The sequence below is a fragment of the Phyllobates terribilis genome, unplaced genomic scaffold (assembly GCF_046119375.1).
Source record: "Phyllobates terribilis strain yellow unplaced genomic scaffold, ASM4611937v1 Scaffold_5__5_contigs__length_657084704, whole genome shotgun sequence".
Lineage (NCBI taxonomy): Eukaryota > Metazoa > Chordata > Amphibia > Anura > Dendrobatidae > Phyllobates > Phyllobates terribilis.
In genome coordinates, this window is record NW_027362765.1 from 252,399,918 (window position 1) to 252,472,006 (window position 72,089).

Genomic DNA, 72,089 nt, shown 5'->3' on the forward strand with positions numbered 1-72,089 from the left:
ACATGGATCAGATATGTACATCACTGTATATGACCACACGGATCAGATATGTACATCACTGTATGTCCACATGGATCAGATATGTACATCACTGTGTATGTCCACACGGATCAGATATGTACATCAGTGTATGTCCACATGGATCAGATATGTACATCAGTGTATGTCCACACGGATCAGATACATACATCACTGTATGTCCACACGGATCAGATATGTACATCACTGTATGTCCACACGGATCAGATATGTACATCAGTGTATGTCCACATGGATCAGATATGTACATCACTGTATGTCCACACGGATCAGATATGTATATCACTGTGTATATCCACATGGATCAGATATGTACATCAGTGTATGTCCACATGGATCAGATATGTACATCACTGTATGTCCACACGGATCAGATATGTACATCAGTGAATGTCCACATGGATCAGATATGTACATCACTGTATGTCCACACGGATCAGATATGTACATCACTGTATGTCCACACAGATCAGATATGTACATCAGTGAATGTCCACATGGATCAGATATGTACATCACTGTATGTCCACACAGATCAGATATGTACATCAGTGAATGTCCACATGGATCAGATATGTACATCACTGTATGTCCACACAGATCAGATATGTACATCACTGTATGTCCACACGGATCAGATATGTACATCATTGTATGTCCACAAGGATCAGATATGTACATCACTGTATGTCCACACGGATCAGATATGTACATCACTGTATGTCCACACAGATCAGATATGTACATCAGGGTATGTCCACAAGGATCAGATATGTACATCACTGTATGTCCACACGGATCAGATATGTACATCACTGTATGTCCACACAGATCAGATATGTACATCAGTGAATGTCCACATGGATCAGATATGTATATCACTTTATGTCCACATGGATCAGATATGTACATCACTGTATATGACCACACGGATCAGATATGTACATCACTGTATGTCCACATGGATCAGATATGTACATCACTGTGTATGTCCACACGGATCAGATATGTACATCAGTGTATGTCCACATGGATCAGATATGTACATCAGTGTATGTCCACACGGATCAGATACATACATCACTGTATGTCCACACGGATCAGATATGTACATCACTGTATGTCCACACGGATCAGATATGTACATCAGTGTATGTCCACATGGATCAGATATGTACATCACTGTATGTCCACACGGATCAGATATGTATATCACTGTGTATATCCACATGGATCAGATATGTACATCAGTGTATGTCCACATGGATCAGATATGTACATCACTGTATGTCCACACGGATCAGATATGTACATCAGTGAATGTCCACATGGATCAGATATGTACATCACTGTATGTCCACACGGATCAGATATGTACATCACTGTATGTCCACACAGATCAGATATGTACATCAGTGAATGTCCACATGGATCAGATATGTACATCACTGTATGTCCACACGGATCAGATATGTACATCACTGTATGTCCACACAGATCAGATATGTACATCAGTGAATGTCCACATGGATCAGATATGTACATCACTGTATGTCCACACAGATCAGATATGTACATCACTGTATGTCCACACGGATCAGATATGTACATCATTGTATGTCCACAAGGATCAGATATGTACATCACTGTATGTCCACACGGATCAGATATGTACATCACTGTATGTCCACACAGATCAGATATGTACATCAGGGTATGTCCACAAGGATCAGATATGTACATCACTGTATGTCCACATGGATCAGATATGTACATCACTGTATGTCCACACATATCAGATATGTACATCAGTGAATGTCCACATGGATCAGATATGTATATCACTGTATGTCCACATGGATCAGATATGTACATCACTGTATATGACCACACGGATCAGATATGTACATCACTGTATGTCCACATGGATCAGATATGTACATCACTGTGTATGTCCACACGGATCAGATATGTACATCAGTGTATGTCCACATGGATCAGATATGTACATCAGTGTATGTCCACACGGATCAGATACATACATCACTGTATGTCCACACGGATCAGATATGTACATCACTGTATGTCCACACGGATCAGATATGTACATCAGTGTATGTCCACATGGATCAGATATGTACATCACTGTATGTCCACACGGATCAGATATGTATATCACTGTGTATATCCACATGGATCAGATATGTATATCAGTGTATGTCCACATGGATCAGATATGTACATCACTGTATGTCCACACGGATCAGATATGTACATCAGTGAATGTCCACATGGATCAGATATGTACATCACTGTATGTCCACACGGATCAGATATGTACATCACTGTATGTCCACACAGATCAGATATGTACATCAGTGAATGTCCACATGGATCAGATATGTACATCACTGTATGTCCACACAGATCAGATATGTACATCACTGTATGTCCACACGGATCAGATATGTACATCATTGTATGTCCACAAGGATCAGATATGTACATCACTGTATATCCACACGGATCAGATATGTACATCACTGTGTATGTCCACACGGATCAGATATGTACATCAGGGTATGTCCACAAGGATCAGATATGTACATCACTGTATGTCCACACGGATCACATATGTACATCACTGTATGTCCACACAGATCAGATATGTACATCAGGGTATGTCCACAAGGATCAGATATGTACATCACTGTATGTCCACACGGATCAGATATGTACATCACTGTGTATGTCCACACGGATCAGATATGTACATCAGGGTATGTCCACATGGATCAGATATGTACATCACTGTATGTCCACACGGATCAGATATGTACATCAGGGTATGTCCACATGGATCAGATATGTACATCACTGTATGTCCACACGGATCAGATATGTACATCACTGTATGTCCACACAGATCAGATATGTACATCAGTGAATGTCCACATGGATCAGATATGTACTTCACTGTATGTCCACACGGATCAGATATGTACATCACTGTGTATGTCCACACGGATCAGATATGTACATCAGGGTATGTCCACATGGATCAGATATGTACATCACTGTGTATATCCACAAAGATCAGATATGTACGTCAGTGTATGTCCACATGGATCAGATATGTACATCAGTGTATGTCCACACGGATCAGATATGTACATCAGTTTATGTCCACACGGATCAGATATGTACATCACTGTGTATGTCCCCACGGATCAGATATGTACATCACTGTATGTCCACACGGATCAGATATGTACATCACTGTGTATATCCACATGGATCAGATATGTACATCAGTGTATATCCACATGGATCAGATATGTACATCAGTGTATGTCCACATGGATCAGATATGTACATCAGTGTATGTCCACACGGATCAGATATGTACATCAGTGTATGTCCACACGGATCAGATATGTACATCACTGTGTATGTCCCCACGAATCAGATATGTACATCACTGTATGTCCACATGGATCAGATATGTACATCACTGTGTATGTCCACACAAATCAGATATGTATATCACTGTGTATGTCCACATGGATCAGATGTGTACATCACTATAGGTTGTAATGCAGCGGCTTGTGGTATTACGGTAATGGTCCAGGATGTGTTTTGGTTAACCATGTACCTCCCCCTCAGGTGACTGGTCACATGACTCTGACATAGCACAGGTCCTGTGTACACAGAATGTCTGATCACATGACTGTGACATCAGCACAGGTCCTGTGTGCATTGGAAGATATATAAACCCTGGTAGTTTTGAGACAGGGTGGGTAAGACGTGAGGCCTGTTCCCCTGTGGGACACCGCTAGAGTGTGAGGCCTAGTGAGGCCTATTGAAGCCTGGTGAAGCCTGAAAGGCGGAGGCTGGATCCTTAGGTGTAAGCGATCTCAGTAGCCTTGGAGGGCTGGAGGCTTGGAAGGCAAGAGTCCTGGAAGGCAAAGGCTGGATGCGATGTGAGACCACATACCAGTAGCCTTTGAAGGAACGAGGGCTGGAGACCCCCATCTGGGAAGCCGTAAAGCCACAGTGGTGGCAGAACAAAACGGACTGAAGCAGCTAAAACCCAGCAAAGGTAAAACACTGCGTTATATGGACGTTGATTTAAGTGATTTTGCGGGGGGGCTGTAACTGAAGCCAAGTGGGTGTTATGATCTGCTACAAGCACTAAGGAAAGTCAGGAGATCTGTCCCTACAATAGAACTAAACTAGATCCCTACGATGTAACGGGGAACCTGATCCTGCGATCAGACCCGCTAAAGTCCTCGGCTAGTCTGTACGAAGACCTATAGATGCAAGGGAGGGATCCCTACAAGAACTAGGGACTGGGATAAAGTTGGACACCTCCTAGCAGAAATTGTAGCAGTCAAAGACAAACACACAACAAAGAACATTGGAGGGCTGGAGGCTTGGAAGGCAAGAGTCCTGGAAGGCAAAGGCTGGTTGTGAGGTGAGACCACATACCAGTAGCCTTTGAAGGAACGAGGGCTGGAGACCCCCATCTGGGAAGCCGTAAAGCCACAGTGGTGGCAGAACAAAACGGACTGAAGCAGCTAAAACCCAGCAAAGGTAAAACACTGCGTTATATGGACGTTGATTTAAGTGATTTTGCGGGGGGGCTGTAACTGGAGCCAAGTGGGTGTTATGATCTGCTACAAGCACTAAGGAAAGTCAGGAGATCTGTCCCTACAATAGAACTAAACTAGATCCCTACGATGTAATGGGGAACCTGATCCTGCGATCAGACCCGCTAAAGTCCTCGGCTAGTCTGTACGAAGACCTATAGATGCAAGGGAGGGATCCCTACAAGAACTAGGGACTGGGATAAAGTTGGACACCTCCTAGCAGAAATTGTAGCAGTCAAAGACAAACACACAACAAAGAACATAGAGGTCCGAAGACCTAGCAAAACTAACAGAGAATGGAAACAGAGCACCAAGCTAGCTCGAGTAGTAAATACAATGAAGTCCAGCAAGGCCAGGAGGGCGGAGGATTAAATAGGCAAAAATGGTCATGTGACCAGCAAACTAGAAAAAAACTAACAAGAGAGTTCTAACAGTACTCCCTCTTCTAAGAGGATCCTCCGGATCCCCTAGGACCGGGCTTATCAGGAAACCTCCTGTGAAACGCTCTGACAAGTCTGGAAGCAGAAACATCATCCGCCCTCATCCATGAGTTATCCTCGGGTCCGAAACCCTTCCAAGCGACGAGATACTGCAAACTCCCTCTATACCGTCTAGAATTTAGGATGCGGGAAATTTCATATTCCCCATCCTCCACCACCGGAGGAACAGTGGCAGAGGTGTCACCAACCGACACATCAGCTTTTTTCAACAGAGAAACATGAAACACCGGATTAATCTTCCAGGAGGTAGGAACCTCCAACCTAACAGCAGATTGGTTAACTATCTGAAGCACCTTAAAGGGCCCTACAAACTTGGGACCCAATTTTTTCGAAGGAATCCTCAATCGCAGATTCTTAGAGGACAACCAAACCATGTCACCAATAGCAAACGAAACCTCTTGCCGTTTCCTATCAAAGTACCTCTTAGATTTTTTGTTAGCCTCCTGAAGATTATCACGCACATCCGTCCAAACTCTCTCCAAATCACCGGAAAAACTCTCCTCCTCCGGCACAGCCGATACCAATTTGGAGAATGACCCAAAAGACGGATGTGTCCCAGTACAACAACAAAAAAGGCGAACACCCAGCAGAAGAGGATGTATGGTTGTTAAGAGCAAATTCAGCAAGTGGCAGAAACTCAGACCACCCCTCTTGATTGTCTGCCACAAAGCAACGCAAGAACTGCTCAACATCCTGGTTCTTTCTTTCTGTCTGGCCATTAGACTCAGGATGATATCCGGATGAAAATGACAAATGAACTCCCAACCTGTCACAAAAGGCACGCCAAAAACGAGCCACGAACTGAGGTCCCCTATCAGAAACAATGTCAGTAGGAACGCCATGTAGTCTGACAATTTCCTTGACAAAGGCCTTAGCGAGTGTCTTAGCGCAAGGCAGTTTGATGAAGGGAACCAAGTGACACATCTTGCTAAAACGGTCCACGACCACCCAGATGACCGTGAAACCTTCAGAGGGGGGAAGGTCAGTAATAAAGTCCATAGCCAGATGTGTCCAAGGTGCACTAGGAACCTCCAGAGGGCAAAGCAACCCCGCAGCAGGAGCATGCGAAGACTTAGATCTAGCACACACAGTACATTGACGCACCCACTTAATGACTTCCTTCTGCCATCCAGGCCACCAAAAACTGCGACCCACAAGTCTCTTGGTCTCAGAAATTCCTGGATGACCTGCCAACCGAGACTCATGACACTCAACAAACAAATCTCTCCTAAAGGTCCTAGGCACAAACAACCTCCCATGGGGAGTGTTAGATGGGGCATTCTCCTGTCCACCCGTATAGCTAATTGCATTGCCTCCTGCAAGTTTCCAGGTGTGGGATAAGCAATCAGCAAATCCTTAACCCTTTCACCTAGCCCTGCAAGCTTTTCAAAGCTGAATCGTTCCACCCCACCTGGGCAGACCACCGACGGAAGTGAGAACAATACTTTTCCACATTACCTGATCCCTGCCTCAAACGTTTCAATTCAGACTCAGCAGATGAGACACGATCAGGATCATCGTACAACAAACCCAAAGCAGAAAAAAAACTATCCACTGATCTAAAGCACGGATCACTAGGTTGGAGAGAAAAAGCCCATCCCTGAGGATCCTTGCGCAAAAGTGACATTATGAACCCTATGCGCTGTGATTCATCACCAGAGGATCCGGGTCTTAAACGAAAATACAATAAACAAGCATTTTTAAAAGAAAAAAAATCTTGTTGTTCACCAAAAAATAGATCAGGCAGACGTACCTTTGGCTCTACCAAATGTGCTCCAGAACAGCTACTCACGTGTTGTTGGAGCTCGGCCACCTCCAGAGAGAGTCCCTGCAAGCGTTGAGCCAAATCTTGAACCGAGACCATGATGGAAACTGGAGGTCTTTCCTTAGAGAATTTTTTTGGGCTGGACTTACTGTTATGATCTGCTACAAGCACTAAGGAAAGACAGGAGATCTGTCCCTACAATAGAACTAAACTAGATCCCTACGATGTAACGGGGAACCTGATCCTGCGATCAGACCCGCTAAAGTCCTCGGCTAGTCTGTACGAAGACCTATAGATGCAAGGGAGAGATCCCTACAAGAACTAGGGACTGGGATAAAGTTGGACACCTCCTAGCAGAAATTGTAGCAGTCAAAGACAAACACACAACAAAGAACATAGAGGTCCGAAGACCTAGCAAAACTAACAGAGAACGGAAACAGAGCACCAAGCTAGCTCAAGAGTAGTAAATACAATGAAGTCCAGCAAGGCCAGGAGGGCGGAGACGGATTAAATAGGCAAAAATGGTCATGTGACCAGCAAACTAGAAAAAACCTAACAGGAGAGTTCTAACATTGGGCCTGTCGGCCACTTGAAAGGCTCCTGGACATTATATGTAATATGTCGGCGAGCCACTGAGTTGGACTCGGTTATAGCAGTTATGATGTATAATAAACTGCTGGAGTGTGAAAACTGGAAAAACGTGGATGGTGTGCTTTAATTGACCCGATGCAGCGAGTATCCCCCAGTATGATGACTAGCGCTGCCTTACATGTGGTGGAGAATGCGGGCAACTGCAGCCCAGTTGCTAGGGGCAACGGCACAGGATGACGAGTGTGGATACAGGCATCTTGCTGTGGTTCGGCGGGATCACGAAGATTAAAGCATCTTGCTGTAACTCGGCGGGGTTACGAAAATTGTCTTCGCACTCAAACCTGGTTTGCTGTGGCTCGGCGGGGTCACGAAAATTAAAGCATCTTGCTGTAACTCGGCGGGGTTACGAAAATTGTCCTCGCACTCAAACCTGGTTTGCTGTAACTCGGCGGGGTTACGAAAATTGTCTTCGCACTCAAACCTGGTTTGCTGTGGCTCGGCGGGGTCACGAAAATTAAAGCATCTTGCTGTAACTCGGCGGGGTTACGAAAATTGTCCTCGCACTCAAACCTGGTTTGCTGTAACTCGGCGGGGTTACGAAAATTGTCCTCGCACTCAAACCTGGTTTGCTGTAACTCGGCGGGGTTACGAAAATTGTCCTCGCACTCAAACCTGGTTTGCTGTAACTCGGCGTGGTTACGAAAATTGTCCTCGCACTCAAAACCTGGTTTGCTGTGGCTCGGCGGGGCCACGAAAATTTTCCAGGGAGAGCGGTGTGAAGGGTCTAGTGTGAATAGTGTACCGCGATGGCCATGAATGGTGCAGTATCTCCAGACGGAATGGAGAAGGGGTTAGATGACCGGCTGCAAACGTCCTGCAGAAAAATGTAGTGTCCTGAAGAAATGCAGGAGCAGATAAAGATGGCTGTGAAGGGAGCAGCAAATGAGACTGAAGCTATTGAGCGATTAAAGTGCGTGTTAAAATCGCAGCAGCAGGCATTTGAGAAACAACAGCAGGTATTTGAGAAACGACAAAATGTCGGGGTGCAGGAAGGGCAGGAGCTGTACAGAAAGGCGGCAGCGGACCATTCTGTGAGTTCTCCTGGAGCGCCGGTACGATCCCAGAGTGCCCGGGGAGGTGGTAAGAGATGTTGTGAACTGAGTCCTAAGACTATTGTTGATTTTTTTTTGTAAAATTCCCCCTACAGGTGTGGGTGTCCAAAAGGGGGCGGAGTCTCAAAAGGGGGCGGTTTTTCAAAAGAGCATGGAGTATAGAAAACCAAAATTTGTTACTGGTTGTGGGTTGGTACCGCCTAAAAATGACAATTTGACCGTTGATAACTGGGTAGCTCCAGTAGAAGGGGTTGACGTCAAAGTGGGAGGTGACCTGTTAGTCCACAAAACCATGGGGAGTGACACAGACCCCGTAGCTGACGGTGACACTACGAAAGTAGAAGGAGAGTTCAGTCAGGAGGAGCTAGACGAAGAGAGAAAGTCCCCCTCTCGTCGTCGACGGCGCAAGGGCCACAAAAAGGTTGCTCCTGTAGTCTTTGCTGAAAGTGAAAATAAAGAAAATGTAGTACTGGGTGCCTTTATTCCGAGTGTGTATCCTCCTTTAGAAGCAGAAGAGGAGGTGACGTTGCCAGTAGCAACCTCCGGTAAAGTATCAGACAACTATGAAGAGTTGGATGCAGTTCTGCAGATTCGTTACAAGCAGGATGATCTACTGGGACAGAAGGATCAGGAACCGACAGCCCTGAAAGAGGAGGTGGCCAGTCATGACCAAGAGCTGGAGCCTATCAGGCAGCAGTATCAGAGTGACGTACAGCAACTAAGGAAAAACCTGGAGAATGGGTCCTCAGACCAGCGGAGTCTGGAGTCTGAACAGCAGAAAATAAACCAGGTTGTAAGGAACTTGCAGCGAGAACTGGAAGAAAGCAGCGAGGAAGTTAACCAATGGAAGGAAATGTTCCAGGAAATTAAGGAGGACCACGGCAAAACCAAGAAGGAGTATGGTGAACTCAGTGGGGAACTGCAACAAATTAAGAGAGACTATGAGGATCTCCTCAAAGTTAAGGAAAAACTAGAAGATGATAAGGCGGATGCAGACCACATGTGCCAAGTGGTTGAGACCACTCTGCAGGACACCCGTGATGAAAATGGTGATCTCCGCAGAAAGACCCTAGGTCTGGAAGCTCAGGTGAAGGAGCTGCAGACGTTCTGTGATAATCTCCAGAGGGCAGAAACGTGCCTTAAGGAAAGAATCAGCAAGATGGAAGCTGAGCGGAAAAAGATGGAGGAGTCTATCGGAGAAGCCCTAGACCAGGGCCAGGAATTGGCCACTGGAGATGGGAGGTATGAAGCAAATACCTCCTCGAATAATGCGAGCTCGGATGATTCGGTGGATGTAAGAGCCGAGATCAAGGAGCCCAAGGAGAAGCTACAAGTCCATTTGAAGCAAGAGAAGCTTGAAAGACTGTCTGTAGAGAGCCGAGTGGGCGAATTGGAGACAGAGAGGTCCGAGAGAACTCTACGGTTAAAGGAGTAGTTGAAGCAGGAAGAGCTTCAGAGATGGGCTGCTGAGAGGCGAGTAGCTGAACTAGAGGAAGAAATTGTCGAGTTCAAAGGTCGCCTGGCAAAGTACCAATCAGTGAAGGAGGCCTCCTTGGAGAAGGAAAGGGGCAAACAAGTTGCGCTTAATCCTTTATACCATGTGAAGGTGGACCTGAGGAGAATTCTTGAGTTCATAGTGGTGAGGCAGCTCAGGGGAAGTATACAGGGTGAAAAAGCTGAAAGTCAGTTGTCCCTGAAACCTGAGCCGGTTGATCGTCTGGAAACCACTGGTGAGACAGAAACCTCTCGGTACAAGTGCCTCATAGATGTACCCGAGGATTTGAGAGAAGAATGCACCAGTGAGTCCGTGCATGAAGAGTTTAAGAAGGCCGTGGGAGCCTGTAAGGTGTACTTGTTCTCAGAAGCTAAACAGCTGGTGGTCCTGTCCACGACTGAAGTCACAGTGAAGAGGGTGGTGATCCTAAGTGACATGCACTGGCGATGTATTCGCACGAAGCAGTTTCTCCGGTTGAAGACGGAACAAGCCGTTAGACAACTGGAGCTTATGAGAAAAGCTCACAGTCTGCGGGAAGAGGTCATCCGGGTGCCTCATGTTCTGGTGAGAAAGCTCATTGGGAGAAATGGCCGAGCCATGCAGATGATGGTAAAGAAGTCTGGTGTGATAAGAGTAAGCAGTCCACGTGATTGACAGAACTGGATACCAGATGAAGACTGCATGGTGTCATTCTCCGCTGTAGGAACAGAAGAAAGTCTTGCATATATACGCATGCTGATGGAGTACCGAGTGACCTACCTGCGAGAGGTAGAACAGTTGAATCTCGCTAGACTGCGAGTGGAAAGACAGCATCATCTGAGCAGCAGAAGATGGCAGCCTTCTAGAAATTGTGAGACCAGACAGAGAAAGGGCCCCCTAAATAACAGAACAGCTACAGCGGAGGTCTGACAAGGTTATGACTGACCGCTGGGAGTGGGGGAGGTCTGACAAGGTTACGACTGACCGCTGGGAGCGGGGGAGGTCTGACAAGGTTACGACCCGGAAATGTGACTTGACGAAGTCAGCGACAATGACAGATGGAAGGTCCCTAAGGAATGGGTTAATGTCGATGACTAATGTTCCAGGGGCTGAGCAGCGCAATTGTCAAGTACATGGTCTCTGTGTGAACTGTGGGCTATGAGGTGATTGTGTATATTGTGTGTTCAACCCCACAAGTTTGAAGAGAGGGGGGGGTATGTAATGCAGCGGCTTGTGGCATTACGGTAATGGTCCAGGATGTGTTTTGGCTGACCATGTACCTCCCCGTCAGGTGACTGGTCACATGACTCTGACATAGCACAGGTCCTGTGCACACAGAATATCTGATCACATGACTGTGACATCAGCACAGCTCCTGTGTGCATTGGAAGATATATAAACCCTGGTAGTTTTGAGACATGGTGGGTAAGGCATGAGGCCTGTTCCCATGTGGGACATCGCTAGAGTGTGAGGCCTAGTGAGGCCTATTGAAGCCTGAAAGGCGGAGGCTGGATCCTTAGGTGTAAGCGATCCCAGTAGCCTTGGAGGGCCGGAGGCTTGGAAGGCAAGAGTCCTGGAAGGCAAAGGCTGGATGTGAGGTGAGACCACATACCAGTAGCCTTTGAAGGAACGAGGGCTGGAGACCGCCATCTGGGAAGCCGTAAAGCCACAGTGGTGGCAGAACAAAACGGACTGAAGCAGCTAAAACCCGGCAAAGGTAAAACACTGCGTTATATGGACGTTGATTTAAGTGACTTTGCGGGGGGGCTGTAACTGGAGCCAAGTGGGCCTGTCTGCCACTTGAAAGGCTCCTGGACATTATTTGTAATATGTCGGCGAGCCACTGAGTTGGACTCGGTTATAGCAGTTATGATGTATAATAAACTGCTGGAGTGTGAAAACTGGAAAAACGTGGATGGTGTGCTTTAATTGACCCGATGCACCGAGCATCCCCCAGTATGATGACTAGCGCTGCCTTACAATGTCCACACGGATCAGATGTGTACATCACTGTATGTCCACATGGATCAGATATGTACATCAGTGTAGTCCACAAGGATCAGATATGTACATCACTGTGTATGTCCCCATGTATCAGATATGTACATAACTGTATGTCCACACGGATCAGATATGTACATCACTGTGTATGTCCACATGGATCAGATATGTACCTCACTGTGTATGTCAACATGGATCAGATATGTACCTCACTGTGTATGTCCACATGGATCAGATATGTACATCACTGTATGTCCACACGGATCAGATATGTACATCACTGTGTATGTCCACATGGATCAGATATGTACATCACTGTGTATGTCCACATGGATCAGATATGTACATCACTGTGTATGTCCACACGGATCAGATAAGTACATCACTGTATGTCCACATGGATCAGATATGTACATCAGTGTATGTCCATATGGATCAGATATGCACTGTACATCACTGTGTATGTCCACACGGATCAGATATGTACATCAGTGTATGTCCACACGGATCAGATAAGTACTCATATATATTCAGCTCCGGCTGGGGATAGCACGCGTGCTGGGTCACGCGTGCAATAGATTTTAAGTGCAATAGTTACAAGTGCAGTTATACATGGCAGTTGGACAGGGCAGTAGACAGGTAAGGTGCATAAGATATTCATACAAACATGCTTCTCGGTCACTCATACTGAATTATGCATTAGTCTTATCAATCTGCTTTTTATTTGTTTTCACTTCTGCTTTCTCACAACTCACCAGCCCTTTAATACATTCTGCCCTCTCCCATGTATAACTCTGAGGCTCTACTGACATTCCTCACCCACTTCAAACCATCCTCTACCTCCATACAGCACTCAAAACGTTCATACAAATCATTAGACCACCTGCTCTTTCTCTTCTTTCTCCTTTTACTAGTCGCAGGCGACATCTCCCCCAACCCTGGGCCCCCCTCCACTAGCATACACCACTCTCCTCCAGCTGCATATAGAAACCCTGCTAATCTTATTAACGTTCAGTGCATGCCCTCTCCTATCGCTTTCCATTGCGCTCTCTGGAACGCACGGTCTGTGTGTAACAAACTAACTTACATCCATGATTTTTTCCTCTCTAATTCCCTTAACCTTCTGGCTATTACAGAAACCTGGATTCAGCAGCCAGACACCACCGCTGCTGCTGCTCTCTCATTTGGTGGGCTGAAATTTTCACATACCGCCAGACCTGGCAACAGACAGGGTGGAGGTGTTGGTCTGCTCCTTTCCTCACAATGTGCTTTCCAGGTCATCCCCCCGTTTCCCTCACTTATGTTTCCTTCCTTTGAAGTCCACACGATCAGACTCTTTAAACCCTTCTCCCTGCGAGTGGCAGTTGTGTATCGCCCTCCAGGCTCCTCCCGCCAGTTCTTGGATCACTTTGCCACCTGGCTTCCTCACTTTCTATCCTGTGACATCCCCACCCTCATCATGGGCGACTTTAACATCCCCATCGATGATCCCCTCTCCCAATCTGCCTCTCATCTACTTTCTTTAACCTCTTCATTCCGTCTCTCACAGTTTACTAATTCTCCTACCCATGAAGACGGGAATACTCTGGACCTGTTTTTTTCCAGTCTCTGCTTGCTGGATGACTTTACCAACTCCCATCTCCCGCTCTCGGACCATAACCTTCTTTCCTTCTCTGTTAAGAATTGTCTCCTCACCCGGGACACCCCCACTTACCACACTTATAGGAATACACGTACCATTAATACCCAGCAGCTTATGGACAATCTCCACACATCTTTAGCCCCCATCTCCTCCTTCTCCTGTCCAGACTTAGCATTGTCACACTACAATAATACACTGAAGAGTGCCCTAGATGAAGCAGCTCCTTCTACTCGCAGAAAGATCCGACACAGACAACGGCAGCCCTGGCACACGATGCAAACACGTTTTCTTCAACGTTGCTCAAGGTGTGCTGAGCGTCAGTGGAGAAAATCTCTTTTAGCAGAGGACTTCATCCACTATAAATTCATGCTCAAAACCTATAACTTTGCCCTTCATCTGGCCAAACAATCCTACTTCACCACCCTCATCACTTCAATGTCCAACAATCCAAAACGACTTTTCGAAACCTTAAACTCCCTCCTGAAACCTAAAGCACAGGCCCCCACCACCAACCTCAGCGGGGAGGATCTGGCCACTTATTTCTTTGAAAAAATCAACCACATCCATCAGGACATCTCAGCCCAATCTCCTCAGTGCCTGGATCCCCTTCCCTGCCGCACTTCAAGCTCACTTGCCATCTTTGAGCCTGTCACAGAAGAAGAAGTTACCCAGCTCCTCGCTTCTTCTCGGCCTACAACCTGCAACAGTGACCCCATTCCTTCACATCTCCTGCAGTCCCTCTCACCGGTGGTCACCACTCACCTGACTAAAATATTTAACTTCTCTCTTTCTTCAGGTATCGTTCCCTCCTCATTTAAACACGCCATCATAACCCCTTTACTTAAAAAGCCATCCCTGGACTAGAACTGCGCTACTAACTACAGACCTGTCTCTAACCTTCCTTTCATCTCTAAACTCCTGGAACGCTTGGTCCACTCCCGTCTAATCCGCTATCTCTCAGATAACTCTCTCCTCGACCCTCTACAATCTGGTTTCCGCTCCTTACACTCCACTGAAACTGCCCTCACTAAAGTCTCTAATGATCTACTAACAGCCAAATCCAAAGGTCACTGCTCTCTGCTGATTCTCCTGGATCTCACTGCAGCATTTGACACTGTGGATCACCAGCTCCTTCTCACTATGCTCTGCTCTATAGGCCTCAAGGAAACCGTTCTCTCCTGGTTCTCCTCCTACCTCTCTGACCGCTCCTTCACTGTATCTTTTGCCGGCTCCTCTTCCCCTCCTCATCCCCTTACTATCGGGGTTCCGCAGGGCTCAGTCCTAGGCCCCCTCCTCTTTTCTCTATACACTGCCCCTATTGGACAAACAATCAGCAGATTTGGGTTCCAGTATCATCTCTATGCTGACGACACCCAATTATACACTTCTTCCCCTGACATCACCCCTACCCTAATACAAAATACCAAGGATTGTTTGTCTGCTGTGTCTAGCATTATGTCCTCCCTCTATCTTAAACTGAATCTCTCCAAAACTGAACTTCTTGTGTTTCCCCCCTCTACTAACCTAACTCTACCTAACATCGAAATTACCTTGGAGGGTTCAACCATAACTCCCAAGCAGCACGCCCGCTGCCTTGGGGTCATATTCGACACTAACCTTTCCTTTACTCCCTATATCCGATCACTCACTCGCTCTTGTCACCTGCATCTTAAAAACATCTCCAGAATCCGATCTTTCTCACTTTGGAAACTGCTAAAACTCTTACTGTCACTCTTATTCACTCTCGTCTGGACTGCTGCAACTCTCTTCTGATCGGTCTCCCTCTTACCAAAATTTCCCCTCTCCAATCTGTCCTGAATGCGGCAGCCAGGGTCGTATTTCTGTCCAGCCGCTTCACCGATGCCTCCACCTTGTGCCAGTCATTACACTGGTTACCCATTCGCTACAGGGTCCAATATAAACTCATTGCTCTCACCCACAAAGCTCTCCACAGTTCTGCACCACCTTATATCTCCTCTCTCAACTCAGTCTATCGTCCTACACGTTCCCTCCGTTCCACAAATGACCTAAGACTAACATCGCCCATAACCCGAACCTCGCACCTCCGTCTCCAAGACTTCTCTCGTGCTGCGCCAGTTCTCTGGAATGCTCTACCACAGACGATCCGATTGATGCCTAGCCCCGATGTCTTCAAGTGAGCTTTAAAAACCCATCTCTTTAAACAAGCCTACCATCTCAAATACCCAGTAAACTAACTTTCCCCTGTTCCCTCCTAAATACTATTCAGAATCTGCCCCCTACTGTTCATCTGTCTCCACACCCTCCATGCACACGATAACTGCACTTGGTAATTGAGTATTGCACTTGAACATACAGGCTGATGACCGGATCATACAGCTTTATATGATAATCCCGACTTATAATAATTGCCTGACCTGAAATAACAAGCACTTTCCACCTATTGTGTCCCCCCATTTCCTTATAGATTGTAAGCTTGCGATCAGGGACCTCACTCCTAATGTAACTGTTTAAACTGTCTTACCTCGTATTGAATTTATTGTCTGTACATGTCCCCGCTTAATTGTAAAGTGGTGCGGAATATGTTGGCACTATATAAATAAAAATTATTATTATACATCACTGTATGTCCACATGGATCAGATATGTACATCAGTGTATGTCCATATGGATCAGATATGTACATCACTGTGTATGTCCACACGGATCAGATATTTACATCAGTGTATGTCCACACGGATCAGATATTTACATCACTATATGTCCACACGGATCTGATATGTACATCACTGTATGTCCACACGGATCAGATATGTACATCACTGTGTATGTCCACACGGATCAGATATGTACATCACTGTGTATGTCCACACGGATCAGATATGTATATCAGTGTATATCCATAGGGATCAGATATGTACATCACTGTGGATGTCCACACGGATCTGATATGTACATCAGTGTATGTTCACATGGATCAGATACGTACATCAGTGTATGTCCACACGGATCAGATACGTACATCACTGTATGTCCACACGGATCAGATATGTACATCACTGTGTATGTCTCCACGGATCAGATATGTACATCACTGTATGTCCACATGGATCAGATATGTACATCACTGTGTATGGCCACACGAATCAGATATGTACATCACTGTGTATGTCCACATGGATCAGATATGTACATCACTGTGTATGTCCACACAGATCAGATATGTACATCACTGTGTATGTCCACATGGATCAGATATGTACATCACTGTGTATGTCCACACGGATCAGATATGTACATCACTATATGTCCATATGGATCGGATATGTACATCAGTGTATGTCCACACGGATCAGATATGTACATCACTATATGTCCATATGGATCAGATATGTACATCAGTGTATGTCCACACGGATCAGATATGTACAGTACAGACCAAAAGTTTGGACACACCTTCTCATTTAAAGATTTTTCTGTATTTTCATGACTTTGAAACTTGTACATTCACACGGAAGGTATCAAAACTATGAATTAACACATGTGGAATTATATACTTAACAAAAAAGTGTGAAACAACTGAAAATATGTCTTATATTCTAGGTTCTTCAAAGTAGCCACCTTTTGCTTTGATGACAGCTTTGCACACTCTTGGCATTCTCTTGATGAGCTTCAAGAGGTAGTCACCAGAAATGGTTTTCACTTCACAGGTGTGCCCTTTCAGGTTTAATAAGTAGGATTTCTTGCCTTATAAATGGGGTAGGGACCATCAGTTGTGTTGTGCAGAAGTCAGGTGGATACACAGCTGATAGTCCTACTGAATAGACTGTTAGAATTTGTATTATGGCAAGAAAAAAGCAGCTAAGTAAAGAAAAACGAGTGGCCATCATTACTTTAAGAAATGAAGGTCAGTCAGTGCGAAAAATTGGGCAAACTTTGAAAGTGTCCCCAGGTGCAGTTGCTAAAACCATCAAGCGCTACAAAGAAACTGCTCACATGAGGACCGCCCCAGGAAAGGAAGACCAAGAGTCACCTCTGTTTCTGAGGATAAGTTTATCCGAGTCACCAGCCTCAGAAATCGCAGGTTAGCAGCAGCTCAGATTAGAGACCAGGTCAATGCCACACAGAGTTCTAGCAGCAGACACATCTCTACAAAAATTGTTAAGAGGAGACTTTGTGCAGCAGGCCTTCATGGTAAAATAGCTGCTAGGAAACCACTGCTAAGGACAGGCAACAAGCAGAAGAGACTTGTTTGGGCTAAAGAACACAAGGAATGGACATTAGACCAGTGGAAATCTATGCTTTGGTCTGATGAGTCCAAATTTGAGATCTTTGGTTCCAACCACCGTGTCTTTGTGCGACGCAGAAAAGGTGAACGGATGGACTCTACATGCCTGGTTCCCACTGTGAAGCATGGAAGAGGAGGTGTGATGGTGTGGGGGTGATTTGCTGGTGACACTGTTGGGGATTTATTCAAAATTGAAGGCATACTGAACCAGCATGGCTACCACAGCATCTTGCAGCGGCATGCTATTCCATCCGGTTTGCGTTTAGTTGGACCATCATTTATTCAACAGGACAATGACCCCAAACACACCTCCAGGCTGTGCAAGGGCTATTTGACCAAGAAGGAGAGTGATGAGGTGCTACGCCAGATGACCTGGCCTCCACAGTCACCAGACCTGAACCCAATCGAGATGGTTTGGGGTGAGCTGGACCGCAGAGTGAAGGCAAAAGGGCCAACAAGTGCTAAGCATCTCTGGGAACTCCTTCAAGATTGTTGGAAGACAATTTCCGGTGACTACCTCTTGAAGCTCATCAAGAGAATGCCAAGAGTGTGCAAAGCAGTCATCAAAGCAAAAGGTGGCTACTTTGAAGAACCTAGAATATAAGACATATTTTCAGTTGTTTCACACTTTTTTGTTAAGTATATATTCCACATGTGTTAATTCATAGTTTTGATGCCTTCAGTGTGAATGTACAATTTTCAAAGTCATGAAAATACAGAAAAATGTTTAAATGAGGTGTGTCCAAACTTTTGGTCTGTACTGTACATCACTGTGTATGTCCACACGGATCAGATATGTACATCACTGTGTATGTCCACATGGATCAGATATGTACATCAGTGTATGTCCACACGGATCAGATATGTACATCAGTGTATGTCCACACGGATCAGATATGTACATCACTGTTTATGTCCACACGGATCAGATATGTACATGAGTGTATGTCCACATGGATCAGATATGTACATCAGTGTAAATCCACACGGATCAGATATGTACATCAGTGTATGTCCACATGGATCAGATATGTACATCAGTGTATGTCCAAATGGATCAGATATGTACCTCACTGTGTATGTCCACATGGATCAGATATGTACCTCACTGTGTGTGTCCACATGGATCAGATATGTACATCACTGTGTATGTCCACATGGATCAGATATGTACATCACTGTGTATGACCACATGGATCAGATATGTGCATCACTGTGTATGTCCACAAGGATCAGATATGTACATCAGTGTATGTCCACATGGATCAGATATGTACATCACTGTGTATGTCCACACGGATCAGATATGTACATCACTGTGTATGTCCACACGCATCAGATATGTACATCAGTGTATGTCCACATGGATCAGATATGTACATCACTGTGTATGTCCACACGGATCAGATATGTACATCATTGTGTATGTCCACATGGATCAGATATTTACATCAGTGTATGTCCACACGGATCAGATATGTACATCAGTGTATGTCCACACAGATCAGATATGTACATCACTGTGTATGTCCACACGGATCAGATGTGTACATCAGTATATGTCCACACGGATCAGATGTGTACATCACTGTATGTCCACATGGATCAGATATGATTCTATGTACATCACTGTGTATGTCCACACGGATCAGATATGTATCTCACTGTGTATGTCCACACGGATCAGCTATGTACATCACTGTGTATGTCCAGACGGATCAGATATGTACATCACTGTGTATGTTCACACGGATCAGATATGTACATCAGTGTATGTCCACATGGATCAGATATGTACATCAGTGTATGTCCACACTGATCAGATATGTACATCAGTGTATGTCCACACGGATCAGATATGTACATCAGTGTATGTCCACATGGATCAGATATGTACATCAGTGTATGTCCAAGTGGATCAGATATGTACCTCACTGTGTATGTCAACATGGATCAGATATGTACCTCACTGTGTATGTCCACATGGATCAGATATGTACATCACTGTGTATGTCCACATGGATCAGATATGTACATCACTGTATGTCCACATGGATCAGATATGTACATCATTGTATGTCCACACGGATCAGATATATACATCACTGTATATGACCACACGGATCAGTTATGTACCGCCGGAGGCGTCGGTGGTATTCACATGACCCCTTGTGAAGGCTTGGAGCAAGTGCAGTTCTTACTTCCTCTCTGGTGCTAGGAGGACGTGTGTGCAATCTCTCTGAAGTCGACTCAAGTTAAGCTACTTCCCCCGTGTCTGTCTCCCCTTGCTGTCTTTAGTGTTACTGGGGACTGACTAGCGCTCATCCTCCCCGTTCTCTAGCCAGACCCTAGCTCTAGGGAGAGATAGGGTTTTAGGTTCCTGCTCGGCGATTGGTGAGCAACCAATATAGGGAAGGTAGGGAAGAACAGAGTGATATCAGATCAGCCTAGGAGGTCTCCACCCCCTCTGTCCTTAGTGTCTGGGCTCCCTTCCCCTCATCCCTTCCAACGAGCGGTGGATGTACAGAGGTTCCACCACCCGGCCCCGTTACAGTTTTGCTCGGGCCATGGAACCCGGTGGCACCCAAGCTCCCTCGCTCTCTGACCTGTTCCACGAAGTCTCCCGTCAGAGATCCCAACAGGAATCCATCCTGAATCACCTGCGTAATGTCAACTCCCGCCTGGACACACTGACTGCTCCACCTGGACCTGCCTCCAGTCGTACGACTCACGCCACGGCAGCGCCGCTGCCCATCAATGCCATGGTACCCGGTCCGGGTCCCCGGCTCTCTGCACCACCTCGTTTTGGTGGAGATCCCGCCTTGGCTCGAGGCTTCATTAACCAGTGCACCCTGCACTTTGAACTCTTGGCACATCACTTTACCACCGACCGGGCCAAAGTGGCCTTCATCATGTCCCATCTCACTGGGGAAGCACTGGCTTGGCTAAATCCCCTGTGGGAGAGAGGGGATCCCCTGGTATCCAACTTGTCAGCTTTCCTCACTGCTTTCCGGAAAGTCTTCGATGAACCGGGACGAAAGACCTCGTCAGCCTCCTCTCTGCTACGTCTCCGCCAAGGGAGTCTCACCGTAGGCCAATATGCCATACGGTTCCGTACTCTCGCTTCTGAGCTTGCCTGGGATAACGAGGCCCTGCTGTCCGTCTTCTGGGAGGGTCTTTCCGGTCGGATTAAAGATGAACTTGCCGGTCGGGATCTCCCTACCACCCTGGACGACCTGGTGTCACTTGCTACCCGGATTGACATCCAGTTCCAGGAACGTACCAAGGAAACCACCCGTGAGAGAAGGTTTCCCCGCCTTGCTCCTAACTTCCAGAGACCTGTCTCTTCTTCAGTCACTCCCCGGGCGCACTCACCCGAGCCCATGCAGGTCGACCAGACCAAGTTGGTCAAATCCCGCCAGGAGTCACGCCGGGCCGAGGGGAGCTGTTTCTATTGTGGCAGCAAGGAGCACCTGATCCGTTCCTGCCCGGAGAGGCCGGGAAACGCCGGTGTCTAGGATCGCTCGGAGAGGTCGTCCTAGACAAAAGTAAGTCCTCTCCCTCCCTGACTTTGTCTGTCTCTTTCTCCTGGGGAGAGGATCGGCAATTTGAAATCGCCCACCTGGACTCTGGAGCTGCTGGGAACCTCATCTCCCTGTCCTTGGTAGAGAGATACCATATTCCCACCAAGCCTCTCACTGAATCTTTGTCAGTTGCCTCCGTGGATGGTAGACTCCTTCCAGTGCCCATCCTGCTCGTCACTGAACCCTTAACTCTGCAGGTGGGAATGCTGCACTCTGAGAAGATCTCCTTCCATGTGCTACCGGACTCTCTCACTCCCTGTTGCTAGGTCTACCTTGGCTCCAGACACATGAACCCGTATTGAACTGGCGATCCGGTGAAGTACTCCGGTGGGGTCCAGACTGCCATAAGACCTGCCTGGTTCCGGTCCGCCCAGCTCGCCCTCCGCCTACTCCAGCTAATCTACCCGGTCTCCCGGCTCCATACTGGCCCTATGCAGACATCTTCGGTAAAAAGGAACCAGAGACGTTGCCACCCCATAGGCCATATGACTGCCCGATCGACCTGGTACCTGGCGCCACTCCTACCGATGGGCGTATCTACCCGTTGTCTGCGGCCGAAACCCGGGCCATGTCTGAATACATTGAAGAAAATCTGGCTAGGGGATTTATCTGCAAATCTACCTCCCCGGCTGGAGCCGGATTCTTCTTTGTCAAAAAGAAAGACGGCACGCTACGTCCCTGTATTGACTACAGAGGACTCAATCTAATCACTGTAAAAAACAAATACCCCCTGCCGCTCATCTCCGAATTGTTTGACCATCTCAAGCGCGCCAGGATCTTCTCCAAGCTGGATCTACGAGGAGCATATAACCTGGTCCGTATCCGTCAAGGAGACGAGTGGAAGACAGCATTCAATACCCGGGACGGTCACTATGAGTACCTTGTGATGCCCTTTGGTCTCTGTAATGCCCCCGCTGTCTTTCAAGAGCTGGTCAACGACATCTTCCGTGACCTCCTGTACTCCTGCGTAGTGGTATACCTGGACGATATCTTGGTCTTCTCTCCGGATCTCCCCACACACCGGAGGGATGTTCGTCAGGTCCTGCTTAGGCTTCGGCAGAACCACCTCTATACCAAATACGAGAAGTGCCTCTTCGACCAGACCTCCCTTCCATTCTTGGGCTATGTTATCTCCCAGACAGGTCTGCAAATGGATCCCGAGAAGCTCTCTATCGTCCTAAAATGGCCCCGTCCAGAGGGATTGAAGGCGATACAGCGATTCCTGGGCTTCGCCAATTACTATCGTCTTTTCATCCCATACTTCTCGTCCCGGACTGCTCCCATATCTGCGCTTACCCGTAAGGGGGCAAATCCCAAGGTATGGTCGTCTGAAGCCGAGGAGGCCTTCCTTTCCTTAAAGAGAGCCTTCGCCTCTGCCCCCGTCCTGCACCGTCCGGACTGCAATAAACAATTCTACCTGGAGGTTGATGCCTCCTCCTCCGGAGCCGGAGCGGTACTCACCCACAAATCTTCTACCGGAAGAATGGTAACCTGCGGCTTCTTCTCCAAAATCTTCTCCTCGTCTGAGCGCAACTACTCCATAGGAGACCGTGAATTGCTGGCCGTCAAATTGGCACTGGGGGAGTGGCGCTATCTGCTTGAAGGGGCTCTTTACCCGGTGATCATCTACACGGATCACAAAAACCTGGCATATCTCCAAAATGCCCAGAGACTTAATCCTCGCCAGGCCCGGTGGTCGTTGTTTTTTGCCCGCTTCGACTTCATACTTCATTTCCGCCCGGCGGACAAGAACGTCAAAGCTGATGCCTTGTACCGGTCCTTCCTGTCCTCCGATCAAGAGGAGGAGCCTACGCACATCATTGACCCCTCCAAGGTGATGAATGTGGCCCCCTTGGATCTGACTCGTCTTCCACCCGGTAAGACGTTTGTAGCAGTACCAGATCGGGAGAGGGTTCTTCGCTGGGGACATTCTTCTAATCTAGCTGGCCATGCTGGTCAAAAGAAGACCTTCCAGCTCATCACTCAGCATTACTGGTGGCCTACCCTGCGTAAGGACGTTGTAGACTTCGTCGCGGCCTGTTCATCCTGTGCCCGTAACAAAGTTCCCAGACATCTACCAGCTGGCCATCTCCTGCCCCTTCTCGTACCTGCTGCTCCATGGCAGCACATTGCTATGGACTTTATCACCGATCTTCCTGTTTCTGCCGGTTGTACAGTCATTTGGGTGGTTGCTGACCGCTTTTCTAAAATGGCCAACTTCATTCCCCTGCCTGGTCTCCCATCTGCACCCGATCTGGCTAAAGACTTTATCCGCCACATCTTCCGTCTCCATGGCCTACCCCTCCACATCGTGTCGGATCGTGGGGTTCAGTTCACCTCACGCTTCTGGAGAGCCACATGTAAGCTGCTAGACGTCACCCTGGATTTCTCCTCCGCTTACCACCCACAGTCCAATGGTCAAGTGGAGCGGATCAATCAGATCCTGACCAGCTACCTCCGGCACTTCGTTAATGCCCACCATTCGGATTGGGTGGATCTCCTACCATGGGCCGAATTCTCTTATAATAACCATGAGAGCGAATCCTCTTCCAAATCCCCGTTCTTTATAGTCGGTGGCCAACATCCCCGGATTCCAGTTCCTGTCTCCGCTTCTGTGGACAACCCTGCCGCGGAGTTTCTTGTCAGCGAATTTTCTACTATTTGGGAGAGTACCAGGTCCGCTCTTCTTCTGTCCTCCGAGCAGATGAAGAGATATGCTGATAAGAGACGTCTGGATCCGCCTCATTTCCGTCCGGGAGACAAGGTTTGGCTCTCTTCCAAACATGTGCGGCTCAAAGTACCCTCCTACAAGTTGGGCCCTCGATTCATCGGACCCTTCGAAGTCCTCAGGCAAATTAACCCAGTGGCCTACAAATTAAAACTCCCGGCCACCCTACGCATTCCCAACTCCTTCCACGTATCCCTCCTCAAACCCGTTGTCCTTAACACTTTTTCCGACAATCCAGGTACTCCTCCTACTCCGGTTTCTGCTGAGGAAGTCTTCGAAGTGGAGAGCATCCTGGCCACCAAGAGGGTAAGAGGGAGAACCTTTTTTTCTGGTGGATTGGAAGGGGTTTGGTTCTGAGGAAAGAACTTGGGAACCCAGGGAGAACATCAACGCTCCGCTTCTCCTTGAGAAATTTCTCTCTGGCCTAAAAAAGGGGGGGCCTAAAGGGGGGGGGGGTACTGTAGCATCGGCGTCTCTGCCTCCTGCTAGGAAGAGACGCCGTCCCTCTCACCTTCCTGTTCAGCGCACGGCGTCCTCCAGCGCTCCTTCCCTCGCTGCTGCCGGCGCGCGCTCCTTCCTGGGCACTGTGCTTAGGGTGCGCGCGCTCCCCCTCTCTTAAAGGGACCGCGCACGCCGTCCTAAGGAGTCCCCGGCCAATAGCCGGAGGACTTCCCATATATAAGGCACCTCCTCCAAAATGGAGGAGCCCGAGCAAAGTTGTTGCAAAGCATACTCACCTCTGCTTCAGCCCTCAGGTCCCGTTGCCAGCCTGACTACCAGTCCTGTCTGCCTGCTTGTCTTCTCTTCAGCCCGACAGTATGTCACCTGCATCCGCCAGTCTGTCTATGGGCAAGTCCACCTGCGGACCAGGAAGCACCGGTCAGTTACCTGCCTGCTACCTGCCGTACCTGCTAGCCCGCTCACCTGGGAACGCTTACCTGCTACCCGCCTGCTAGCCTACCTGGAGGCTCCGCCGTCACTTGCCGTGACCACCTGCCTGCCAGCCAAGAGACTCTTACCCGCTCAGCCGTCACTTGCCATGACCGCCTGCCAGCCAAGAGACTCTTACCCGCTCAGCCGTCACTTGCCGTGACCACCTGCCTGCCAGCCAAGAGACTCTTACCTGCTCTTCCGTCACTTCCCGTGACCACCCGCCTACTCACCCAGAGACTGCTACCTACCTGTTGTGTCCACCCGCTACTCCGGTCAGTCCCAGCTACCAGACCCGTGGGAGCCACCTGCTCTATTACAAGGTCATCCCCAGTATAACACCTGCCCCTCGGGGTCCCTCCTTGTTCCAAGGCACAGAGGTTCCACCACCCGGCCCCGTTACAATATGCTTGGATACAGCACTCTGTGAACAGATTCTTTAGCAATGACCTTTTGTGGCTTACCCTCCTTGTGTAGTGTGTCAATGACTGCCTTCTGGACATCTGTCAAGTCAGCCGACTTCCCCATGATTGTGGAGCCTACTGAAGCAGACTAAGGGACCTCTTTAAACGCTTAGGAAGATTTTGCAGGTGTTTTTTGTTATTCTAATATGCTGACATAATGACTTTTGTGTTTTCATTGGCTGTAAGCCATAATCATCAACATTAAAGGGAACCTGTCACGTCCTAGCTACTATCTACACTACCCCCATAGCATTGTTAGTGATGCAATGTGCATCACTATCAAGCTTTTTTCATTAAAATTGGCGCAACTATAATGATTTTCTAACCTTTAATATACTTAGATCCTACCTGCTCCTTCAGTCATAGGGGTGTGATCCTCGTATTCAGTCATGGGCGGGCGCAGCATTCAGTCAGTGCTGGCGCTGCCGATATATTTAAATATTGCTTCCAGCAAGTGCTATTATTGTGGGGCACATGCGCATTTGTCCATGTCAGACCGCCGATCCCACGCCTGCGCAGTGAGGCTGTGTAGTTACCAGCTTCACTGCACACGCGCTTTGTTCCCCGCGCATGCACAGTGAAGCTGTGTGGCCCAATTCCTTTAGCCTATTTCCGTTACATTGATGCCTTCTATAATCTGGACTGAGTCTGAACAAGAACTTCTAAAGTTCCATGACAAATTCAATATATTTCAACCCACCATAATGCTGACATTGGACCACTCAAAAATGGAAGTAAACTTCCTGCATAAAACCATAAAAATTCAAAATGGTTCAATTCAGACATCGGTGTATCAGAAATCAATTGACCGTCCAACATACCTCAGATGGGACAACTTCCACCCGAAATACATTAAAAAGTCTACAGCCAGGCCCTTCAATCATATCTGTTCCAGCCCAACAGACAGGGATGAACAATTAACCCATCTTAAAAAGACATTTTTAAACCAAGGCCACCAACCATCTCCATGGATGATCAGATCATTAGAGCCATAAGGATCTCTAGAAGTCAACTATTTCAATATGGAGAAAAAGAGGAGAATAATCGTGTACCTCTGGTGGTGACTTACAGCCGACAGCTTGAAGTGCTAAGAAAAACTGCTAAAAAAGGTCACCATATTCTACACAAGGATGACCGGCTAAAAACAATATTCAAAAACCCTCCCTTGCTATCTTATAGGCTTCCTCTTAATTTAAGAAACATCATGATCCAAAGCTGAATGCCCTCAGATACACCAAGAGGAACTTTCCCTTGCAATGTGAAGAGCAGCAAAACCTGCACCCATGTAGAGACCAAAGACAGGATACAGATCCCTAACCACAGCAGGACTATAATATTCCAGGGACATTCACATGTTCCTCTTAAAACGTGGTTTACTTAATTCTGTGCACTATATGTCCTATTAGGGGTCTCGATGCGGGAGAAACAGGACAGAAACTGAGACCAAGGATGAGGTCTCATCGCCACATGATTACAGAAAAAAAACAAAACATTTATCTGTGTCCAAACATTTCTGTGATCCAGAACACAACATAAACAATATGAAAGTTGTCATATTAAGGCTGTGTGCCCACGATGCATTTTTTAAGCGTTTCCGCAGCGGCAAAAACGCTGCAGAAACGCTTAAAAAATGCATGGTAGAAGGCCTGCCATGTTCCCCAATGATAATCCTCATGTGCTGTGCACATGCTGCGGAAATTTCCGCTGCGGATTATCATTGCGGAAAAAAACGCAGCACTACCAATTATTTTGCAGAAGTGCTGCGTTTTCGCCGCCATTGACTTACATTAGACCGCATGGATTACTCATCACTGTATATGTATGTAGATGCGCATTCCATGCGTTCTAATGTGCGGATGGTACCCGGGTGTGGAGGAGAGGAGACTCTCCTCCGGACCCGGGTACCATAGAAAACTGTAAAAAAAAAGAATAAAATAAAAAATAAATACATACTTACCTTCTGGCGGTCCGCGGTGCGCTCCTCCTTGCTTGGCAGCAGTTCGCGATGGAATGAAGGACCTGCGCTGACGTCATAGTCATGTGACGGGTCTCGCGGCGCTGACGTCGGCAGGTCCTTCACTCTACCGCTGCCAGCACGGAGGAAATCAAGACAGCGCGGGCCATCGGAGGGTAAGTATATATTTATTTTTGACATTCTCTCGGGTCACAGTATATAAATCCATGCCGTTTGCATGGATTTACATAGTGTGACCAAGTTGACAAGCACTTTCCAAGTGATGCTAAAATCGCTTGGAAAGCGCTTGTCAACCCGCATGCGGAAATGCAAGTGAAGAACGCTTCACTTCCGCATGTCCCTTGCAGGAAAACGCATGTACAATCCGCATGTGTTTTTTTCTGCCAGGGAGATGCAGAAACGCTCAGGAAAAAATCCTGAGCATTTCTGCATTGTGGGCACATAGCCTAAGAGGCAACTTCAAATCACAAAAACACCAAAGAGTCTGGGAATACAAACTTATTATAGTCTGTGATTCCCTCCACACAGGACTAAATCTGACAAGAGGATTTATGACTTACTACAATATCTGAAGAATCTGCGCCAGAAACAGTGAGGGCAGCAGGTCTCTGATCTTACAAGGATATTGGGACTATTAAACGTTCACACCTAAGGATTCACTCTCTAAGCTGGGTTTGTTTTTTAATGTCCATTTATTATACCATACCTCTGCTCTTTTTGTGTATATATTTGTGTTTCTTCAGATACTCTGTTATACCCTGCCTGATGAAGAGACCCTAAGAAGTCCCGAAAGCTTGCTTTGTAACATCATTTATTTATTAGCCCTTAAAAGGTATCATAACTACAATATTATTATTTTGTTTTTCCCACTGAGAGCAATCTTTTTTTTCAACTGCCTAACAAGTTACCAAACTGGCTTTTCTTTTAAAAAAATGCAATAAAACGCACATAAAAACATAATCAAAAAAATAAGGCCACGTTCACACATTCAGTATTTGGTCAGTTTTTTACTTCAGTAATTATAAGCCAAAACCAGGAGTGGGTGATAAATCCAGAAGTGGTGACGTGTTTCTATTGTACTTTTCCTCTGATTGTCCCACTCCTGGTTTTGGCTTACACATACTGAGGTAAAATACTGACCAAATACTGATAGTGTGCACGTGGCCTTAGGTTTATAAAAAAAGAGGTTGTCTTGTCTAGTGAAAACAAGCTATCACCACAAGACAGTACATAACAAATTTTGCCCTTATTCATCAAAAGGTTTTACGCCCCCCCCAAAAAGCTTTGAAAAGTCGCATTTTATTGCGCAAAGCTGCACAAAAATGTTATGACTTTTGCCGTTTTCACATCAAGAGGGTGTAGCTGGGACGGGGCGACCCCCACTCAACAAATTAATGATGAGCATTGGCGTTCCTTAAGACTCACATCTTACTTCTATCCTTGACTGGAGTAAAAGTTGTGGCAAGGTGCACATGGAGGCGCAAGCCAATGCACTCCTGGCCTAATTCATTCAGAGGTGTGCGCACTTCTCCCCGCACCCTCATCAAGATCGACGTGAGAAAAGCTGGTCTTGATGAATTGGGGTCTTAGTGCTTGTCTACAAATATCTTTTATGGACCAGAATAATGCATGCAATGTAAAGGCAGCTCCTGCACCCATCAGCAATACAGACGGGCACAGCGAGCTGCACAGAGCCAGTGACCTATGCAATTTGCGTTTTCCAATACAACCGTCTGAATTCGGTCTAAGGGTATGTGCACATCTTTTTCAGGCGGATTCCACCTTGAATTCGCTTGAAAAAGGCCTGCAAAACCGGCGCTCAAAATGAACATAGGGCACAGCAATGTAAAAACGACATTGCTGTGCTTATGTTCAGTCTTTTGTTACTTCTTTCAACTGCTTCAGGTGTCAGAAACCTTGAAGCATTTAAAAGAAGAAGCCTGTGCAGACTTCCGCTAGCAAGGCGCTCGCCACTATCATAGAAAGTAGAGAAAAAAGATGCTGGCAGCGGAGCCACCACAAACACGGCGGTAAAGCCACCAGTGAAGCTGCTTAAGAAAAAAGACTGCTGGCGTTTTCAAGAAGCGGTTTCGTCCAGAAAAACTTGGTCGACGGAAAGAAGACGTATGCACTTACCCTTAGGCTGGGTTGTGCGGTGAAAGATTGCTGCATGCTGCTGCTACATAGTGAATGGGATCACATTGTGATCCACGAGGTACAGTGACAAGCAAGTCACAAATAGCTGGAACTAAATGGATTTTTTCAAGTTGCTTGTCAGAGTCGTGGTACCTTGCAAGTTGCAATGTGACCCCATCCACCTGCACTGTACTGCTGTGTAGCGGTGCCATACACCAATACTTGCCAGGTAGACCTGTGTCGCAAAGTGGCTGTGTAGGGCAGTCTCATGATCAGACTATGGGTTACAATGTATGGATTCTAGGTCTTACTCAAACTCCACAGCCTCCTAGATATATACGAGGCTGTAAGGTACTAGTCAGGGGATCCATGGCCGGTCTGTGCATTGTGATTGTGAATGTTGGTTGTGAGAATCTGATCTTAAAAGGGCTTGTCACTCTATGTGACTGTAGACTTCTGAATCCTTACAGCGCCCACAGTACAAGTGAATTGAGCGAAGCTGAACACGTGTAGTTAAATCGTGGCTGAAAGTATGTAAACCGCCGGCAACACCAGAGAATCCTGACAGCGTGCAGGGCGCACACTGTAAAGATTCAGAAGTCTGCAGTCACATAAGAGAGACCACAGACTTTCATCAGAAGACAGGACAACCTCTTTATTGTAGGTCGGTCTGGGTTCCAATATGTGTCCCTTATTAGTATGGAAGAAATAGCGCATCCCACAGAAATCTTTCATCCAAACAGATTTAGTCCATAATAATGATCGGGGCCCTCCGCTGCATCAGTTATACACATTATTCCATTTACAAACGGAATGTCTTAATGCACGTGTGAACGTAGCCTCATTGTGCCAACTCTTCCTAGGTGTATGTTAGGCAATCTGTGCCAAAAAACGCAATAACAAATGTGGCACAAATTCTGACTTCTCAGCCTTATGCATTCTTTCTGGTGTAAATCAAAAGACATGTTCCTGGGAGCTTAACTACTGCTGCACCGTGCTGTGAAGCAGAGCAGACAGAGTAGTGAGACGCCTGTCAGGCTAGGCTCGGCTGGAGAATGGCGGGTGTGGCCAGTGACGGAGGCGGCAGAGGACTTCCTGTCAGAGTGTCAGTGAGGGAGAGGAGGCCGGCGCAGGCAGTGAGGAGGACACCCCCGGTCTCACTGAGGAGGCCGGCGCAGGCAGTGAGGAGGACACCCCCGGCCTCACTGAGGAGGCCGGCGCAGGCAGTGAGGAGGACACCCCCGGCCTCACAGAGGAGGCCGGCGCAGGCAGTGAGGAGGACACCCCCGGCCTCACTGAGGAGGCCGGCGCAGGCAGTGACGAGGACACCCCCGGCCTCACTGAGTCACAACAAGCGGGAATCTATCTGGAAGTAGAGGAGAATGATGGAGGAGCTGGACGAGCAGCCGGCGGACACGGTAACCTGCCCGCTCCCTCCCTGTACCGAGGCCGCCTGCTATCTGTGCTACTTCTCTGTGGAGGGCCCCCGGTGTATGTGACATGTGCCCCCATACATGAGTGCTAGTGTCAGCACAGATGGGTGTACACGTTTTTAGGTCCGCTATCAGGCAGACCCTGAATGCAGCCCATGCTGTTTAGTAAACCACAGGGGTGGCTGGCAAAACAGCAGCGTGTGGGATAGTAATGGCAAAAAATTGGGCCATAGAGTGGCAAGTACGGTGACAAGGCATCAGGCCACTGCATGTCATGAAGGGCAGAGCATTAGGCTACTACGTGGCCACTAAGCAACAGTTCATAGAGCCATTGCACGGTAACTGCTTTGTGCCAATACTTTGGATGACCAGGTATGACAGCCGGCCATCAGACCACTGTGACACATGGTTGGACCACTGCGCGGAAGGCAAAGCTATAGCAGACCCTGGGTCCCTTTATTCTTGACCTTGTTGGAAACCACACCAGTGAGACCCCACGATCAAATGTTATCTGATTATATAATTTCTGGAAGAAATAAGCTCTTGTCGTCCTACTCCTCCTCGCCTCTGGCTTTAATGTCCAGTGCGTATGACACTAGCCGTAGCGGTATAAGTGTGGGAGAGCTGCATATACAATGATGCCCCGATGCCCCAGGGTGTGTCATTTGTATCATATTCAAAGCAAGGACTGCAGAAATCATATGACCCGTCATTTACATAGCAGATAAGACTAGTCACCGCAGCGTAGCTGCATCGTTCTCAGAGTGTGAGCTAGTCTCACTTATTGCTTCCTTATGCTTTACACTGCAGCTCTGTATACAGGACCATTGGAAGGTCGGGGCATAGAGAACAGTAATCACTGCAACACAGGGAGAGTGATCCTAAACTATGGTGTAATAGACTTTGAACAGTGCAACAACGCACACGTCTCCTGTTCTTTCAGGACCCTATGAGTGATGACAAGGCACTGTATAGCATTTGCCGTAGGTTTACACTTCACTTGTGTATATATGTCTTGGGTGACTAATGTACATTAAGCTGGCATACTCTTATATCTGCCTCGTTTTGTTATCTAAATCTGATTCATTGGATTTCTTTTTTCATTTTTTTTTTTTTTTAAACATAGATTGTTAAAGGACTCGGGCGACCTAACACACATATTGGGTTCGATTGGGGACCAGGAGAATTGCTTCTTTATGAAACCCGTTACCCTAGCACAGGTACGTACTTCCTTAAATAGCAACTACATTTTTGTCACATAAATCAACAATACTTGTAAAGATATATTACAAAGTTGTTGTTTTTTAATTATTGGTAGATATACGTAAATACTTTTTTTTTTTTCTCTGATCATTAAGTCTAGCAAACTGCTCACATCTGTCTACAAATCTGTCTGCAGTGAGGGATCAAATTACACCTGCTACTATAACATTATTATCTAGAAAATGAATTTGAAAGTGCAGTTATACTTTATGGAAAATAGCCAGTATTGTTTACTTTCCCCCCCAAATCGTACAAAAAAAATTGGATACCTGTTACCAGGATATTTGACCCCTAACTAAATGTATGAGTGAAAAGCCCCTTTAGGCTATGTGCCCACGATGCAGAAGTGCTCCGGATTTTTCCTGAGCGTTTCTGCATCTCCCTGGCAGAAAAAACGCATGCGGATTTTACATGGGTTTTTCCTGCCAGGGACAAGCGGATGTGAAGCGTTCTTCACATGCATGCGGGTTGTCAAGCGCTTTCCAAGCAATTTTTAGCATCACTTGGAAAGTGCTTGACAACTTGGTCACACTATATAAATCCATGCAACCGGCACGGATTTATGTAGTGTGACCTTTAAAAGAATGGTAAAAAATAAATATTATACTTACCTTCTGATGGCCTCCGGTGTCCTTAGCGATCTGTCTTGGCTTGCAGTGGACTAAAAGGACCTGCCATGACGTCATTTAGTCATGTGATGGGTCACGCGACCGCTGACGTCAGCTGTCGCGTGACCTGTCACATGACTAAATGACGTCATGGCAGGTCCTTTTTAGACCATCTCGATATGCCGGCAAGCCAAGACGGATCGCTAAGGACACCAGGGGCCATCAGAAGGTAAGTATAATGTATAATTTTTTTTATTTTTATTTTACAGGTACTATGGTACCCGGGTCCGGAGGAGAGTCTCCGCTTTTCAAGACCCGGGTACCATCCGCACATTGAACCGCATGGTATCCGCATCTGCAGATGCAATGATGCAGATTGCATGCGGTCCAATGCAAGTCAATGGCGGCGAAAACGCCGCGATTCCGCAAAATAATTGGTAGTGCTGCAGATTTTTTCGCAATGATAATCCGCAGCGGAAATTTCCACAGCATGTGCGCTGCACATGAGGATTATCATTGGGGAACATGGCAGGTCTTCTACCAAGCGTTTTTAAGCGTTTGCCGCTGCGGAAACGCTTAAACGCATAGTGGGCACACAGCCTAAATCATTATTACATTCATACTTTGCTAAAGTGCAGTGTGACTGGCACTTTACTCCCTCCTTGGTGCTGCTGTACTTTGCCGCCTACTGACTGCCTCCGGTCATTGATTGACACCCTCAGTGACTTGCCTCCCTTGCTCAGGTGCCATCGTTGCTCGGAATAACGTCATCAGAAGAAGGTGGCACCTGCCCCTTAAGCTCCTGATAACTATGCAAGATCAATTTACTGGATCCTACAATGTCATTAGGAAATCACTGTGCAGGCGCCATCATTGCAACGAACCCAGGCTGTGAGCTCCTTAATGACATTGCAGGAGCCAGTACATTAATAATAATGTTTTTATTTATATAGCGCCAACATATTCCACAGCGCTTTACAATTCAGACAATTTACAGACATTATCGGCACTGTCCCCATTGGGGCTCACAATCTACATTCCCTATCAGTATGTCTTTGGAGTATGGGAGGAAACCGGAGAACCCGGAGGAAACCCACGCAAACACGGGGAGAACATACAAACTCCTTGCAGATGTTGGTGGGATTTGAACCCAGGACCCCAGCACTGCAAGGCTGCAGTGCTAACCACTGAGCCACCATGCTGATTTTGTATCGTCCTCAGGAGCTCATTGTGTAGGCAGCGCCCCTTCTGATGACATGAACCCGGGCAATGACTGCACCCACGCATGAGACTGCTCACTGAGGGAAGATGTGACCTGGCAATAAACTACTGGAGGCCGGCGTAATACAGCAGAGCTGAAGAGTGAAGTGCCCACCCTGATGCCCTTAAGTATAAAACTTCAAGACTAGATTTCTCAAAAATGCCCAACAAAATTCTACTAGTAAAGTATGAATGTAATAAGCATTAGAGGGGCTTTACACTCATGCCTTTAGTTAGGGGCTCTGTAAGCTTGAGCACCACCCTAGGCAGGCTAGGCTCATATGAAAAGGATATGCTAGGAAATGTCTATAGCCCCTGTTAATTCGTTGTGACCATATCTGTCCCCGTAGGCAAACCATAACTGAGACGACTAATTTTCTTTTTTTCTGCAGACGGCTTCCATTTGCCAACCAGAGGCCATCTGGCTTTTATGCGTAATGACGAAGATCTGTACTCGCCCGTACTGAGAAAGCTATTCAATGAGTCACATGGAATATTTGTTGGCCTGCAAAAGAGTGAAGAAGCAGCATCCAGCAGGACACGTAAAGCTCAGTATGTGATTGATGCTAGGGGAGCCTGTCCATATAACCCCTTAGGGTCGTTAGTTGCCAGACACCCCTGATGCCACTTGATGTTTGATGACTATATTTGTCATTTACTGTTTAACTGCATATGTGTACTAATGTGATTGTTATTTAATTTCACAGGTTGGTTCTTGTTAGTAAGAATTATCGCTCACTTCTCCAGGCTTGTATGCAAGATATGCACAAAGTGGCAAGTAAGTCAAACACTTCTGTATTTTTCCCCATCATTCTCTTAAAGGGAAATAGTCCCTATACATATGCTTTGCATGCTTTGTGGCAGAATACCCCTTTATGTGTACATACATTCTTACAACAAAATGTATACTATCTCATACAGTGTGACACTGGTTGGACTAGATTGTGTAGGGACGTAAGGGGAACGATTATATCTAGTTGTCATTTTATTCATACATTTCCAAGAGAAATAACAGAGAAAAATGCAATGTAGGGTTCTGAAAAAGCAGCTTCAGAGTTACTTTATTAGAACAGCAATTATTTACTAAAAAAGACATGTCAGGCAAGCTGATGCCTCCTGTTAGTGCCTTTTATCTGGTTATTGGATTAATCCCACTAATAGCACCAATCTGTAAGAATTATTAAAATGTACTTGCCCTTAAAACTTTAGATCTGTTGTGTGCTACAGCTCCGAGTAGTTACATGCTGACACTGTGTAGATAGTATTGCAACTTTCTGTAGCAATGATTGATTGATATACATCAGTATGAGCCCTTTTAAAGGTGGCTGTTCATTTTCAGGAAAATGGGCCTTCCGCAAACTAGGCAGGTATACACCCTTGCTGGGTCAAACGCCTCCCCCCCCCGTTGCTGCTTTGGTCCTGGTGTTTTAACTACAGTGCTGACATCACAACAACAGCATGTGTCACCACTCTGGCCAGTCACTGAGCTCAGCATTGCGTGCTGTCAACCTTGTACGAGCACGGAGCTCAGTGACTGGCTAGAGCGGTGACATGCACTGTTGGCGTGACGTCTCCTCTATAGTCAAAACACCGGGACTGGAGCAGCAGCGGGGGTCCGGCACTTGAGTACCTGCTGGGTTCATTTACTTTACATAGTTTGGAGCCCATTTTCTTGCAGTTAGACACCTCCTTAAAGGGGTTGTCCAGTCTCAGAAGAAAAGTCTGCTTTCACTCTATGGAACTGCAGACTGCCATAACATGGCCATGTGCGATGTGCATACTATGATGATTTTTCTGTATTCCCCATGTAGGTGGGCAGTTATGTGACTACATGTATGCTATTTACAAACTTGTGGTCACATACCAAGTAGTCTCACCTGGCTTCTCTCAATGGAAGAGAAATGGCTACCCACCCGCATGGGGGATTTGTGACAGTGTACTCATCGCACACTGTCACGACTTGGCAGTGTAGAGTCACATAGTGTGACTGCTTTTATTTTTAGACCGAACAACCCCTATAAAGTGGACCTGTCAGCTGTCATGATATGTGTCTTGTGTTTTCCATTAAATAGCAGTTCTTATAAATCTGTGCTCTTTTATTTCTCTTGGAAATATATGTATACATCAAGGTCTAGGCTTTGGCACAAAGCAGAGTTTTAAGTAAAGATGCTCCAGTATTGTCTTTTCACAGGGATTACATTTATTTAGGAACAGACATGTCAGGCGAACCGACAGTAGAACAATGTGTCTGGTCACTGGCCAGTAGATATTCAGTTCTTTGCTTTCTTGCTATTTTGCCACCTTTTGTGCTCTGCGTGTATTGCCCAGCATGCCACTTCTTTTCAGTTCTGCACATTTTTATCTAAAGCAACTATCATGTATTAAACAGATTTTTTAATCATTCTTTCAGGCTCCACACGAGACAGCAATCAAAGTGCCAAGTACTCTGCGCTGGTGAGGCAAAATACTGTTTTTTTTTTTTGTTTTTTTTTAATGTTACAAAAAATATTTTTATTCATTGTACCTACTCATTTTAAAACTTTTCTGTGTTTTCCTATCTGATGGTAGAGAGACCGATATAGAATTTTCTATTAAATAAATATGAGTCTGGTCTTTCCTGGTCAGAAAAAGTGACTGTATAAAGTAACTCAGAAAAGAAAGCCTGACAGTCATTCAAAACACTAAATCAGGGGGTGCAACATTACTTATCCTGATCCATTGTCTCTCCGATGCAATGCTGCCCTTAAGCATTTTGTCATAGAGGACACCCATTGAATAGGTGATAAATGTCTGTGTAGGACCACCATTGGTCACCAGAATGGGGATCTCAAGCCCCTTGTTCATTTTTACTGCACCACCACAGTGAGCTTGGACTGGATCAGGGGTCACATGTTCGATTCAATGTCTGCTCTGAATCATTTGGCCAAGTACAGCACTTTTTTTGTCGACCAGAATAAACATTTGTTGCTGCTTTTAGAAAGAGTTACTGTTGTGGATTCTACTTTTGGAATTGTGTTTGATCTCAGGACAAATGAAATCTTCTTGAGTGGCTACCACATAAGTCAATAGCCTGGAGACTATGGCTTATTGGCTTGCCACATGTTTGAGTACCGCCGACCATCTTTTCTTGGCTTTGGATGGGTTAAGCATAGTTATCCTCCGACTTTGAATCACTTGATTGAAGTCTTGTGCTATCTAATCAAATTGTCTCTTATGGACCTTAGCTCTCTATCCTGTCAGCCATGGAACTGTGCTGGAACCTTTGTGAAATACTTTTCATTGAAGCTGCCACAGGTGAGAATTTTTGGGAATTTTATATTTTTTAAATGAATCCTAAACCTAGAAAATAATAAGAATCAAGCCTGAAGAAATTTTGCATAGAGAAATGTCAAGTGTTCAATCTTATCCATGTTCACATACTAAAATGCCAAGTGGGTTAGGCCTAATGATTTTGTGTCTTACTGCAGACATTGTAAAGTGGTGGGGGGAGGGGGTCCTGCTGCCGGAAAGTTGTCCTACAGGCTGTGCGGGCGCGATCGCCGCTGGGTGTCAGCTGTGGCAATGTGCAGGGAGCAGTCCCGCACTGCTCCCGGCACATTAACCCCTGCAATGCTGCGATCGATGTCGATCATAGCATTGCGGGGGCAAGGGGAGGTGATCGTGATACTCACCTCTCCTGCCGGCGTCCAACGCTGTCTGCCGCGGCTTCCCGGATTTTGCCATGACGACCTGATGTCGTCATGACAACATTCGGGTCACCAGACGGCAGGAAGTTACTTTGGTCATGCGCAGTGCATGACGAAAGTATCTTCTGCATCTGCAGCGCTGACAGCCTGTATAGCACAGGGATGGTGCTCCATCCCTATGCTATACAGGCGATCAGAGTAAAAAAAAGTGAAAGTCCCATAGTGGGACAAAGTATACAAGTAAAAAAAAGTGTTAAAAAATAAAAAAAAATTGTAAAAATATAATGTACCCATCAATAAATATTATTATGAAAAAAAAACAATAAAAGTACACATATTTGGTATTGCCGCATCCGGAACGCCCTGACTTATAAAACTGTCCCACTAGTTAACCCCTTTAGTGAACACGAAAAAAAAAAACGAAGCAAAAAACAATGCTTTATCATCATACTGCCAAACAAAAAATGGAATAACACGCGATCAAAAAGACGAATATAAATAAAAAAAATGATACCTCTGAAAACGTCATCTTGTCCCACAAATAAAACAAGCCGCCATACAGCTCCATCAACCGAAAAATAAAAAATGTTATAGCTCTCAGAATAAAGCGATGCAAAAAAAATTTTTTTTCTATAAAATAGTTTTTATTGTGTAAAAGCGCCAAAATATAGAAAAACGATATAAATGTGGTACCGCTGTAAACGTACTGACCCGAAGATTAAAGCTGCCTTATCAATTTTACCACACGTGGAACAGCCTAAAAAAAAAAACAATTCCTGAATTGCTGTTTTTTGTTTATTCTGCCTCCCAAAAATCGGAATAGAAAGCGATCAAAAAATGTCACGTGCCTGAAAATGGCACCAATAAAAACGTCAACTTGTCCTGCAAAAAACAAGCTGTCACATGACCCTGTCTGCCAAAATATGGAAAAATTATAGCTCTCAAAATATGGCGATGCAAAAACTAGATTTTACAAAAAGCGTCTTTTAGTGTGTGACAGCTGTCAGTCATAAAAACCCCATATGATTCTGGTATCGCTGTAATCACACCGACCCGAAGAATAAAGTAATCTCATCACTTATACTGCACGAGGAATGGCGTAAAAAATAAACTCTAGGGTTGTGCTGGGGTTAGGGTTGGGTTAGGTTAGGGTTGGGATTTTTTTTCGAAAGTAAAAAAAAAAGAAAAGATGACGATATGGCAACTAGTGTTGAGCGTAAGTGCTCTCTGCTTGAGTTTGCATCGGGTGCTCTGGTATGCATTGAGTATCGTGGGTGCTCGAGTGACATGCTCGAGTCTCCGCCCCATATGCTTCACGGCCAAAAAAACCTCGCGGGGATTTCCTGCATGAGCGATTCCCGCATGTTTTTTTTTTTTTTTAGGTGTCTAATAACCGTGAAACATGCGGGCGGGGACTCGAGCATGTTGCATGTTACTCGAGCACCTGTGATACATGGTGTATACCTGAGTACCCGATGCAAACTCAAGTAGCGAGCACTTGCTCTCAAGGCTAATGACAACTTATTCAATATGATGACCTAATGTTATCAAATTCTGTGTCGTACCTCTGGGTTAAAAATGTTCACTATACGCCTTGATAAAATCTTTGAGGGGTGTAGTTTCCAAAATGGGGGGTTTCCACTATTTAGGCTCATCAGGGGCTCTTCAAACACGACATGGCGTTCCCTCTCAATTCTAGCCAATTTTGCGTTCAAAAAGTCACACAGTGCTCCTTCCCTTCTGAACTCTGCCATGCGCCCATACACTGTATTTTTCCCACATATGGGGTATTGGCGTACTCAGGAGAAATTGCACAAAAGTTTTTGGGGTCCATTTTCTCCTCTTACCCTTGTGAAAATAAAAAAAATTGGGGCTAAAACATCATTTTTGTGGAAAAAGTTAGATTTTTTTTATTTTCACGGCTCCATGTTATAAACTTCTGTAAAGCACTTGGGGGTTGAGGGTGCTCACCACACATCTAGATAAGTTCCCTGAGGGGTCTAGTTTCCAAAATGGTGTCACTTGTGGGGGGCTTCCACTGTTTAGGCACATCAGGGGCTCCCCAAATGCAACATGGCGTCCGCTAATTATTCAAGCAAATTTTACATTCAAGAAGTCAAATGGCGCTCCTTCCCTTCCGAGCCCTGCCGTGCGCCCAAACAGTGGTTTTCCCTCACATATGGGGTATCTGCCTGCTCAGGGGAAATTGCACAACAAATTTTGGGGTCCATTTTTTCCTGTTACCCCTGCGAAAAAAAATAAATTGTGTCTAAAGAAACATTTTTGTGGAAATGTTAAATGTTCATTTTTTCTTCCACATTCCAAAAATTCCTGTGAAGCACCTGAAGGGTTAATAAAGTTCTTGCATTTGATTTTGAGCACCTTGAGGGGTGCAGTTTTTAGAATGGTGTCACTTTTGGGTATTTTCTGTCATAAAGACCCCTCAGTCTCTTCAAATAAGATGTGGTTCCTAAAAAAAAAAAAAAATGGCTTTGTAAATTTTGTTGGAAAAATGAGAAATCGCTGGTCAACTTTTAACCCTTATAGCTTCCTAACAAAAAAAAAAAAAAAAATGTTGGTTCCAAAATTGTGCTGATGTAAAGTAGACATGTGGAAAATGTTATTTATTAACTATTTTGTGTGACATATCTCTCTGATTTAAGGGCATGAAAATTCAAATTTTCAAAATTTTTGCCAAATTTCTGTTTTTTCACAAATAAACGCAAGTTATATCGAAGAAATTTTACAACAGTCATGAAGTACAATGTGTCACTAAAAAATAATCTCAGAATCAGGGGGATCCGTTGAAGCGTTTCAGAGTAATTACCTCATATAGTGACAGTGGTCAGAATTGTAAAAATTGGCCTGGTCATTAACCTGCAAACCACCTTGGCTTGTAAAGGGGTTAAAACACACATTTTCGAAGCCAATAATTCTACACAGCTTTTTTTTAATTAATTATTTTATTTTATTTTTTTTACTCCTTAAAATGCACTTATTGTTCAAAGCTTGTTTTTTTAAAAAAAGGTATAAAATGTTGTAGATATTTCTGTAATCAAGAGCTGATGCACTAGCAGAGTGGCCAGTAGTATATGTGAACAGTTGTGATCATTTGTCAAGAAGATTAATAATTTTTGATAAGTGACATAAATTTGCCTAATTACTGGAGTAAATGTATTAATTGCACTTTTAGCTGGTTCCCTCCTGGTACTACTTCTTGACTGGATACGTTTGCATGCAAGCGACATAGACAGCATAGCCGAAGAGGTTCTACAGAGTGAAAATCCCCTGCAGCATGACAGATTCTGGGATTTGGTGAGTGTGACATTAACTAATAATTGGTGTCAATGCTTGCTTACCGTTGTTGTCCTTTACAGCCTTAAACCATTTCTTGCATATGGACGTAAAAGCACATATATTTTAATTGTGCCTTTCCAAAAATGGGTACTGAAGGGGTTGCCTTTGGACCCATAGATTTAAAAAAAGGCTCCAGACTTGTCATAGCTGTATGCATTTTAAGAAAATGGAGCACCTGTCAGTTTTACACTCTACACCAAAGCATTAGATCAGTGATTGTATTCTGAAGTCACAAAATGGGACTTAAAAACATAAAGGGCTATTCTGGCCTCTCTCACTTTTCCATTGTGAGTACAGAACCTGCCAATCTTGCACAGACGAGCTGCTCTCTGTAATCGTGGTGTCACTGGCACCATTCGCCTAACAACGCAGACGTGCGCAATACAAAAATAATGCTTTAAAGCAGGGCTGTGGAGGTGGAGTCGGTATAAAATGGACCAACTCTGACTCCTAAGATATATAATAAATTGGGTACAGTAGTACAATGCTGTTTCTGGGGGATATTTTTTCATAGGAATTTGGGAAAGTTCTGAAATGTCCTATAAATGTCTGTCCTATTCCTGATCTAAGGGTCTAGACTTTTAGCGGAGATGAATCTGTGCTATAGTAAATTTATCACTTACACATGAGCCATGTATGAGGGAGTCTGAGGCGTGGAGTCGGTGTCATGGAAATTGAGGAGTCAGAGTTGGAGGTTTGGCTTACCGACTCCACAGCCCTGCTTTAGAGTATATTAAAAAAAATGTACAGAGTAATAAAAGTATAGCAATAAATAGTACAAAAGTAGTAAAAACGAACACAGATTTGGTGACACCATGGGATAAAGCGGTTACTGATGAATATGAGAGACAGCGCCAGCACTATGAGGAGGTGGATTTTGAGGTTGATGTATTTCATGTTGGGTCCTTGAGTCGCTATGTTGCAACTTTGGGGCCGCTTTTTTTTGTGGGGGGGGGGGGATTTCTAGTGTTTGCCACTTATTTCTATATATGAAGTGTAGTGTAGACTTGTGTACTAATTTGTACCCGATTCCTCTGTGGTCCGCTGTATGTCTTCTTCATACCTGAGATTTTTTTAACCCCTCATTACATTATGCCTTCATTACAGATCACTGGATATGTCCTGCAGGCTCGTATGGATGAAGCCCGGCAACTGCTGGCCAAACAAGCGGCTGCTTCCACAAGCACCCGGAGCATGTGCCGAGTCCTAGACGATCTTCTCAAGAAAATGCCTACATTCAATGTCTGTACGATAATCTGTTAAAGGCTATCATTAAATTATAGATTTATGTTTGTCCGGAGCAAACTGCCCCCCACCCATTTCCTTTTTTTTTTAACATTTCCCTGTCCTTCAGAGTACTTTATTACACTAGTCATCTACAAACATAACCTTATACCTCTATTATTCATACTGTATACTTATTTAGCTTCATTTTGGTTCTTTGAACTGTTAGATTTTTTATTTTAAGAAATGACAAAGCAGACAGTTCTTCATCCTTATCATATAAAGTAACTGTAGAAAAAGACATGGACCGCACATACAAAACTCATACATTGATCTACTGCGGCTAAGCAAAAATTTACAAAACTGAACGTTAAGTTCTTAGTTTAACATTCTGATCAGACTGTATGAAGCCCACTGCCACGTAACTGTGAACCTCTGTGGGTCCCTGACCTTAAAGGTGAAGCAAGCATCGCCAAAGTGATGCCCCACAACACCCATGCTGCAAGGGAAAGCCCCAACGGCTCCAGGTCACAGCAACAATGACCGCCATAAAGCACCAACACCAAGTGAAAGTAGCTAAAGAAAACTCATTCTAAATAGTCACAGCCAAAAAAATAGGAGAAAAGACCTTTTGCTTAGCCGTAATAGATCAATATATTCGTTTTGGATGTGTAATCCATGTCTTTTTCTAAAGTTATATTATTGCATGCTGTCCGCTCTTTTTTTTTTTTTAGATATTTTTCTATTTTGTGCCAGCCCTCTTCCCATTTAGCCAAGGTGTTAAAAAAGGGCAGGAGACTGCAAGGGGGTACTCCTTATTCTGGCTTAAGACCATGTGGTTGGTGACCTTTTAGCTCCTTTCACCTGGTATTGGTGCTCTGTGTCTGTGGGGTGATGGATCTAGAGCTATGGGGGCTTTGCCTTGCAGCATGGGTTCTGTGGGGCACCTGGTTGCTCCTATGGTGTGTAGTCACACCTTTAAGGCTAGGGACCAACCAAGAGGTTTGCCTTGACATGGCAGTGGGCTTCATACAGTCAGGTCATAATGTTAACTAAGGAAAAGAAAATCCCGGCACTCACGTGTTGATAATCAGTTGTGCCGGGATTTTCTTTTCCTATAGACATTGTTTTCCACGTGCACCACCCTAGCTATACGGAGTGCCGACTATTCCTTTTTGACAATAATGTTAACTAAGAACCTAGTGTTCAGTTTTGTACATTTTTGCTTAGCTGCAATAAATCATTGTATAGGTTTTTGGATGTGTGGTTCATGCCCTTTTTTTCTACAGCTAGGTCATCCTTATAATATCAGTTCCCACAGATATTTATTTCCATGTTTTTTTTTTATTTTCCTTTTTATAGTCTCAGACATTAACAGAGTTTGAATTAAAGTGGCAGCACTGGCGGGAGGAATGTGAACGTCACTTACAATGTGGAACCTTCTCATCCAGTCCTGACATGGAGACCATCTGTAAGGTGTGTACCCCTACTGTGATATGTGCTTATGAGTAGAGGGGGGGGGGGGTCAGATGATAGGTCCATTATTAAAATAAAGAGCTAAGCCAAGACAATTTTTTTTTTTTAATGAGACTCAACGAATGATATTTGAAAATGTTTAATAATGCAATAATGTGAAGAAAGCCTTAAAAAGGTAGTTATGTATTTTATTGTCAAGTAGGTGATGGAAGAATTGTTAATTCCTGTGGGACTAGCATATTTGTGTCTTATGATCACTGAGCTTCTTGACTTACTAATAGGTTTTACTGGGAGCTGAGGATATCATGCTTGAGAAGAAAGATCTGATGGGCACTTGGTATCATTTCCTGGTATCACAGCTGCTTTTTACACATCCGACAGTGACCCTGACAGAAATCCACACCTATGCTCAGGTGAGATGCAATCTGTAGATCATGTACTGAAGCAATATATTGGCTGCATTGTTAGCCAATCACACATTACATTTGTCACATTTAATTTTGCCTTATATTTATTTTTTCTTCGTTATTTTTTACTTTCATTGTTGTGGGTTTCAAAAAATAAAAAATAGAAATACTGAAACACATTTTTGTTCATATCCATAAGCCAAATTCTACTCTCCTGTGCTTTGTCTAATAAATATCAGAGACTGCTCAGTTTCTGGCATATGAAAGAATTATTTTTTTATGACTGCCCTTCTCTTCCCTCATACCCTCAGTCCTGTCTGGACATCTTTATTGCTGGAGACAGCAGTTCAGAGCCCCTGGACAACATTCTGCTTGCAGCTTTCGAGCTTGATATTCATCAAGTCATAAAGGAATTCAGGTAATTAACCAAATCGCACCTCTTGTCTCTCAATAATGTTAATCCAGTGTATGTTCAGTTTAATTCTATACACACTTTTTTTCTGGTTTACAGCATTGTGACAAATAACTGGTGGTTTGTGGCTCATCTTACTGACCTGCTGGATCACTGTCAGCTCTTTCAGTCCCACAACCTATAGTAAGCTGGAATGGGAGATTTGGGAGAGGGATGATAAGTAGAAAAACATACATGTGACATATATTTTTTTATTTAATATTTTTTAGAAACTGTACCTTTTTATGTTGTCCATACTAAAAGGGATTGTTGGGAACACTAGATTAATAGTCTATCCTTATAATGGGCCAATAAAGCATGATCCCTATGGATCAGAGTAACCATTCATTGTATATAAAGACGTAGCACATACCTTGGTATGGAAATGCCTGGTATTACAAATATGCCTATTTAAATGGGTTGCCCAGGATTATCCAAACAGAACTGCCTGCTTTATTCCAAAACAGCACCACACCAGTCTACAGGTTGTGTTTGTTGTTGCAGCTCAGCCCTCTTCACCTCTGTGGAGATACCAAGCATTTATGAATAGGTCTTGCCACTGTTTTTGCAATAATTCGGTCATGTTGTTCGAATTTTAGGCAATTGCCTAAAAGGAATACTAAAGTTAAAATTAATTACTTTGTGTTTTTTTTTGTTTTTTTTTAACTTAAACTAATCCTATGTTGTCCCAAATTTTAATCAAAGTATAGATATCTTAAGAAATACTCTTGTGTCCCAAATTTGCCATTACCCTTTCATTCTCACAGTGCTGCTGTAGGACAACCGGCTGCAGCAGAAACCACCCTTGTCATGTATTAAAGCACACAAATCATTAAGGATCAGGGTTATTCTGACTCCACTCTTCCGTATTAGGAGGTGAGCGCGGCTGTTGATATCACTGCCAAGACACATGTGTGATCAGTAGGTATTGTGCACCTGTCCAATAATTTCCTGACAAGTATCAATAGACACAGTGTCACAGGCCCCGCTCACCTGATACGCAAGTTAGAGGAGCCGGATGACCCTTTAAATTCTTCCCCTTGCCGAGCTCCACCCTTTAGCCAGTTACTAACAGATAATTAAGCCAAATTAACCCAAAATGCAAATTTTTTTTTTTGCTGTTTCTTTTTATCATTCATTTCTAGTTGTTTAAGTCATAACCATATCTTAATTCCTGCTAAATTTTAGTTTTGGGTCCAACATGCGAGAACACTTACTTCTGGAGTATGCCTCTGGCCTCTTTTCCCATCATAGGTATGATGTCACTTTTGATCTGGTTTTACACCCTTTATATGGCCATTATGTCTTTTCCTGTTTATTCCTTTTTGTTTATCACTTTTATAATGAAGATTGTGTATTTTCTTTTACAACCTGTAATTGATAGGGAATTTTTCTTTCAGCCTTTGGCAGCTTGGGGTTGACTATTTAGATCACTGTCCTGAACTTGGTCGAGTTTACCTGGAGCTTCACATGGACAGGATTCCTCTGAGCACAGAGAAGAAAGCTTTGAAGGCATTGCGCATCTGTGAGGAGCGGCAAATGACCGAGCAAGGTATGTGCGAGAGAATATTCAGGTCATTTACTTAGCTTCGTGAGCATTTCAGCCATCATGTGAAATCTCCAACTGTAAATAGGTAGTTTTTTATCTTTTTATGATGTCCTGAATGTTATAAAGTCCACAACTTATTCCTTTTTTCTAGTTCGCAGTATTTGTAAGACAATGGCAATGCAAGCCATGCGCAATAGACGATTAGGATCAGCACTTTCATGGAGCATTCGAGCTAAAGACGCAGCATTTGCCACGCTCATATCTGATCGGTGAGTGCAAACTAAGTTCTTTTAAAGACCTTTCACTGGATTTTGGAATTTAAACTGAGTACCTCCTCCAATTGATGCTGCTCCCCTGATTCTGGAACATTTTATTTATTTTTTTTTTAACTGTGCCACTCCGTTACAAATTAATTTATGCTCCGCTGGTAATGAAGAGCACTCGATATGCAAGCTGTCTCTTCAACCAAGCAGGTGTATACATGGGAACTTCTATTTGGTCTTTTGCTTTTTCTTCTCTACGACGCTGGCCAATCAAATCACAGCAATGTCACAGGGGGGAAAAGCAAATAGTCACAGCTGCAGCCTATGTGTTTTCCTGAGACGAGGTGAGCTTTGTCACAAGCGAACACGAGAACTCCAGTCACCGCTTCCCTTCTTGCTATTGGAGTGCAGGAGCAAAGGAGAGCAGCAGCGCATTGTACTCAATCAGGCTGCAACCTCCACTGTGGGCGCGTTTTTTTTTTTTCCCTCATTCTATGACATGGCAGTGTTTCGATTTAACTTTTCTCTTCTGACGTTTGCCAAACATCCACAGAAGTCCTGTGGTATACGACCACTTGGCTCAAGGGAAAATATGCTTCTTTATTACCAGGGGGCGTAACTTTGGAACAGAGGGGCAAAGAAAAATTGTTCCAGACTCAGAAGTAGAGCCAATTGGAGAAGTTCACTTTAAATTATAATATCTAGTGGAAGGTCCTCTTTAAAGTGAACCTGTCACCACAAAAACACTAACATGCAGATTTGGGGTTATTAATCTGCTCAGTGCCCACACTTAGCTGTACGCTGCTGGGAGAAAATTAACTTTATTCCCCCCGGCAGTGTTCCAGTATCAGTCACGGTCCCGGCGCTGGTTCAGTCACCGCTCTGAGTATACAGAGGTGGCTGTTACCACGCCCCTGGCCCTGACTGACACTGGCTCTGCATTAGGGCTGGCTGTCAGTCCGTTTCGGGGCATTATTACCGCCACTGCTTTGTATACTCAGAGCGGTGATGGAACCAGCTTCGCCCCCATGACTGAAGCCAGAACGATGTCAGGGGGAATAAAGTTAATTTTCTCCCGGCAGCATTTGGCTAAGTTCAGGAGCCGGGCAGGTTAAAGGGGTTGTCCACTACTATTCAAAATAGCCCAATGTGTTATGAAAAGAAGCTTCTTTCTAATTACCCCCCGCTGCTGTTTCTGCCTGTGAGCGGCGCTATCGCTGGCCGCTCACAGCCATCACGTGATCCCCGGCTGCAGCCGGCTCTGACATCCGCTGATGTCACGTCATGATACTGGATGCAGCTTGGGGGTCTCTCTTCTTCGTTCCACGGTGGATGCTGGGCTGTGGGCGGGGTCACCAGCGTGTCACACCTGGCATCCACCACGCGCTCTCCATATCCCCCCCACAAGCCAGCAGCCACTGCAGGGACCCCAGTGCTGGGTCACGCCTCACTTGACGTGACGTCAGCGGGGGGGGGGGTCACGTGCTGCCTGTGAGCGGCCAGTGATAGCGCCGCTTACAGGCAGAAATGGCTGAGGGAGGTAATTAGAAGCTTCTTTTCATCATAAAACACATTGGGTTATTTTAAATAGTACTGGACAACCCTTTTAATAATGCTATTAACCTGAAGATTAACCCCCATATATGCAGGTTAAAGGCATTATTTTTTTTCTGGTGACAGGTTCCCTTTAATATCACTGAAGTAAATATGGGGGTGGAATAAACATAACACAGGTCTACAAAAAAATATTTTTTGTAATCATCGCAGTTGACCTTATACTTTTCTGAATCATTTTTTTGTTCTGATTTCAAAAATGTATATAGTTTTTCTGTAGCAGGTATAGTTTCCACGGAGCAGCATCATTATTATACGGTATAGGAAATATACCGGCGACATTAAGAAAACCGTAATCTACATATCAAAAAAAAAAAAATGCATGACCTTACAAAACAGTTTTTATTGAACCAAAATAATTTCACATGCAAAATAGAAACCAAAATATGAGCAAAAATTAAAAGTGCTTGATATTAGACTGTCGTTGATACGATTTTTCAGGGCTGTCCCTATATAACACCCAACAGTAATCTGCCATCACTTAGTCATTCCAAAAACCCTGGTAGTGGTGTTCCATTACTTTAATGTCCTGGTGAAAACGCTCGCCTTGTTCATTGCTTACATCCTCAAGATTTGGACGGAAGAAATCTAAATGTGAATGCAAAAAGTGCATTTTCAGAGACATGCGACATCCAAGACACTGGTATGCATTTAGCAGTTCCTCAACACCTTCAACATATTCTGGAGATTTATTTTTCTCCTAAGAAGTTTTCACAGATCCACTTGAAGCTTTTCCAAGCTCTCAATTCCTTATCATTTAGAGTTCGTTCAAACACATCATCTCTCATAAGCTCTGTGATGTGAGGGCCAACAAATACCCCTTCCTTCAGTTTTGCTGGTGAAATGTACTGGAACCCTTGTGAATGCCATGGCTTTCACAAAGTTTTTAATCAATCCCAACTTTATATGTAGTGGAGGAAGAAAGATTTTTGTTGGAGCAACTAAAGGATTATGCTGTACATTGTGTCTACCTGGAGCATAGATGTTTCTCTGTCCCCAATCATGTCGAACATAATGCTCTACTGTGCCACAAACACAAGAAGCAACAATATTTTGTGAAACCTTCTTGCATTCCAATTAGCAGACCAATCACTTTCAAGTCTCCACTGATAATCCATTGATGAAGCTTATATTGTATAGCATCCAAAACAACTGACAGATTTTCATAACTTTCCTTTAGATGACATGAGTGAGCAATAGGGAGTGATGGTTTCATATTTCCATTGTGAAGCAACACTGCTTTCAAACTTCTCTGGGATGAGTCCATAAACAATCGCCAATCTGCCATAAAGTACTCTTGATTCAGTTCTTCAAAGAGGCCACTCACATGGTTACAGTACACCATTGGTCCATCAACTGTGAAAAATTGTGTTACACTGTTATTTCTGTTTCGGTAATAACTCACTTTGACATAATCATGAAGAAGATTCTTCTGTTTCAATCTAGATGCAAGAAGTTCAGCTTTACCTTTTGACAATGACAGGTCTCTGATGAGATTTAATTCATGTTGAGTAAAGCGTTCTGGCTGCTCGGCTGCTCCATCAGGTACATACTCATCTTGACTTGAGGTCTCCATGCCTTCACTAGTAGCTTCAGCTCCATATTCTACTTCACTTTCATCTAATCCAGACAACGGTGGTACAGGAACTGGCAAGGTATCATCATGTGGAACTGGCCTAATCGCAGATTCAAGTTTAGGGTAATTAATCTTATGTTTGTTCTTTGTAGGAAAGCCCTTCAGTTTGACAAAACTAAAGTAGCAGTCATCATTATGATTTTTGGGTTCTCTCCAAATCATGGGAACAGCAAATGGCATAGCCACTTTCCTCATATTCAACCAGTCACGAAGACCATTTGAACAACTTGAGCATATCACATGAGGGGCCCAGCTTTTGTCTTGATCACCAAGTGGACAGTTAAAGTACACCTGGTACATCATTTTAATATCATGAGTGATTGAACGTACTTGGTCTTTTGGTGTAAAAGAACCACACACATAGCAGAATCTGTCCGGATGATTGATACACTGTCGGGGCATTATTCTCCTTTAAATCAGATAAAACAGTAGAGTAAGTTCAGTTCAATGGTGGTGACAAACTCAAAAAAAAAAATATGTAGATATTTCCCCAGAGATGAAAGAGGCAGCTTGTATTTAGAACTGATTTTACTGAAGGTAATCTGGTAGATAACTATATACAGGTGTGAGGTAAACAGGTCAGCCTATTCCTTACAGATGAACACTTGCAGACAGGCAGTTTCTCAGTGTGATATTGGCTGCTTTCAGGTTCTCTCTCTGTGGAGACCCTCACTCAGTTACACCTCAGTGTAAGAGGCCTGTAGAGGTCTGTCTCCTGTCACAGTCTCACATACTGGTCCTTGCTGCCATCACCATCCTTTTCTGACTGACTCAAATCTTACCACCTCTTAACAGTTAGCTCCTCCCCATAACATGTGACTTTCCGAGACGCAGTCATTGGCTGACTGCACTGTCAATACTCCTTCCCATAAAACTCACTAAAAATTTTACTGATGTTGTCCCTGTAAGAAAATTCACAATTAAGTACGACAAGCAAAGAAATGGGAATAACCACATACATTGAAAATGTAGAAATAACATAATAACAAAAATGCTTCTATATCAGAAACTTTGTGATAGAACAAAACTAAGCATATTTTTGGAATCAGTACATCAAACTCCATAAAACAGACATATTACCTTTGCTGGTGATTTTTTTTGTGTTGACCAGTGTAATTAAAGAAGTATAGAACAGCAGTAAACATTTTAATAAAATATGCTGGTATATGGCTGAACCCAGGACTAGGTTCCCCCATTCTTATATTGATAGGGGTGTCAGTTGAAATGCCTAAAATATGAGTTGCGAGAAAAGCCATAGAGGTTTAATATTTGACTGTCCATTATCCTGCCCAATGATTAGTGATTTCTGGGATCGTCCATTAAACACAAGCTTTTTTTGTTTTATTTTCTGAAGGTTTTTAAAGGATTACTGTGAACGAGGAAGATTCTCTGATTTGGATCTAATTGACAATCTTGGTTCTGCAATGTTGCTCAGTGATCGTCTGACATTCCTAGGTGGGTGTATGTATCATAGCTGCAGTGTTGTACCAATGTTTAAACCTTATTACTCTGGTACGGCTGATCTAATGCTTGTGAATTTTTAACAGGAAAATACCGGGAGTTTCACCGGATGTACTATGACCAGCAATTTAAAGAAGCCGCCTGCTTACTCCTGTCACTCATGACTGCTCGCATTGCTCCCTGTTCTTTTTGGCTTACTTTACTGCAGGATGCACTGCCTCTGCTTGAACAGCAGCAGGTAAGTCATGTACAATACACGAATATTTGCAAAAATACCTGAATTGCAGACTAAGATGTTTCCCAGAATAAAACTTATCTTTCCAGACATCTATGGCAAATTCCATGACATGTGCCAAAATGTCTTGGATGGTAATATTAGCTAATATTCTATCAACTAATGTAAGTTCAATTTCCAAAAACAAATGTTTCCAGTACGTCCCCATGACAGCACCATAGGAGGAGTAATCCCATATCCTGTGTAGGGACAGGAAGCACAAGAGGTTAAAAGCCCTCCCACCCCCAACCTCAGTGTTTTTCCTGTCCCTACACAGTACAGGGATTACAGGAGGAGCGCTGGTGCAGGAGCACTGGTGTGAAGACAGAGATGCCTCAAAGGGTTTCGGGGGGGCCACGGCTCTCTCCTTCCCGCCGCCAAGCGGGTCCTGGGTCGACACTTCCTGTTGGGAGTCCCTCAGCCCTCTGGTGTGCTGGAGCCTCCAGGTGCCGCTTCCCCATAGCCGGGGCTCTCTGCGTCCTGCTCTGGGCAGGTCCGGCTTCTCCTGGCTCCAGGACCGCCCGGCGTCGAAACCGGAAGTTCGGGATGGCAACTTCCCGTGGCGGCCACGCGGGAAATTCAAACCGCGTTTAAGACCAGACGCCAGGGAGCAGGGAAAATGACTGGACGACCAGGTAAGGTATAAGAAGGGGGGCTGGGGAGCACAAAGACAGGCTTACAGCTTGGGCACCCCTGACAGCAAAATGGCAGAGATGTCTCACCCTGATACCCTCGCTGGATCGCCCCACAGTCATGTGAGTGTACCATTACCTCCTTTATATGGTTAATGGAGCTTACTCCTACCAGGCTCTCCATATTTTTTTTCATAGGATCTATCTGGGCAGTTACCACCTCTTTCTGAGAAAAAGAAGGATACAGGGAAAAAGGCCACAGTAGAATCCAAGAGGTGCCTGGATTGTAACATCAGACTTCCTGGCTCATATACAAAGCGTCTATGTGCTGAGTGTAGAGCCTCCATGCTAAAGGAGGAGCACGGGGCTTTATTAAACGAGATACGTAATATAATCAAAGAAGAGGTTCAGGCTTCTATTACGTCTCTGCAGCCCCCAGGTTCAGGAGTCCAGGATGTCCAGGGACCCAAAAGACCCAGAGAAGACATAGCACCATCTTCTGAGGGTGAAATCGACCCATCTGGCGACTCTGACAGTGAGACCATTAGTCCACCTCAGGGCGGGGAACAGAAAAGATACATGTTCCACTCAGATGGTATGGATAGTCTTCTACGAGCAGTCCAAAACACTATGCAGGTAGAGGAAACTGAGAAGAGCAGTAACGTTCAGGATGAGATGTTTGGTGGTCTTAGAACCCAGAGATCCATGGTTTTTCCTGTTAATGCCCATGTGAAGGACATGATACTAGAGGAATGGGAGGATGCGAAGAAGAGACTCTATACCACGAGACTTCCGCGCCCGACTATCTTTTGACCCAGAGGACACCAATGTGTGGGACACTATTCCTAAAATTGACGTCCCGGTGGCTAAGGTGGTCAAGAAAACCTCTATCCCCTTTGAAGACTCGTCAGGACTTAAAGATCCTATGGATAGGAAGGCGGATGGACTTTTGAAAAAAGCCTGGGAAGCTTCAGTGGCAATTATTAAATCTAATATTGCTGCTACATCTATTGCCAGATCCATGAGCGACTGGCTAGAAGAGCTAGAGAGTCCACCTACGAGATGGCACCCCCGAGGGAATCTCTCCTTCAATCATTGCCCCTATTAAAAATGGCAACAAATTTTATGGCCGACGCTTCAGCGGAATCGGTCAGATTTGCGGCCAGAAATAATGCGCTTTCCAACTCAGCCCGTAGAGCTGTTTGGTTAAAAACATGGACTGGAGATACAGCTTCTAAGAACAAACTGTGCTCTATTCTATTTTCAGGGCTCAGAGTATTCGGACCTGTACTAGATGACATTCTAGAAAAAGCGTCCGATAAAAAGAAGGGCTTCCCCGAGGAGAAAAAGAAGGAGCAGCCCTTTCGTAAACCGTTCCCCTCCCGTAAATATAACACGCAGATAAAAGGGGGGTCCACAAGCTGGAGTTTTAATAAGGGAAACAAAGATAAAAAATACCAGCCCAGTACTAGTTCCCATCCAAAACGACAATGACTGTCAGAGTAGGGGGGCGATTAAAGTTTTTCAGAAACAGTTGGCATCGGATAACTCAAAATCCCTGGATACTAACAACTATAGCGCAGGGTTACAGGATAGAATTTTCTCAAAAATCCCCCTCAAAAATTCCGCCTGACGAGAGGTTCCCCTACATAAAGAAGCTGCTACATCAGAGGGTTATTGTACCAGTTCCAGAACACTAACAACATCAGGGCCATTACTCATCCCTGTTTTCAATAAAAAAAAAAACGCCAGGGGAGTTCCGTATGATTATCAACCTGAAACCCCTAAACCGGTGGGTCCGCTACAAGAAATTCCGCATGGAATCAATAAGATCAGCCATCCCTCTAATAGACATGGATGCGGTAATGTGCACCCTGGACCTCAGGGATGCATACTACCACCTGCCAGCAATAATCTGAGGTTTGCACTACCATCAGGCAGTCAGATTCTACACTACCAGTTCCGATGTCTTCCCTTTTGGCCTGTCATCTGCTCCCATAATCTTTACAAAGATCATGGCAGAGGTGGTGGCTTATATCCGACTTAGGGATATTACAATCATTCCGTACTTGGACGACTTCCTGTTGGTGGCAGGATCTCCTCTAGATATGATGCAACATCGGGAATTTGTCCTACGGACATTAACCAGCCTGGGTTTAATTGTGAACAAAGAAAATTCAATCTTGTCCCAAGTACATCACACATCTTCCTGGGAGTCCATCTCGACACCCGAATACGAATGTCTTGTCTCCCGGAAGACAAGATGCTCTCACTTCCACAAAGGATTCGTTCTTTTGCTAGAGTGAAGAAACCTTCAATCCGGAAGGCAATGAGTATTTTGGGAATCATGATGTCATGCATCTCCTGCGTCAGATGGAGCCAGTTCCATTCCAGGCCTCTACAGAAATGCATCCTGGAAGTGACAGACGGACATCAGAATTACCTAGACTGGAAGATGTCTTTGTCCAGAGACGCCCAGGACTCTGTACACTGGTGGCTCAACCAGAAGAATCTACGGAAGAGAGTGCAGTGGATCCTGGAACCTTGTCTTTTAGTGACAATGGACGCAAGTCTCTCAGGATGGGGAGCTCGAGTGGGAGATTCTTATCTCCAAGGAACATGGTCCATGGAGATTCAGACCCGATCATCGAATTTTCGGGAACTACAGGCAGTCTCTTTCATCAGACATCAGGGCAGACAAAGACATCCACTTCTCCAGTCCCTGGCCAACAGGATATTCTTAGGTATAGAGAAGATGGTGAGCTCCATTTCAGCAGTTCACCTTCGGGGATCCAACAATCAGGAGGCAGATTACCTCAGCAGGCGGTAGATGAAGGCTTCAGAATGGGAACTGAAGGAAGAGGTGTTCCAGCAATTAACCCACAGATGGGGTCAGCCGCACCTAGACCTTTTTGCATCCAGAACAAATGCAAAGACGACATCTTTCTTCTCTCTCGACCCAGGAGATCATCCTCTGGCAGTGGACGCACTCTCACAATATTGGCGAGAGGGCCTAACATATGCCTTCCCACCTGCTCCTCTAATTCCGCGAATGCTACAGAAAATTCAGGAAGATCGGGGACAGTCATAGCAATTGTCCCGTTCTGGCCAAGGAGAAGTTGGTTCTCCCTTCTACGTGATCTAGCGTTGGAAGACCCAATAATTTTACCTTTTCAGGACGATCTTCTGACGCAAGGTCCACTGTTTCAGAATCTTCAACAGCTCCAGCTCTCAGCTTGGCTTCTGAAGGGGAGATCCTGAAGAACAAGGGCTTATCCGCCAGAGTGATCCAGACAATGCAGGCTAGTAGAAAACCTGTAACCCAGGCCATATATAAAAAAGTCTGGAGGACCTTTTGTCATTTCCACAGAACGGTAGACACCTCTCAGCCAGACATCCCTGCGATCCTTGTTTTTTTGCAAGCAGGGTTTGACACAGGTCTTAGACCAAGTACCTTGAAGGTGCAGATTGCGGCACTAGGTTCTTTCTTCGACACATCATTTTCCTCGCATCCCTGGATAATCAGGTTTGTCAAGGCAATCCAGAGACTTAGGCCTACACAGAGAATTTCTTCCCCTCCGTGGAATCTGAATCTTGTCCTGAGTGTCCTTTGCAAGCCTGCCTTCGGCCCAGTTAATGATTTGGGAATAAAGAACTTGACTCTGAAAACAGTCTTCTTGGTGGCAATCACCACAGCTAAACGGTTGGGTGAAATCCAGGCTCTGTCATCGAGCCTCTTATGCAGATTCGGGATGATTGCATCATTCTGAAACTGGATCCATCAATGACCTTAAACCAAGAAGTGGTTCTTCCATCATTCTGCGAAAATCCTAGGAATCAGAGGGAGGAAGAGTTCCACCATCTCGATGTCCGCAGAGCAGTGTTGGCCTATTTGGAAGCCACTCGGAACTGGAGATTAGACTCTAACCTTTTTATACAGTTTGGGGGAAAAAATAGAGGCAGGAAGGCTTCAAAACCATCCTTAGCTAGATGGGTCACATCCGTGATTAATCTAGCATATCTTTCAGAAGGACAGCCTCCCCCTGAATTTATCAAAGCCCATTCCACCAGCGCAATTTCCACCTCATGGGCAACTAGAGCAGGGGCTACCATTGAACAAATATGTACCACAGCCACATGGTCAGGACATACTACTTTCTGCAAACACTACAAGCTAGATGTTCTCTCTCAGCAGAGATCTGCGTTTGGTAGGAAGGTACTTCAGGCAGTTATCCCACCCTAAGCTATGAGTTCTTGGGTATACTCCTATGGTGCTGTCATGGGGACTTACTGGAAAACCGGAATTAGTCTTACCGGTAATGATGTTTCCAGGAGTCCACATGACAGCACCCTTATTTCCCTCCCTATATTGCTGCTGTATGTGACTCTAACATATGTCTAAGCAGTCTAAAATAAAATGTTGTTGTACCCAGCCAATGTGGTTCTTGGAAAATCACTGAGGAGGTTGTGGGTGGGAGGGCTTTTAACCTCTTGTGCTTCCTGTCCCTACACAGGATATGGGATTACTCCTCCTATGGTGCTGTCATGTGGACTCCTGGAAACATCTTTACCGGTAAGACTAATTCTGTTTTTTTTTTCTGGAGTTTTAATTAGTTCTATAGGGGTGTGGGTCCTTGCTGTGTCCCCAGGGACGGGGTGGGAGGCATACAGAACATATCTTTTTTCATGTAAACACCATCTCTTACCAGTTGGTTATTCCATTTTATTACTTTTAGGAGGAGTTGCTTATTTCTTTTCTATACAAAATGCTGCACTTGGATGCATAATTCCATGATAGTGCCTATGCATTTTAGAATGTGCTAAGTGTCGTATTTTAGAAAATACCCAGCTCCCCTAACAAACTGTCTCCTATAGGTGATCTTTTCTGCTGAGCAGACATACAAGTTAATGAGCTGCTTGGAGGAAAGATCTATGCCAAAGCTGGAACCTCTCCAGTCAGAGGAGAACCTAAGAGCCCAGGTAAATTGCATTGTGCAAAAAGATAAGAAGCTTATGCTGTATTGCATGTCTGGAAGCCTTTATGACTGACAACCATGTGGTTTGTGCTGTTTTCTTCCACAGGACAGCGACATTGAACATTCAAAGCTTCAGATGCTTAGGCTGGCTCTTGCACGAAACCTTGCCCGCGCCATTGTTAAAGAAAGAACTGCTCAATTGTAAATAAAGAAAATATCACATGTAATTATTTTTTGCAAATAAACATCTTCTTATTTTCTGGTTGAGCCTACTGATGTCTACACAATTTAAAACAAATACACCAAATCTGCTGGGATCACAAGTGTATCAGTGGGAACAATATACTACAATGCCAAATCAGACATAATCTATGCACATATTACAGAACTAACCTCATTCAGATATATGAAGCAAATTCATGCAAAAAATCTGCCATGTGTAAAAATCTCATTGAAGGAGCATCGCATTCTCACCTGCTAATAAGTAAAGGCATTCATCAATTCTTTGCATAACCAAATGGCCGTTGCCTGTGGTGCAAAGGAAGAACAATGAAGAGCTTTATCACTTCTTTCTCCAGATTCTATATGATTCACTTACGAGATGGGAAAATGATTTTTTACTAAAATTCCTTTTTCGTAGACTTTATATGGGGACACAGGAACCATGGTACTGCTGCCACCAAGAAGCTAATACTAATGAAATAAAAGTAGGCTTCTCCTCAGCAGGCTACGCCCGCCTCCTGGCAAATAAGCTATTCAGTAAGTGAGAAAAACAGTAGGAGCAGAAAATAATGAAAAGGCCAAACTGAGCAAGTAGAAGAAAAGGGTGGGTGCGACCTCCCCCTCCAGTGAAGGCTATGAGAGAGAATTTTTGGACTTACTGTAAAATCATTTTATTCTCTAGATGTCATTGGAGGACACTGGAATCATGGGCTGTCTGAAAGCAGTCCCATAGGTGGGAAATTAACAGTGGATTGCAAAAGTATTCACCCCTTTATTTACCTATTTTGTTACATTACAACCTGTGTTTAAATATTTTTTTGTAATCTGATTTGTGTGTGATGCATCAACGCTAAGTAGCCTGTTAGTGAAGTGAGAAAAATATAGGCATAAGTTAACTTTATGGGATCAAATAAATAAAAATTGGCATGTGCATATGTTTTCACCCCTTTTGTTATGACACCCCCAAAAATTTCCGGTGCAAGCAATTACCTTCATATGTCACATGCTTAGATTGCACACAGGTGGACTTCCTTTCACTAAGTGTCACATGGTCTGTCAGTATACACACACCTTTTCTGTGGGGTGAATAGTTATGCACACTGAAGTTTTCAGTAATTTTGTCCTATTTGCTGTTTGCTTCATAAAAAAAAAAGAAAAACAAATGTTCACAGTTGTAGGCATGTTCCTTACATGAACTGATGCAAACCCTCAAAAAAAAGTGAAATTCCAGGTTGTGAGGTAGCAAAACATAAAAAATGCCAATGGGGGATGAATACTTTCACAAGCCAGTGTATGAATTTGTAAGGCAAATCCGTCAGGTAGTCTCCTGAGTGATTGCCATTTGCTGCACCTTTCTGCCCAACCTCTTCTCTACCCAGGTGAAAGTGTGAACCTTGTAAATTTTTGAGAAGGTGTGGACGGAAGTCCAAAGCTGCAAAGTTGAAGCCTCATGGCAAACAGCCCCTCAATGCCCGAGTGGAATGAGCTTGGACCCCTCCCCGGTACGGATGCTTTGTTTTTAGCTTTATAAGCTTCCAGAATGGCAAACCAAATCTAGCAAGCAATGGTCGCCTTGGAGGCAGAGACACCTTGACGAGATTTTTTTTTTTCCCCTTCTACCATGACAGCACCACCTGAGAGAGGGTATCCGCTCACCAAGGACAGAAACCCACTGAATAAAAAGGCGGTACCTCTCTTCCGCATCAGTTTTGGTTCCTGTCCTTGATGGGAGCCTCTCTAGGTGGTGCCTTGCCTACCAGTTCGTGGGATCTGGAGTGGATCCCGGGATTGATGCGGCCTGGAGGCCGTGAAGAAACAGCAGATGGTCCTCTGTTCCCAGCCCCATCTTGCTGGTACCTGGGTCTGCGTGCGGGGGGGCGCCTTCCGGGGTCCTCTCCCGCATGCGCTGGGTCCTGCGGCCGGGTCTGCGCACGCATGGTGGCCGTGGCTGGGCGCGCCGGCAGGCCTTCCGGGCTGCGCACGTGCAGGGTCGCGCCGCGCCCTGTGACGTAGCGTGCCGGAAGTCCGGGCTGCGCAGGGTCGTGTCACGCCCTAGCACAAGTGCGCCGGAAGCCCGGGTCTGCGCTTGCGCGGGGTACGATTTCCAGGGTCATCCCCGTTTGTAAGCGCGCCGGGAGCCGCTGGGTCTGCGCACGCACAGGAGGGATCCTGCGGCGTAGCGCGCCAGCTGGCATGTGTAGGGAAAAAAAAGAAAACATATATTTATTTTAGTGTAAAATATAATATATATATATATATATATGTATAAGATGGAATTAAATGAAAAAGAGAGAGCACACTGCTGCCGGAAGGGGAGGGGCCCAAAGGAGGTGGAACCCCTTATGCTTTAAAAGGATGGGAAGCAGTCAAGATGGCGGTGTCTGCATCCCCGTCGTCATGAGTGAGGAGCCGCAGTCACCTGGGCAGCAGCTGTCAACGCCGCAGGAGGAACAGCAGCAGCCACAGGCGCCTAAGCAGCGTAAACAGCTCAAACAAAATGTGAGACAACCGGAGCAACGGGAGTCTTCCCATCATCAGAGCCACAGCAGTGGGGGTCGTACGAGTGCCAGCAGAACCGGTCAGAAGAAATCTCGTGAATCCACCTCCGCTAGATGGGAGTGTTCATGTGAACGGCAGCCACCGCCTCCAGTACCCTAGTCTGAACGGCAGTGTAGTGAGTGATCTTCGTGAAAGTTCACCTTAGTAATGTGCTCTTCTCTGTTTTTTCTCTCCTTTCATTTCTTTCTGGTTGTTAGGAACCAAAGAGTAGTTCCAAGAATAAGAATAAGGCGTGTGCATTACGTAAAGTTAGCCTTCCCAGCTCCTACGCTAAGAACCTTTGCTGTGATTGTATCCAGAAAACTATAGCAGAGGAGTCCCCTAGTTTTTCTATGGATTTAAAAACCTTAATCCAGACGGAGGTCAGGGATTCCTTAAAGAACTTGACCTCTCGTAAGAGGAAGAAGCAGAAATGGGTTTCCTCGGACTCAGAGGAATCCGTAGAGGCCTGTTTCACTAGGGAATATCCTTCCCCCTCTGACCTCTCTTCATCGTCTTCATCAGAGTCTTCGGATGATGATGGAGGGGGTAGGCCTGGTTTTTCGGTGGACAATACTGAAAGATTGGTCAAGGCTATTAGAGTGACTATGGGTATTGCCGATGCCAAAGCTGCCAGAACAGTTCAGGACGTCATGTTCGGGGGCTTAGATCAGAAGAGGGAGACGCACGTTCCCAGTTAACGAGAGGATCAAGACTTATAGATAGAGAATGGAAAAAAACAGAGAGGAAAAGCAAGCTGCCTTCTTCTTCCAAGCGGAAGATACCTGTTTGAAGAGGAGGATGCAGCTAAGTGGGACAAAACTCCTAAAATTGATGTGGCCATCGCGAAGTCCTCGAAAAGATCCACACTGCCCTTTGAGGATTTGGGGACCCTAAAAGATCCGCTTAATAAAAAGGCGGAGTCTTTTTTAAAACTTGCGTGAGAGTCCTCGGCAGGGGCTCTGAAACCGGCAGTGGCAGCCACCTGCACCGCCAGGTCTATGATGATCTGGCTTCAACAGTTAGAGGACCAGATCAAAGGGAATGTCTCTAGAGAGAAAATTCTGTCGGGTCTTCCTCTTTTGCAGGGGGCGGCTGCATTCCTTGCAGATGCATCGACAGATTCAGTTAGGCTGGCTGCCAGGTCAGCAAATCTTTCTAATGCAGCCCGTAGGGCATTATGGCTCAAGAGCTGGCCAGGGGATGTGCAGTCAAAATCTAAACTCTGCTCAATCCCTTGCGAAGGGGACTTTCTTTTCGGGAAGGCCTTAGATGACATCCTGGATAAGGCAGCGGACAAGAAACATGGGTTTTCTACTGTGTCTGTTCCCCGATATAAGAGCTCCTTTCGGAAGAGGAAATACAATCGGAGAAAGTTTCCTAGAGACCAAAGTGGTTGGAGAGACAGTAAGCCGAATAACAGAGGCTTCATGTTCGGGGGTCCATCCTCCAACAGTAAGAAAGCACCTAAGTGACGGACCTCCCCAGGTGGGAGGAAGGTTGTCCCAATTCCTTCCCACCTGGGAAAAAATCTCGCCCAGTGCTTGAATTTTAGGGATAATCAGGAGGGGGCTGAAGTTGGAGTTCAAAAACATTCCCAGGAACACCGTCAGGATTTCAGCCCCCCAGAGGCCTAAGGGAGCAGATGGCCCTGCAACAGGAAGTACTGACTCTGGTTGTGAGGGGGGTTCTAGTAGAAACACCTGTACCCGAGCAGGGGAGAGGGTTTTACTCAACTCTCTTCCTAATAAGGAAGCCGGATGGCTCCTTCAGAACCAATGTCAACTTGAAGAAGCTGAACGACCATTTGATTTACAGGCCATTCAAGATGGAATCAATAAAATCGGCCATAAAAATGTTTCCAGAATGCTATATGTGGGTTCTCGATTTGAAGGACGCTTACTACCACGTCCCAATCTTTCCTGCACACCAACAGTTTCTGAGGGTGGCTGCACGGTTCGGCAAGCACAGAAGGCATTTTCAGTTTGCAGCTCTTTCCTTTGGCATCTCCATGGCTCCAAGGGTTTTCACAAAGATTATCCTGGAAGTCACAGCGCATCTAAGGGAGAAAGATATCCTAGTCATCCCTTACCTGGACGATTTTTTAGTGGGGGGCAGATCAAAACAGCTCTGCGCACTGGCTCTAGCGGAAGTCGTGGCCAGTCTAAATGGCCTGGGTGGATGTTAAATTTAGAAAAATCGAGACTAGAACCAAAAAAGGTTCAATCATTTCTGAGTCTCATTTTGGACTCGGAAAACCAGACTTGTCTTCTGCCAGAGGACAAACTGAAGATCAGTTCTCTCATATCACGCGTAATCAGCAATCCATCCATGACATTGAGGAATTCAATGTCTCTATTGGGTACGATGACATCTTGCATCCCAGCTGTTCAGTGGACCCAGTTCCATTCCAGACGTCTTCAGCAGGAGATCCTGACAGCAGACAAACGGCTCAGAGGTCACCTGGATGGAAAAATATCCCTTTCAAGTTTAGTAATCAACTCGCTGGACTGGTGGATGGATCCGGTAAATCTATCACTGGGGGTTCCTTGGTTTTTCCAGGTGTCGGATACGATTACGACAGATGCAAGGGCAGAAGGCTGGGGAGCTCACCTGAGAGATCATTCAATACAAGGCCTCTGGTCGGACAGCGAGACGGGTCTCTCCTCCAACATGAAGGAGCTGTTGGCAGTCAGAAATGCGCTAGTAGAGTTCAGTTCTCTTCTTCAGGGTCATCACATCCGGATAATGTCGGACAACCGAACGACAGTCGCCTACATCAATCGTCAGGGGGGTACCAGATCCCTTCCTCTGATGTTAGTAGCGGACCAGATCTTTCTCTTTGCGGAGAGTCATCTATTCACGCTCTCGGCGCTGCATATAAGAGGAGTGGAGAACATAAAAGCCGATTTTCTAAGTCGACACATTTTGAAACCAGGAGAATGGAAATTGAATCCAGCGGTATTCCAGCAGATTGTCGGCCGATGGGGACAACCTCAGATTGATTGATTGTGTTTGTTCGCAAACAGATCTGAAAACCAAAATCTTTTGCTCCCTGAATCCAAAGGAGATGCCGTTTGCGGTGGACGCGCTGCAAATTCCTTGGGACTTTACCCTGGCCTATGCCTTTCCCCCTCTAATGCTGATCCCTACTATCCTGAGGAAGATCCGAGAAGAACAGGTGAGGGTTATATTGATCGCTCCGTTTTGGCCCAAGAGACCATGGTTCATTTGCATGAAGAGAATGTCCCAAGCGGATCCATGGGTTCTTCTGGACACCCCAGATCTCCTCAGGCAGGGCCCAGTCAGTCTTCCATCTCCAAAGATCGGGCCTGCATTTGACGGCCTGGATTTTGAAAGGTCAGTACTTACGCAGGAGGGGTTTTCTCCAGGTCTAGTTACTACTCTACTGGCGAGTAGGAAGCCGGTGACGACTAGGATCTATGGCAGAACCTGGGCTAAGTTTCTGTCTACCTCGGGTCAGTCCGCCAAAGGGAGGGTTCCTATTTGGGCAATCCTGGAATTCCTTCAGAAAGGCTTAAGCATGCGGTTAGCCACCAGTACCTTTAAGGTACAAGTATCAGCTCTGGGGGCACTATATAATTGAAACTTGGCAGCGAATAGGTTGATCATCAGATTCATTAAAGCTTGCAGTAGATCTAGACCTATTCCTACTCCAAGGATGCCTCCTTGGGACCTTTAATCTGGTTCTAGAAGCGCTAACCAAGTCCCCCTTTGAGCACTTAGAGGACGTTTCGGAGAAAATTCTCACCTTAAAAACAGCCATGCTGGTAGCTCTAACGTCAGCTCGTAGGGTTAGTGATCTGCACTCGCTGTCAGTTAACCATCTGTTCACTCAGGTGTGTATGGATAGAGTAATCTTAAGACCAGACCCGGCCTCTCTTCCAAAAGTAGCCTCCAAATTCCATAGGACACAAGTAATTACTCTCCCTTCCTTCTATCCTGACCCTAGAGATTCAGAGGAACAAAAACTTCACACTTTAGATGTTAAGAGGGTATTAGTCCAGTATTTGGAGGTAACGAAGGCCTGGAGAAAAAGTGACGCCTTATTCATCTCATTTCAGGGGGCTAGGAAAGGGCTTAAGGTTACAAGGGGGACCATAGCTAGGTGGGTCAGGGACACCATTGGCTTAGCATACTCTTCTAGCAATCTGCCAGTTCCAAAGAACCTGAAGGCCCACTCCACCAGGGCTGTAGCTGCTTCCTGGGCTGAGAAGGCGGATGTGCCCATCGACATCATATGTAAGGCGGCAACTTGGTCATCCCCCGCTACATTTTACAAGCATTACCATCTTGACCTTTCCTCTTCTACTGATCTGTCCTTTGGGAGGAAGGTGTTGCAAACGGTGATCCCTCCCTCTGGTGTCTGATCTCTCTAAATCTCTCGGGTGGTCCTGTCATGGGAGAAGGGGAAAAGATCATAGTTACTTACCGGTAACGGGATTTTACAGAGCCCATGACAGCACCCTATTAATTCCCTCCCCTTTTTTCACTTATGGTGTGCACTTCTTAGGGTGTTTTATTAAATGTTTAGGTGGTAGTTATGTACTAACCTATTTTTCGGAGGCCCTCTCATGTTCTGAAAAAACTGAGGCGGAAGAGAGGTACCGCCTTTTTATTCAGTAGGTTTCTGTCCTTGGTGGGCAGATACCCTCTCTCAGGTGGTGCTGACATGGGCTCTGTAAAATCCCGTTACCGGTAAGTAACTAGGATCTTTCGGAATGACAGAATCTGACAATGGCTGTCTCGCTCAGGTAGTGACGCTTGGCTGTGACCAAGTCCAAATAGTGTCAGGATTTCTTCACTGGATTAGAGGGAGAAGGCAGAACAATCTTTTCATTAAAGAAGTTGTTTGACCACGAAATCCAATTTTTTTAAGCTAATCTATGCTGTATTGTAATACAACACCCCTACAAATTTTTGTTTCTGCCTTTCGTTCCTTCTGAATTTCATTTCATTCCCTGCACCCACTTTGTTTGCCTGCGGCTCTACCAAACTTGACAGCTCCCTGTGCTGTATTATCTAACCTCAGAGCCATAGCTGGAACCGCTCGGCCTCAGTGTCCAGCCCCGTCCTCTGCCCGCCCACTGCACACTCACTCCAGTATTGGAAATAACAGAGCAGTGTCCTTATCTGTGGAAAGCGGCACAGTTGCTGCACTCCACACCACACCACAGTGGTGATAAAGTTTCACATGTCTCCACATCACCTCTGACATGAGTACTGTGAAATCTATAGTGATGTGTATGTACAAGAGTGTAAGTATGTGTGTGTGTATATCTACATATATACCACATAATACACTTCAGCTGCTGCAGAACCTCAGGTGCTTCTCACAAAATTAGACTATCATCAAAAAGTTAATTTATTTCAGTTCTTCAATACAACAAGTGAAACTCATATATAGAGTCATTACAAACAGAGTGATCTATTTCAAGTGTTGATTTCTGTTAATGTTGATGATTATGGCTTACAGCCAATGAAAACACAAAAGTCATTATCTCAGTAAATTAGAATACTTTATAACAACAGCTTGAAAAATGTTTTTAAAATCCGAAATGTTGGCCTACTGAAATGTATGTTCAGTAAATGCACTCAATACTTGGTCGGGACTCCTTTTGCATCAATTACTGCATCAATGCGGCGTGGCATGGAGGTGATCAGTCTGTGGCACTGTTGAGGTGTTATGGAAGTCCAGGTTGCTTTGATAGCAGCCTTCAGCTCGTCTGCATTGTTGGGTCTGGTGTCTCCTCTTCCTCTCGACAATACAGGCCAGGCGAGTTTGCTGGCCAATCAAGCACAGTGATATTGTTGTTTTTACACCAGGTATTAGTACTTTTGGCAGTGTGGACAGGTGCCAAGTCCTGCTGGAGAATGAGGGAGCTTGTCGGCAGAGGTAAGAATGAAGTGCTCTAAAATTTCCTGGTAGACAGCTGCACTGACTTTGGTCTTGATAAAACACAGTGGACCTACACCAGCTGATGACATGGCTCCCCAAACCATCACTGATTGTGGAAAATTCACACTAGACCTCAAGCAGCTTGGATTGTGGCCTCTCCACTCTTCCTCCACACTCTAGGACCTTGATTTCCAAATGAAATGCAAAATTTACTTTCATCTGAAAACAAAACCTTCCAGGTCTTTTTCTCCTTGGTCCAGGTAAGACGTTTCTGGCGTTGTCTATTGGTCATGAGTGGCTTGACACAAGCAACGCGACACTTGTAGCCCATGTCCTGGATACGTCTGTGTGTGGTGGCTCTTGAAGCAATGGCTCCAGCAGCAGTCCACTCCTTGTGAATCTCCCTCAAATTTTTGAATGGCCTTTTCTTAACAATCCTTTCAAGGCTGCAGTTATCCCAGTTGCTTGTGCACCTTTTTCTACCACACTTTTTTTCGTCCACTCAACTTTCCATTAATATGCTTGGATACAGTACTCTGTGAACAGCCAGCTTCTTTAGCAATGACCTTTTGTGGCTTACTCTCCTTGTGGAGTGTGTCAATGACTGCCTTCTCGACATCTGTCAAGTTAGCAGTCTTCCCCATGATTGTGGAGCCTACTGAAACAGACTAAGGGACCTTTTTAAAGCTTCGGAAGCCTTTGCAGGTGTTTTTTGTTAATTATTCTTTTTTGACGTACTTCTCACAAAATTAGAATATCCTGTACATATATGCCACATAATACACCTCAGCTGCTGCAGAACCTAAGTCTATGGTGATTTATTTGTGCCTTTCCAAATCAAGTCCTATCAGTTTAATTAAACACAGCTTGACTCCAATGAAGGAGTAGAACCATCTCAAGGAGGAGCACAGGGAAATGGACAGTGTGTGACTTAAATATGAGTGTCTGAGCAAAGGGTCTGAATACTAATGACCATGTGATATTTCAGTTTTTCTTTTTTAATAAATTTGCAAAAAATTCTACATTTGTTTTTTTTTCAGTCAAGATGGGGTGCAGAGTGTACTTTAATGAGAAAAAAATGAACTTTTTAGAATTTACCAAATGGCTGCAATGAAACAAAGAGTGCAAAATTTAAAGGAGTCTGAATACTTTCTGTACCCACTGTAGGTGAGTATTATGTAGAAGCCTTTTACTTCCTGGTTTATCTGATCAGCTGAGTCATTCCCCTGCTGCCTCTCACTGTGAGCTGCACTGGTACAGGAGGCAGGGGGAGGGTCAGGCAGAGACTGGGGGTGGTGTCTGTGGCTGGAGCAGGGGGAGGGTCTGGCAGAGACTGGGTGGGGTGGGGGTGTCTGTTGTGACATCACCTAGTCTCTGTCAGACAGGAAAACTCTAGTTGGGGAGTGAAGAGCTCCTCCAGAATCAGGAGAGAGCTGCTCACATGACTAGGTGTGCTATTTAGGACACCATGCAGATTGCTGACAGGAAGTGTATTACAAACTGTCAGCATTTTGCAGCCTAAATACACACACAGATTATACAGAAAGCCTGGACAACCCCTTTAAGATAGGAGGAAGGAATAAAGGTACCGGATGAAAATCCACCGTGTCCAAGTGAAAGACAAGAACCAGAGAGTGGCAGGACAGAGCTGCTAGTTCTATTACTTGCCTGATGGAAATGATAGCAATCGAGAACGCCACCTTCCAGGGAAGGCAGAGCACGAAAATGCTGTGAATTGGTTCAAAAAAAGGACACTGTAAAGCGTTAAGGTCCCAGGGAGGCAACACAGGTTTGAATAACACCTTTTAAATTGTTCTTGAGAGGGAACTGGAACAATGATGCCTGACTGGAGACGGGAGGAAATGGTTTTGGGGGAAAAAAAACGTCTGGCTGGTAGTGTCCATGGGGGCGGGTTAGAAAAAAAACGATCTAGCAGAGGACTGAAGGATTTCAACTTTTAGTCGGAGGAGACAATTTCCCTGACCCAGGTGTCGTCGGAGGGGAACCACATGTCCTGGAACAGGAGGAAACTGCTGCCTATCCAAAGAGGATTTCCGAGTGGGGTGTGTACCATCATGCAGCTGAAAACTTGCCGCTTCTGGTCCATGAAAACTTGGCAGGCTGGTTGCGTGGATGCCAGGATAGAGTCTGCTTTAAGGATGGTCTCTATTTTTGTTCGGGGTCAGTAGGTCTCTCTTGGCGGTTAGATGAGAACTGACAAAAGGAGCGAAACTGATGTGGCTTTCAGCTGGACGAAGATCAAGCAGGTCCAGGCTGTGGGAACAAGGTGCTCTTCCCACCTCTGGTGTCCAAAATTATCTTGTGACATTTTTCTCCAAAAAGGCATGAGGGATATTTGGATGAACAGTCCGCGTTCCATGACTTGAGGCAGAGGATACAACGGATTGCTAGAATATTATTTAAGCAGAACAAGCGGGTCGCTTCAAGAGAGGCATAGCAAAGATACTTACCCGCCACAGCAATCTGATCTACGATGTCTGCCAACTCAGACATGATGCATTGACGGAGGTGTTTTGCCTAGGCAGTACCAGCTTTGGTAAGTCAGGTGCGACCCCATGGCATCAAACATAGGCTTGGAGATGGGTTCCACTCGACGGTGTGTGGGGTCCAGTAGAGAGACTGCGTCAGAGTGGTAGGATTGTGGTCCTTGATAACCTAGATGGAGGGTCCAATGTGTGAAAGGAAGACTAGGTTGCAACGAGATCTGCTGAAAAAGAAAACACAACCTCCATGCTTGTCAGGTTAAATCAACTCCTTGTCCAGTACGTCACTTAACTGAGTGGTTAGAAGAACATTTGACTGTCTCCTTCAGGAGGGTCAAAACGTACAGAGTCTGCAGGAGGTGAGGGATATGCTTTCTGATGGTTGAGGAATTGGTTCAAACCGCAGACAAGGCTGTCAACCATGTCTCTCAGCTTGAGCGCCTGATCAAAGTCTGGGTTGGAATTGTAGTCCGATACCTTAGGTGACTGAGCCTCCATCAAGAAAGAGAGTGATGGTGAGTCTTGGAGTAGGAGGAGTCCGGCATGGATAACTCATTCCAAACCACTTAGTCCACCGACACGATCTGGTATGGTGGTGCGGAGTAGCTGGTGGGTCTGACTCACTGGGTAGTTGTCGTAGTACCTGGTGCAGTACTAGACGTGGGTAGCCACTCCATGATAGTGACAAATGTTTGGGATATCTTGGTCAACTCTGCAACAAACTGAGAGGTTAATCTCCTTAGCTGGGGGGTGGACACATTCTTGTTGCAGGCCACAGGGGACCCCAGAGGGCAAGGGTAATGGGGTGCAAGCAATGCAATTTGCAACGAATTGGCCTCACAGGAATTTGTGTGCACGATTCTCTGTGGGTCCAGACATAGTGGAGGAGAGAGAAGAAATGGAGTCACTGGGATGAAAGGGGTTAATAGAGGCCACGATGAAGAAAGCCTTGCTGAGATGCTGTAGTGTCTATTCCCAGGGGCAGGCAGCCTTCCAGGCCTTGAGTTCTGGTCTGAGGATCGCTGGAAGTATGACCCCAATCACAGGAATCATGAAATCTAGATGGTATCAGGCGGAGACTGCTGGCATGGCTAGGTGACATTGAAAAGTGAGAAAATGGTGGTGCGTGTGAGGGAGAAGTGGGTGTGGACGCTACAGAGCAGGAAGAAAACCCATACCAGAGCCTGATTGGGCAAGAGAAAGGGGATAATTTGGTTGCAACAGAAACCAGGAACACAATTTGAGCCTTGGTCGCAGCAGAGGCACCAGGTGGCTACCAAAGCTGTGGGAAGGACTAGAGAGGGGGCAGAGCCAAGGAGAACCCAAGAGAAGGATGTAAGTCAGAAAAAAAGAACAATGACCTCAGAGGGGGGGGGGGGGGGATGGGCAAACGGGGAGGAAGTGGGCCAGGTGGTTGCGCGATGCAATGGGAGGTGGGGAGAAGATATCTCATCTGTCCTGAAGAGGCTTGATCAGAAGAACAAGGGCAAGGACCGTCCACACTAGTACCTGAACACTGCATTAGAAGAAAAGGTCCTGCCATCCAGACGAGAGAGAGGATATGGCCTGGCCCCTGGGAGACTGTGCTCTGTCTTTTGGGTTGGGACTAGAAAGGGGTCCACCCACTTCACACCCCCAAGGAGAGGAAGAGTAGTGTAAAAAACAAAACAAAAAAAAACCACCACTTTGGCAGAAACTGATCTGGGGGCTCCAGACCCGTGTCTGCCTCTTAAAAGGCTTGTACACTACTATTTAAAATATGCCAAAGCGCTTTTATGATGAAAAGCAATTTCTTTATAATTACCTCACCCTGTCTTTTCTGCCTGTGAGCGGCGCTATCACTGGCAGCTCACAGGCAGCACGTGACCCCCTGCTGATGTCCCGTCTATTGAGACGTGACTCAGCGCTGGGGTCCCTGCGGTGGCTGCTGGGTTGTGGGCGGGGTTACTCCACCACTTCACACCCAGCATCCACCGTGCGCTTTCCCAATGAATGGGGAGAGGGAGAGCGCACAGTGGATGCCGGGTGTGACGCGCGGGATAACCCCGCCCACAACCCAGCAGCCACCGTGGAACGCAGCAGAGAGACCCCCGGCTGCAGCCAGAACCTGACGTGACGTCAGCGGATGTCAGAGCCGGCTGCAGCCGGCGGCCACGTGATGCCTGCGAGCAGCCAGTAATAGTGCCGCTAACAGGCAGAAAAGGCAGAGGGAGGTAATTATAAGAAGTTTCTTTTCATCATAAAAACGCTTTGATATATTTTAAATAGTAGTGGACAACCCCTTTAAGTGACATTAAGCTAAACTGAAAAGCTGAATAGCTTAATTCCAGCAGGTGGGTGTAGCTTTTTTCTTTAAGTTGTAATCCTTAGGGCACAAGCGTATAAATCAGACGAGTGCAATGCAAGAAAACATCGCATTGCACTCTGACCAATGTTACTAAATGAGTCCGTGCTCATCTGCAAGATTTTCCTCAGATCTAATCGGACTAAGGAAAAAATCGCAGCATGCTGCTAGGAAACAAAAAAAATCACACTGACCATACATGTGCAATCCAATTTTTACATACACATCTCTAAGGAAACCCAACATTTCACCAGCCAATTACAGTAAATTCACAGTCCAAACCGTCAGAATAGAGATATATATATATATATATATATATATATATATATATATATATATATATATATACACACACATACATATACATACATACATACACTGCTCAAAAAAATAAAGGGAACACTTAAACAACAGAATATAACTCCAAGTAAATCAAACTTCTGTGAAATCAAACTGTCCACTTAGGAAGCAACACTGATTGACAATCAATTTCACATGCTGTTGTGCAAATGGAATAGACAATAGATGGAAATTATTGGCAATTATCAAGACACAAATCAATAAAGGAGTGGTTGGGCAGGTGGGGACCACAGAAAACATCTCAGGACCAATGCTTTCTGGCTGATGTTTTGGTCACTTTTGAATATTGGTTGTGCTTTCACACTCGTGGTAGCATGAGACGGACGCTACAACCCACAGAAGTTGCTCAGGTAGTGCAGCAAATCCAGGATGGCACATCAATGCGAGCTGTGGCCCTGGGTTTCTCCTAATGCAGGACAATGCCAGACCTCATGTGGCTGGAGTGTGTCAGCAGTTCCTGCAAGATGAAGGCATTGAAGCTATGGACTGGCCCGCCCATTCCCCAGACCTGAATCCGATTGAGGACATCTGGGACATCATGTCTCGCTCCATTCACCAATGTCACGTTGCACCACAGACTGTCCAGGAGTTGGCGGATGCTTTAGTCCAGGTCTGGGAGGAGATCCCACAGGAGACCATCTGCAACCTTATCAGGCACATGCCCAGGCATTGTAGGGAGGTCATACAGGCACGTGGAGGCCACACACAATACTGAGCCTCATTTTGACTTGTTTTAAGGACATTACATCAAAGTTGGATCAGCCTGTAGTG

At 45.4% G+C, this 72,089-nt stretch overlaps 1 protein-coding gene across 1 annotated transcript; it reads left to right on the forward strand.

Annotated features, from left to right (window-relative positions):
- Nucleotides 1-30,954: 30,954 nt before the first annotated feature.
- On the forward strand, nt 30,955-57,692 carry NUP85 (nucleoporin 85). The gene is made up of 19 exons (XM_073684025.1): nt 30,955-31,278; nt 32,420-32,513; nt 34,817-34,976; nt 35,132-35,202; nt 36,835-36,878; nt 37,649-37,718; nt 41,304-41,425; nt 42,575-42,709; nt 44,054-44,167; nt 44,449-44,580; nt 44,886-44,992; nt 45,086-45,169; nt 46,214-46,279; nt 46,426-46,577; nt 46,726-46,843; nt 51,442-51,542; nt 51,635-51,786; nt 57,330-57,434; nt 57,537-57,692. The coding sequence occupies exons 1-19, from the start codon at nt 31,243-31,245 to the stop codon at nt 57,633-57,635; spliced, it is 1,962 nt and encodes a 653-aa protein (XP_073540126.1). The 5' UTR covers nt 30,955-31,242; the 3' UTR covers nt 57,636-57,692.
- Nucleotides 57,693-72,089: the final 14,397 nt, after the last annotated feature.

Bases quoted from the DNA above. Each gene is read 5' to 3' on its own strand.
- NUP85 (XM_073684025.1), top strand. From the start codon at position 31,243: ATGATGGAGGAGCTGGACGAGCAGCCGGCGGACACG. The intron at 51,543-51,634 runs GTGGGTGTATGT...AATTTTTAACAG, and splicing joins TGATCGTCTGACATTCCTAG to GAAAATACCGGGAGTTTCAC. The intron at 57,435-57,536 runs GTAAATTGCATT...TTTCTTCCACAG, and splicing joins AGGAGAACCTAAGAGCCCAG to GACAGCGACATTGAACATTC.